This window comes from Temnothorax curvispinosus, unplaced genomic scaffold, assembly GCF_003070985.1.
Source record: "Temnothorax curvispinosus isolate PA1 unplaced genomic scaffold, ASM307098v1 QBEX01004747.1, whole genome shotgun sequence".
In the NCBI taxonomy this organism is placed as follows: Eukaryota; Metazoa; Arthropoda; class Insecta; order Hymenoptera; family Formicidae; genus Temnothorax; species Temnothorax curvispinosus.
This window is the reverse complement of record NW_020214527.1, coordinates 1-64,542: the sequence shown is the minus strand read 5'-3', so window position 1 is coordinate 64,542 and position 64,542 is coordinate 1. Positions and strand designations below refer to the sequence as shown.

Sequence of the window (64,542 nt, the reverse complement as noted above, 5' to 3'; positions counted from 1 at the left end):
TATATGAGTTGGCGTTGTTCGAGCGACTCAAGCGTTTTAGATGCCTTCGAAAGGAAAGTCCTGAGAAGAATCTACGGCCCGACACAGGAGAATGGCATGTGGAGAATCAGATATAACCACGAGCTGTACCGGTTATATGGGGCACCCGAACTATCCACATATATAGGCCTCATGAGGCTCAGATGGGCCGGGCATGTGCAACGACTGGATGCGGGGAGAATGCCGAGGAGAGTGCTGGAGACGAGATTTTTGGGAGGACGCCCGAGGGGAAGGCCGAAGAACAGATGGGAGGACGGTGTGACCGCGGATGCGAAGACTGCAAGTGAACAACTAGAAGAGAGAGGCCGCGAATCGGGACGTCTGGAGGTCCAAAATTCGGGAGGCAATGGCCCGCCCTGGGCTGTAGTGCCATCGAAGAAGAAGACCTCCTTAGACAAAGCCATGTGAAACATACACAAATAAATTACAGATATCGGTTTCAGATAGTGTTTTCCCGCCGACAGACCGTCATATCGTGACGTACGCGCAGTGTTACTGCGCCGCGGCGAAAATGGCCAGACCGACGGATTCTGGTTTTACGAGGGCATACGTCATCTGTCGACGTTTCGCCGAAGGCGGGAAAGTTTTCTCCTCCGTGGCAAAACAATACGTCACGGATTTTCTGGCTTATCGCAAGCACTACGTGGTGGACGACCACGCGTTGCGCAACGAAAAAGTGTTGACTTTCGACTCGTTGACAATAAACGGGACCATGTCGGAAGTTATTCGCAGCCACGGCGTGTACAACCCGGAAGAGATGTGCGTCATGTCGCGGTTGATGTTGACGCGCAACGTACTATACAAAGTTTCCAGTTGGGCGAGACACGTGCAACAATGTATCGGACCGGACCTCATACATATGGAGGAAATGGCCAGATTCGCGAACCCTCGGTACTTGACGCTGCCATGGACGCCATCTTCCATCATCAGTCGGTCGCATCGCGCGGAATGGCGGTGCATGTATTTCATTCACGGTCTCAGTCTTATTTACAACTACGAAATTACCGGGAATATGTTTCTTCACAAATCGGAGATGCAATCGGAGAACAGAGGCGTGATACAAGTGCGTCCGTGGGACGATCCAACGGACGAGTTCGTTTACCCGCTCTTTTCTTCGAACGTCATCAGATCGTGCCACATGATCGCCATTCGACACGCGCGAGATGTCATTTTCGAAATGGACGCGCTTCAGGCACGGGAGGAGGAGGAGGGTAAGGACCAGGACGAGACGACGGTTATCCTGAGATTTTTCATCGTTTTGTACGCTACGTGGGCGTATTCGAGATTGGTAGCCGCCGATAAATTAACGACCGACCAGATAGACAAAATGACGAAGCATTACTTTAACACGTACGAACGAGCATTCCGGCTCGAGTCCTTTTTGAAGGAGTACGAAACGCACCCAACGCGAGAATGTCGCGCGACTATGCGCGACGAAGTGAGACCGGAAGTTATAACGCAGGCTATTCTAAACGAGCCTAACACCAATTTCGCGCGCATCGCGCAAATGGTAGTCCGAATAACGGACGAACGTCGTTTCGCGACGACGCTCACCGACTTTATCAGAGACAACGTCGACGTATTTCCGTTGTGCGTCGTGCGAGGTTGGAAGGATTATTACGCGTGGGACCTGGTGAAAAAAGACTCGGTGACCGATCAAGCGCCTGTGACGTTGGAACACGTGAGGCGAGAACTTAAAATAATACGTCAGAACAACGCTCGAGGTAGGCGTCAGTCGACTCGCGTCTCCAATCGCGAGACTAAGGATCGTCGCGATTCTTCATTCGTCGTCGCACCATTACCGTCGATGGACAACAACAACGACAACGACAACGACAACGACAACGACAACGACGACGACGACGACGACCATAAAATTCTCGATCGCAACGTTATGTAAACGGCTCGTTTCTTCTGCTTACAGAATGCTTCTGCTAATAGATAAGTTCGATCAACTGAAGGCCGCTGGTGATCTTTTACCCTTGGCAATGTCGTCCGATGGTAAGTAGACTGATTGAATTCTCTATATCGCTTAATTTAAGTTCGACGACGACGACGATGACGAAAAAGTAAGGCGCGCGTATACCACGCGGCGCATATCGTTATTCAACGTGCGCACGAGGCGTGTATCGTGTGCCATCGCGCAGCCATGGAGTTTATCACGCGGCGATCCTACGGGATATGAAAGCTCATAAATAGCTTGTAATTTAGCGCTATTTGTTTTTTAATTTCTGCAAGGTGGGGGGGCCAGCTCAACAGGGGTGTGCGCCGAGTGCGCCGCAATAGGTAGGATAGATTTCTCCCCACCACACCGGCTGTAACAGCCTGTATGTATATACAGACGGCGTCTGTACGTACAGCCGGTGCGGTGGGGAGTACTGGGGGGAAATCGCTCTCTCGCTTGCGCGATTCGTTCCCCGGGTCCCCGGTCCCCGGTCCCCGGGCCTACCCCGAATGTTTTGCCGAATGTTTAGTTTGTAAGATGTTAAATACTATAAGTTATGATGATGACATGCAATATTATGTTGTTAATGAAAGTTGTACATGGAAATGTTATTTTATTGAAGATTTTCTGAATCCATTTTTGGCTATAAAATATAAAAAAAATGTGGCATTGATGTTGCGGCAACTAGATATGCGCTATAATAATATTATATATGTATATTAAATTTCAATGTAAGTTAATTGCTACATTTATAATTAAATCGTATATTCTACTTCAGAGATTAATTTACTGCCAAAGCAAGTACATGTGTTTATTATATGAGTTTATTACATGATATGATTATAACACATAATCAACTATGTAAAAATAAATGTAAGACATTCTCCTATGTAAATGTGTTTTATATACCTTTTTGGATTACTTGCTAATTTTAGTTTTTTTTTTTTAAGTTGTTTTTAAGTTGTGACTATAAACCTAACTTTATTTGAATGAAACTTCTTATTTTCTGTATATTAAAACTATTTCTTTGTTGTAATAAAATGTTTTATAAACATAAATTTTGTATTTATTTTAACCAAAAATAAAATTGATACCGTATTTTTTAGAGATATATTGACTACACTGAGAGAAATGTCTGGTGACACTATCCAGAATTCAAAATCGGTTTACCAAACAGTATAGTGAATAATCGTGTAACAATATCTAATTAATAATACCAAACTATCTGGTAAACGCATTGTCTGATTAGAATTACAGCAATGTTTAGATATGTTTACCAAACTGTCTAGTATAACGTACGATTCATTTGATGAGCGTTACGAATAGAATCTCTAACCGAGGATAAACGATCTATTAAACTGAGCGATAGTAAAGAGATATATTCAGATTTACCGGCCATTTATTACAGCAGCGAAAATGTCGAGGAAAACTAATACGATTCTAACAGTACTGATAGTACTGTTAATAACAATATTATTAATTGCTTCTTTTGGAATAATATATATATATATATATATATATACTTATCTGATGGATTAAACGATTTAATTATAAAAAGACATGTAAACTATACATTGGAAAATATCACGGAAAAAATTAAATCCCTTGGATTAAATACATTAAAAGAAACATTCACGGGATTCAAGGATTGGACATATAATTTGATCCCGAAATGGACGTGGCCATTTGAAAATATCTGGGAAAAAATGTATGAATCCCTTGGAATAAATACATTAAAAGAAACATATACGGGATTCAAGGATTGGACATATAATTAGATCCCGAAATGAACGTGGCCATTTGAAAATATCTGGGAAAAAATGTATGAATCCCTTGGATTAAATACATTAAAAGAAACATATACGGGATTCAAAGATTGGATATATAATTTTATCCCGAAATGAATGTATGAATAAGGAAAAACAGAGCTTATGGAGACGGAGAAGCAGTTACGAATAGAGGTTCGTAACGCTCATCAAATGAATCGTACGTTATACTAGACAGTTTGGTAAACATATCTAAACATTGCTGTAATTCTAATCAGACAATGCGCTTACCAGATAGTTTGGTATTATTAACTAGACGTCTTGTTACACGATTATTCACTATACTGTTTGGTAAACCGATCCTGAATTCTGGATAGCGTCACCAGACATTTCTCTCAGTGTACCGATGCTCCTACCTACGAGCCATCAAATAATTTACAAACAAATTATGAAATTATTTGGAAAGATACCGTTTGAAAAATTTACCAATGATGTAAAAGATGAAATTGATAAACCAGTACCTTTAGAGATTTTAGAAACTGACGGCGAAGCTGCTAAGACATGACTTGAACGACGTAGACGTATCCAAACACAAGTTGTACATACTATTGTAGATGAAATGCGCAATATTAAGACCAAAATTCCAATGAGTGCTTTTAAAATTATAGCTAATAAGTTACGTGAGCGATATCCAATATTCAAAGACATCGATTCTGACAACGTCGTTACAGGAGATGGATGCTTTACCTTAACAATGAAACTCATTAAACGTAACAATTATTTAAATAGGCCGTTCAAACGAAAATCCATCACAGCTGGAAAAATTCCAGGAAAACAATAAAAAAAAATGGCAAACATTACAAGCGGCTGTTGTAATTGGGACCCACAACCTAACGAAGCGATTTTGAATAAGGACAATTTAAAAACTTCCTTGAATACAATAAATGAAACAGATGAGAGTTTCTATAAACATTTAGAAGATTCCTATTCAACTATAAGAATGGCAATGAACAATAATAAATCCTTGAAACAAATTTTAAATCAGTGGCCAATTCTACAGAAATCAAAGAACTCAAATAATCAAATAAAAAGAAATCAAATAATTTTACTCACAGACACACGATGCGCAGCAGCGAAATTGTAGACGTTGATCTGCAACACACAAACGAATCCGAATTATAGCATCGTCCAAAATAACAAACGGTATTTCGAAAGATAATTAATTATTGTGCGCGCATTAATTTTCTCCTTTTGTTTTTCAAATAAATATCAAGTAAATAAGTGATATTGAAATATTTCGAGATATTTATATATTATATAATTACGTACTTTATTAAAGACGTTTTACGAAAAATAGAGAGAGAGAGAGAGCACCTCTTTAAAACTCTCTTTAAAAAATATATACTTAATATTACATAACAATGGCGCAAAATGACGCGTGGAACGCGCCGTGAGACAGGGATAAGCGATTCAACAAGCGAAGTAATAAATTGACGATAAATTACTCACCCTTGGGTTGATTCGCCGACGCCTGATGCCTCCCCGGGCCTCCTCCTCCTCTCAGCTCTCAGCTCCCGTCGATGCTGCTCCTCCGTGACGCACACACTCTTCGCGGCGAGGTTAATCGCGCGCGAATTAACCATCGGAATACCACGCGGAGTCGCGACACTTTTCACGGCATTCCCGACTTTTCACGGCACACCCGACCGCTGACTGAGGACGATCCCGATGCTGCTCCTCCGTGACGCACACACTCTTCGCGGCGAGGTTAATCGCGCGCGAATTAACCATCGGAATAGAACGCGGAGTCGCAACACTTTTCACGGCACACCCGAGACCACTGACCGAGGACGATCCCGATGCCGCTCCTCCGTGGGGCACAGCATTCTTCGCGGCGAGGTTGTAATCGCGCGCGAATTAACCGTTGGAATCCGACGCGAGTCACGATGCCGCGATGGGAGCTTTCCAGCAAGCGACACAAGTCAACACAAACGTCGTTCTATCTTTCTTTGTTAGCAATGAGGAACGAAGGCAAAACGACACTTGTGTCGACTTGGATCGCTTCTGGGAAGCTCCCAGTATAAGTAGATACAGTATGTACACTCCCGCCCCTCCCGCCGAAACCCGTGAAATGACTGAAATGGTTCCGCACACTCAACAATATGGCGGTCAATGAAACGGAGAAGGAGAGAGAGAGAGAGATCGTATGTCTGTCCTTTTCCATGAACGTCGAAGAAGGACAGACATACGATCATACGATTTTCACAAATATCACGACCGACCATTTCACTTCAGCTCAAAGGCGCCGACACGGAGTGAACATACCTACGTGTCTATGCTGTGGCGGATCGCAACACTTTTCAACGGCACACTCGACCACTGACGCCAGACTACACGCACAAGATGCTCTGTAGGGGAGGGAAAAAAATCCGTGATTCGCGTCTTAAATCGACATCACTGTATCCGACGCGTCGTTTTGTTGCGACGGGAATAGAATAACACGAGTATAATACGTATGTGTACGTATGTACGGGCCGCTCGACGATCGCGTCTCGTAGATTAACGTAACGGACGAATCTGGGAGAGAGTCCCCGAAAATTGCGCGGCCGACTTCACGCTCCACCCGCCCCGCACCCGCCGATGCTGCACCTGTTGCACTAGCTGCACCTTCGCACACCTTCCGCCTCCTGGAAAACGAATAGCGAACAATCGCGCTTTAGAACCAGCCACTGCCTCTTTCCGTTACGGCGTAAAATTAACAGATGTGTATTACAGAATCACCGTTGAAAATGGATATCCGCGATGTTCCGAAGCGGCGTGATCGTTGTACCGCCGCGCCGCGCGCCGACCGCTCGCGCGACGGATCACGATCGAATAAACCTTGGAATAAATCGCGGTTTCGACGGATCGTCGACGTACCGTCGCCGAATTCACCGCTTGCGGTTGGCAAATATTAAAATATATCGAGTACGAGATCGATTACGGTCGTATTTGCTAACTAAACGCGAACGCGACGCCGCGCGGCGCGCCGCCCCGCGCCGCTCGATACGGAGAACCGAGTCGCTCGGTGTCCGCGACGTTAATAATTGAAAAGCACGAAAGTGTGACGGCGACAACTTCACTCTGATATACCGCGCGATACAAATTAATGTTTAATTAAAATATGATCGATCGCCCGAAAATACGTACATCACAGAAATATTATATTGAGCGCGTGTAATATCTACACTTCAAAGGCATAAACCCGCGAAATATATTATTATAATAATAAAAAATAAACGAGACATCATGCCGTTACTATAACCCGGTAATTAATGTATCCCTCCGCGCTCTTGATGTGAAAAAGCGATAGAAAAATTACACGTAAAGTTCGGCAAGGAATTCAAAGCACGATATGAAGATATATATGTGTATATAAAATCCAAGAGCTTAGTTAAATTAAAAAAAAAAACAATATATAAAGCGCGTCGCGGTAAAACGATTAATTTAACAATTCCCATATTCGCTTGCGCGAAATATATTCGTTTCGCTAAAACATCGTCATCTCGATACGCTCGAAGATTGGGAAAGTTGAGAGAACGAGCGGGCTGCCACACTCGCAATACGGTTTCGGAGCGATCGCGTTTTCACCTCGTATAAGTACTTATCGCGTTTCGAGGATTAATGACGCACTGGCACGCAAAAACGCTCGTATATAGCGACTCGAGCCTCGAATGACGACAATAACAAGCCGAACGCGTTCACGGACAATGGTACGCAACGTAAACAAGGGGCGGGGGGGGGGGGCGCCGAACGCCGCCGAGCTTCGTATACACAAGTGTCACATCCAAACCTAGTTAGGCCAGTCAAATTAGACAAAAAAAAAGGCTTTTGCTCTCAAGTGATGCGAACTTTTTTATTCCTTTTTAGGCGTGTTGGGGGTGTTTAGAAAAGCTTATTTTTGAGTTGTATCATGAGACCCAGAGCTTTTTGAGAGGAGGGAGGGGGAACCAATTTTTGACGAATCGGAACGAGTCATCGCTCATTTTCTTCGTTTTTTCAAGCCCTACAACTTTCTCAGGAGCGAAAAAGTGCTATCTATTAATTGAAACGAGATAAATGCAAAATTTTCGTTTTTTCGCAATAACTCGGTGAATGTTGATAAAAAATGAATGACTAACCCCTCAGCTACAAAACGAGGGGTTAGTCATTCATTTTTTATCAACATTCGCCGAGTTATTGCAAAAAAACGAAAATTTTGGTTCCCCAAAAAAATAAAATTTTCGCGGTTTTTTGCATTTATCTCGTTTCGATTAATAGATAGCACTTTTTCGCTCCTGAGAAAGCTGTAGGGCTTGAAAAAACGAAGAAAATGAGCGGAGACTCGTTCCGATTCGTCAAAAATTGGTTCCCCCTCCCCCCTCTCAAAAAGCTCTGGGTCTCATAATACGACAACTCAAAAATAAGCTTTTCTAAACACCCCCAACACGCCCAAAAAGGAATAAAAAAGTTCGCATCACTTGAGAGCAAAAGCCTTTTTTTTGTCTAATTTGACTGGCCTAAGTCGTCTTGTAAGAATCGTAGTAACGCACGATTCAATCGCACTGTGAAATAAGTATATATCGAATTCTGTTCTTTTTATCATTTCAACTCACAAATAGAAGTAACGCGCGTATTGAATCTACTAGGGAGTTTTTGCAATATCGTCTTTCAGACACGGTAACCGTATCTGAATTGTTCAGATACAGAGTGAATGTATCTAAACAATTCAGATAACGTTTACCGTATCTGAAAGACGGTATTGCAAAAACTCCCCAATCTTTAGTCACGTGCGCGGTTTCTTTCATTTAGTGCGGTTTTCTAAATTACATTACAATGTACAAATTAAAAATCGTTAGTTAACTAAATTGGAGAAGTGTTATGAAGTTATGAAGAATCGTGGACAGAAATTTCAAGAGAAGTCGTTCATACTTTTAGAAGAATCGCAGATAAAATACGTAGTATTTACATATGTATGCATGTGTTTGCGTGTGTGAGCGCGATCGTTGCTGTTGGGCTTGACATAATCTTTCCTACGGAAAAAGATATTTCCCGTAAGCGACCAACACGCTTACGCCCATTTTTACGTCAAGCCTTCAATTTATCCCGAAGGTGCAAATTAACAGTCTCCGGGCCGAAACACGCGATCGGATCGCGACCACCTCGCCGGCGGAGATTAAAACGGAATATCCGGCGGGAGACGGGAGCTGTTATTATTTACTATCCGCGACGGGCGAATTTACCGTCGGTGTTTATCGTTTGCGCTAGAGCAATGCAATTCGTTTCGCGTAACTGCGCCGCTTAAATATGCCCGAGCGCGAGCCGGGAGACAATAGAAAGGGCAAAGAGAGAAATAATACGGGCGCGGGCGCCGCGCCGAGCGGACTCTGTGGAGAGCGGTAAAGAAGAGCGTATAAAGAGGAATCGTCCCCCGCGAGACGCGACGCTCCCGTCGTAAGGCGAAACGGCGGCATTTTGTTCGAATGTCATCGAGTTAACGAGCAGAGCGGTATTATGCAAAGTGGAGAGCACGTCGGTCGCGCGCGATGCATTCTCAAGACGGTCTCCCTCCTCTGTCGACGCCTTCTCTCGCGCCCCTGATGATAAATCCATATCTTTTTTTCTCTTCCGACTCCTCGCTCCTCGTCCCCTCCTACCTTTCCCTCCTTAATTTTTTTATTTTAATAAAAATGACACCTCCCCGCTTCCGAGGCCCCCACCGTCGTAGGTCGCAAACATCCCTTCTCTTTCGCGACAATATTTATGCTTCTACGTCACGGGAGAAATATCGTGCAATGAGAATCTCATGAGTTCTCGCGCGCGCCCGCGCACACACACACACACACGCACACGCACACGCACGCACATCCCCCGTTCGCGAGCTGTCGAGTAGCGCCGCGTGTTTTTGCTCGCGCATTAATTAAACTCCAACTTAAGCAACTTGGCTGCACGGGCTAGACGTAATTTTCCACCCGCTACGCGTGATCCTCGCGCGCTCTTTGATGCACCAAGACTAACGCTCAAACGCGTCCCGTATAGCTCCTGTAGCAAACCGCACGTGTTATTAATGTCGCAAATCTGTATTCATGAACGAATATTCCATATCACTGCGGCGCGGATTACACCGGATATTGGTATTGCGATTTAAAGTCCAGTTGTTTGCGGATTTCTTTTCATACGATTAAACTTTAACGAAGAGAGAGGTCAAGCATTATTATAAAATTTTTTTGATCTCCTCCTATTTTCATTTTAATTTTTTATAGTTTAGTTAACAACTTTTCGCATAAATATGCAATCGCACAACTATCGCACTCTTAAAAGAGAGATTTAAAAAATGAATAAATATATTTTTTATTTTTTACATCGCATAAAAGAATTAAAAAATGCATTTCAATATTTTTATTAAAGTGATATAAATACTCTTATTCATTAATTACATGGACAATGCATTCAAAGTTGGAATACATAACATAACTAATTAACATGGGTTTTCCTTTTTGTGCAAAACTAACTATCTATTAGACATCTAAACAAGAGTTAAAGCTATTTATATGCGCCATTTGTACTTTCCACGTTAATAGCTCAATTAGTATTCCGCAACGAAGAAAATAGAATGCATTACTTGCAATTTGTCTTGAATTTCGAGACGAATCTCCTTTGACGTTGCCCGAATTTTAAAAGTGTACATGTAAAGTAAACAGCCGAATCGCTTAGCGGAAGAATACGTTACGGAATGGAAAATGGGTTTATTTACGGTCGAGTCGCGGAGATAATCATAAATAATTTAACACCACGTCGCATCGCCCGTCCGCTCTGCGCGCAAGTGGGTGGTATTGTCAACGTAGGTTTTTCTTGGAGGTTTGCACGAGATGCAAACCTTCGCGAGAAAACGTTCACATTCACTCGACGCTCACATCTGCACACCCAGATTCACCGTATAGATGTACTACTCGCGGATAAGATATAAGCGGGGCATCTCTCTCAGAGCCGACCGCATAATCGATCAGCTGGATGCTGAAAAGCGGCTCGAACAATTTCACACGGGGATGTGCATAGGGTGTCTATATGATTCTGCCACATTTACTTTGCTGACTGTTAATGACAAGTTCCTTGAAGAATCTAAAAGGTTAATATTAAAATATACGTTACAGAGAGCTCTTAATGCTTGTATGGAACTTTTAAATTGCATTTTAGTTGAGGAAATGCAATTTCTTATATTTTGCAAACTGTAAATATTTAAGTTTTTTTTTCTAGATCAATTTGACTTTTTCATCTCAGATTTCATTCGGTTTAACACTTTTAAATTCTACTTGCTGAGAAAAAAGAGCAAAAAAATTGGTATAATATATTCATAATTATAGATACATTTTTATGTAAACACAAGTGTTAATTAAAAAATTTTAATTATGTTAATTAAAAAAATAGAGATTTAAATGTAACTTATAACCTTTAAAATATATATATATATATATATTTGATGTTAAAAAGATAAAAATAGTAACAGTAACGTGCACCAAACCTTTGTTAAGAGAAGTTTAGTCACGGGATTTGTTAAGAAACCTGTCATTGACAGTTGACGCGATAGAAAACGATCACCCCATATACAGCTCGATTCGCGTTACTCAAGGAAGGGAGGCGAACATACACCGTCGGATAACCGGTAAAACGCAGAAACGGTATCATATTTTACGTTGCTCGAGGGACGAGTAAACAACGTATCTGGGCCAGCTGAAAAATCGCGTCTCACGGTATCTCGAGAGAGAGTGACGGCGAGCTATGTCCCTCCCCCGTCCCTTTCCACGTCCCTCCCCTTCCGGCGTGATCGACACGTCGTTTATTTACGGCTTATTAAAAAAGAGCCAGCCAGCTAGTGCTCCGACGGCGAGACGGGGAACGCCTCGGCGGACATTCCCGCTCACGAAAACAAATTCGAATGTCCGGCCGGTCGATAGAGGAGATAAGGGGATCGTCCTGATCCTGTCCGGGGTTGACCGGCCAGTCGAACGAAAGGAGCGAGCGATCGGTCGCGGTGGGAAGAGAGTAAGGCAAGGCAACATTTCTCAGGCACACGGACGCGCGCGGAGCCATAATCAATCCGGTGGATGTTGAAAAGAGGCGCGAGCTATCTCGCCCAGGGATCCAGGATGGTTCCCACTCCCTCTCTCTCTCTTTTTCTTTCTCTCGCCCTTTCTCTCTTTTTCTCACAGCGGGTAGTCCGCCTTACTTACGTAGACCCCTCGGTGTACGTCGCTGCGCCCGAGTCCAGAAAATTGCACAAAGGCGTCGTAATCTGAGTTTCATGAGTTTTACGAAATGGCGAAAGCTTTTCCATTTCCGGAAATATCGTGCTGGCCAACACGGTGACATAATACGAAACGAAAATATATTCCGCGCGCTTGTGCCGCGCTAATGTGGTAAGGCGGAGTGACGCGCTTGATCGTCGGTAAGCAACGAAATGTAAATTGGACACGAAATTGATGTCGACGAAACGAGTAACGTGTTTTTTGCGAGAGTTTTATATAAGCAGCGGGACGTTTTCATATTGTATTTTCGGCGAGGTAGCCGGGAAACGAGAGTAACATCCAAAGACCTGAAAAACTCGGAGATTCCCCGTCGACCCGAATCGATCTAGACAAAGTTTCGCGCGCGCGGATTAACGAAATAACGGTCTCGTAAATCCACGAAAGGATGCAAACGATATTATAAGGAGAGAAAAATGAAAGACAAAAGGGACGAAGGAAATTACGAAGAAAGAAGGAAGGGGGAGATGGAGAAAAGAGTTACGCGGCCAAGAAGGCGAGGAGCCATAATCGATCCGGCGCGCGCGCTGAAAGAAAGGAGGCGCGAGCTATCTCGCGCTCTCGTGAACCGAAGGGGAAAACGAGAGAGGGAACGGTGTCCAAGGCCCCGACGCGGTGGAGATGGTGTTTGCGGCGGGCTCTCTCGCTCGCAGCGGGAAGTCCGAAGTTCGTGCAGAAGGGACTGTGTCGGCGTCGTTCTCGGTTAACTAGATGCCAGCCGAGATTCCACGGTGAAGGGTTGGACGGACGGACGGACGGACGGACGAACGGACGGACGGACGGACCTGGCGGAGGTAATCATAAAGCTACGATGAGATGAGGAGTGGAGGACGAGGGGAGGATGGACGCGCGAGGCGCGGAGGAAGAAGAAGACGGCGAGAGAGACGGCCTCGGGGCTGCCAGTGCGGTCTGTGGAAGCGTGTCAGTAAATTTAACCTAACCGAATGCCGGGGCGTGCGGACCCCTCGCACCGACCCCGCCGCCCGCTACATCCCGCTACATCTCTCGCTACATCCCGCTATATCCCGCGCTGCATCGCGCTGCGCACCTTGACCACCTACTCTGCATCCTCCGGAGTACCGTGGTTTCTGCCGTTGGCCGTACCAGTCGATTCCTTAAAATCGTGAATTCGCATCGCGAATACGCGGCCTCGCTGAATACTTCTCCCCTTTGCGACATCAGCTAATCGCGGTTAAGCTCAAAACGGAGTTGCACGCGACCTCAAAGAGGCAACGAATGGTTCAAATCTTTCAGATCGCTCGTCACCGCGCGACTCTATCGAGATTTTCGACACAGAAAGGGTATACGCGATTAAAACGCGAGAATTTAATCGAGCGTGCGCACGCGCGTCATCATTCTTTTCCCCCTAATTACCTCCGCTTCTGTAACTTTTAATGAACGCGCCCGTACTCTACGATCCATCGACTCTCCCTCAACATTCGGATTACGCTTGACCGGATCGCGAACCACGGGTTGAAACCAGAGCCACCGGAGGAACCGCGGTAAAAGAAGAAGAAGAAAAAGAAGAGAAGGAAGAAGAAGAAGAAACAGAAAAAAAGAAAGAAGAATACCAGGCAGCCCGAATTACACACCGTCCAACGAGGAGCTTCGCTCGCTCGCTTCGAAGATTCTTATCGGTTGCGCCTGGATACTTCATCGACGACCTACGACGAAGGAAGAAGTGCATCGCGCTCTCCGCTCTTCTCCGCACAAGGGTCGGAGGTTGAACGTTGCTCGATCGACAGCTGCCACGAAGCCGTTTCCATCCCTCGCGTAGGTGAAATTCTTTCGCGGGTCTCCCTCTCGCGCTCGTTATTTATTTGCCGTCTTCGGATCGAGTCGGTGATGTCTGCCGATAGCGTCGCGGATCTCCGAAGGACGGGGCTTGACGAGCCAAAACCGACGACGCGTTACGTACCGCACCGCCCCCGAACAGGAACGAGGATTTGTTTCGAATTCTAGCGCGACATACACGTGGCAGCTGCGGAATATACGTCTCGCGCACATATTTCGAATTTGTCTTCGTCGCGACACGCGAAGGCGTGTGATGGATGGTTGAACGGCGAAGAAATTAATACCGGGTTGCTTACGTATGTCGCCGAGCCGAGAGCAAGGGACGATCTTTGTAGTTTATTCTGTATGTTGGATGAGGCGAATAACATCGCTGAATCTTCGAAAGACGTAACGCATAAAATTAAAATTTAAAAATAAAAAACCGTTCGAGTTGTGAAAATAGTACTATTTAAAAGTCTCTACTTTGATAAATAATATTTCTTTTGGCCTCAGAAATATAGTCACAAAAAAATAATAAATTCATTGCATTCTACATATAGCGCATATTTCTATTTTAACAAGCTTTTCGATCAGAATTAGATATATTAGTTTTTTTATAACTTTTGAAAATTTATCGATTCTTATCAAACAAGTTACTAATATTAACGTATTAAGTAACTAACATTAACTACTGATATTAATTATTATGACTAATATTTATAAATATCTTTTCGATACGAAAATATTTGTATAAAACATAATGAAAACATAAATAAAAAAAAGAGAAAGAAAGGGAATTAACATCATTAACTAATTAATAGTTAAATTTGAATTTCAATCGCAACGATGGACAAACTGTTAAATAGATTAAAAGTGCTTCTATAGCAAGAAAGAGTCGTTCTCCTTCATTCGATATTGATATCTCATAATCGAGAGTGTCGGTTCGGGAGTACGCTTCGTTAAAAAAGAAAATTGCGATCGCATGCACGAGGTGAATAAAGTATTCAAATGTCCTACCGCGCGAATACTCTAACTAAATAACGCCGTAAGCCGCGAAAAAAAAAAAGCCCCGGACAATTATATGACCCGTCGAAACAGAGTCCGGGAAGCATTTACCGTTAATCCACTCGTATATCGGCTTGGCGTACCAAGTGAACCGATGCGCGCAGACCCACGAAATAAAGATCAACGATAATAGGGAGAGGTCGCCGGCGAGAAGAAAGGGCGCGAAGAGCGCGGCCACAAATTTTCGCCCGCTTTTAATTACGTTCCGTTAACTCGCAAAGTCTATCGATTTTTGTCCCCGCGGTAATTGAGCCCTTCCGCTCCTTTCGTCCTCTCCCTCTTTTACTTTTCATCTTTCATCCTTCGTATCTTCTCGAGCTACTAGTAAACCGCAGTTACCCCTCAGCGTTTTTCGATTTTGCTCTTTGACTCTTTCGACCACCCTCCCTATCCCTTTCTCTCTCTCTCTCTCTCTCTCTCTCTCTCTCTCTCTCTCTTTCTTTCTCCCCTCTCTTTTTCTTTCTCTTTCTCTCCTCATTTTTTCGATCCTTTTAAACCGCCCGAAGAAATGGGGTTTGCGGTTTGGCGTGTTTGCTAAATAAACGGGACGCGCCCGCCTCTTTTGATGGCCCCGCAGAAAGACAGCACACATCCGTAGTCCGTACATCGCGGCCCATTAAGCGGCTAATAAGTGGACAGAGGCGGGTTACCAGCTACACACGCGCGCTCGTCTTCTTCCTTCTCCAACGCTTTGACTCGCGTTCTCCCTCCCTTCGTCTCTCTCCTTCTTTCGCAAACTGCCGAGCCAACCATTCTCACCGTCTCTCTCTCGTCCTTAAGATTGCTCCTTTCTCGCTCATCTCCTCTTTTTCTTCGTCTCTCTCATTCTCTCGTCCTATCTCTTCTCATTCCGCACCTCTCTCTCTCTCTCTCTCTCTCTCTCTCTCGCGCGCGCGCGTCGTATGTGCGTACACTCGCGTTGTTTGTTACGCGATGCTGCGGTTGGGAGATTAGGATGGAGAGAAAAAGCCGAATCGCGAGAGAGAGGGAGAAGAAACGAGGGAACGAACGGGAGTGAAGACGGCTGCTGGGAGCCGTGAGATCGTGTTCAAGAGACGGGCCCGTGGCCCCTACCGAAGTTTGTAACTCCTTTTGCATCCAATTAAGTCTCGCGCAATAACTTAGGCTATACCGAACACCGATGGGGCGCCCGTGCTGGTGCCCCCGTCGGAGCTTGCAACCATCCCTCCTCTCCCCCCCCCTCCCCGTCTCTCGGGTGTACAACAATGTATACGGCGACTTCGAATTACGACGGCGCGCCGGAATTTATACCGTACGGCCGACTCCGAAATTTCGACGCGCGATGAAATTCCCTGTCGCGCCGTAGCGAGCGCGTAGATGAGGGGCGAGAGGGGAATACGGTAATACGCGGAGGGAAAGTACTAACGAAAAGTTGGACGTTCCCTCGAAGGGCCGGAGGAGCTCGGGGACTCCATTGGCGCGACATTATGTACAGCTGGTAGTCGTTCGTAACCATCGAACTCCAGCAACTCGCTTTACATCCAATTAAGCGGCGCGCAATAAAGTTAGAACAGGTATACGCGATACGCCAATAGCAGAGGGACCACGGCGCGTCCACCTCGAGATAATTCGCATTTCGATTTCGGAGTTCGATACACACAAGTTGTTGCCGATGAAGTTCGTGGGACGGTTATTGACACCGGCGTACCACCCGGCCACTCTTCCTCTTTCTTCCCCCCCTTCTCTCTCTCTCTCTCTCTCTCTCTCTCTCTCTCTCTCTCTCTCTCTCACTATCTCGTTCCTTCTTTCTCTCTCTAACTACCGAGGTAGTTTAGCGCTCCGGTATATACATTCTCCATCGTAAATTAACTCAGCCAAACCTAAATTGGCTCTTAAAATAGAGCGGTGACACTAATACGTATAAAGTATTCGTTCATAGCCGTCTGCTTGTCGCGATGTTGTACAACGTTTTTATAACAACTTATTATTATCGCCATTAATCAGTATTACGTGTGCTGTAGAACTTGTAAAAATAAAAATTGTATAGCGTTGATTTTATAATAGAAACTTTTCGTATCTAGACAAGTTTGTCATATATTATTGTTATAGTTATGGATATTATATTGTTCCAATTGTTCTTATTAAAATTAAGAAAAATAAATAAATATGGAATCTCTTATATAATATTATTTTGAAGTTGCATCTATAATCGTATCTTACTACGTCTGTAATTTTGTTACTAAATATTATAATTGCTTCTACGAGCGGTTTTTTACTTATAAATGTTACTTATAAATAACCGCACGGACTTAGTTACATTACACGACCTATTGGTGAATGACTTCTTACAATCCTTTGCCAGAATGCTATTTTTCAATTGGTCGAGTATATCTTTCCGTGTTGCCCGAAATACATAACGATAAAACCGGCTCCGTATGAAGACGGAGCTTAGAGCGCGTCAGGTATGTACACGCGGCGAAATATCGTCCCGTGCGGGTACGCTGATTGCGAAGTAAAGATAGTAGGTCAGTTATCGGCACCTCCGGCCCCGCCATTACCACAAAGTACCGACATAGTTTTCGAGGTCTCAACGCAGTCGAGCCTTCGCGCAATAATTTAGGGTACGCCGGATACCGATACTAGAGAAACTAACTCCTCCTTGGCCCCGAGAACAATATGCGCTAACCCCTTCGAAATCTTAGCCTTAATGCCGAGCTTAATATGTGCAGGCTTAGCACAGATCTCGTTGATCGAGTTCGTCCTTCCCCCCCTCTCCCCCGCTCTCACTTGCATCACCTAATCTCACAAATTCACGAGAGCTTTAATTAAACGATCCTCCGCCCACATCTCGCGAAACGTACGAGGTAAAACCGATTTTTGCGCGGTGAAAAATGCGAGAGAGCGCGGGTTCTTGAAATTTTCATCGACTAAGCCAGATAATCTCGCAGTTGCTTTTTTCAACTGAATTCTTCATCATCACCTTATTAATTATCGCCGCGGCTTATTTTAATTATTAATTCGTGAATTCGCGTGAAAGAGGCTAGAATAACCAGGCTTCACAGTTCGGACAAATCATTGCCAGCGCGCATAGCGCAACGTTATTCTTCTATCCATAATACAAAACATTTATTAACGTTAATGAATGGGCAACGGCTTATCCCGATTCGTTTTTTTTTTCCTTGTCAATGAAGCTGGTCGTCGGACAATGAGAGGCCAACGAGCCCGTATAGCCGCGGCGACTGACCGCGGAATTGACCTCACTTTAGAGAGGAATGCGTACTCGCTGCTCGCCGGGTGCCACTTCGCGTTACGTATATCAACCGCGACGAGTTTCGTTTACGAAACTCGTTTAAATTGGGACAGATTGGCGTGACGTTCCGCGGAAAGAAAATAAATATCGCTCCTGCAATTGAGCACGCGTCGCGTTTTATTGGCTCGTCCGCGAATCGTGTCGACCGTAAAATAAATCATAAATAAATCAGTAGAGACGCGGTCAGCGAACCAGCGGAAAATACGAATTTTACATGTTTATTGTTGTTCGATATTGTTCATACGTATTTTCTTGGGATAAATCTTTCGTATATATGTTATTTGCACTTCTGAAAGTCATTCTATTTTAGATTTGAAACCTTTATTCGTCTCATAGTAAACAAGTTGAGAAGAACAATATTCGTAAAACCGAATTGAAAATTTTCACTAATTTTTTGGAACACGAATTCCGTATTATTAAAAAAAAATACATATATGCGCTTTTTGAGAGATAATCTCTATTTTATTTTATCTTCAAAAGGAAAGAAAAAAAAATGAATTTATGCTAAAATAGAAATGCTAATTTGACCCTTATTATAAAAAAATTAAACAAAATACGTATTAAAAATGTTAATTTATTTGACAAGTTATTAGATGATTCCAATTTTAATCACCAAAGCTCATCATACATCTTTAGCTCAAAAGGGGGATAATTAGATCATATATATACATAGAAATGATTCAGAATAATAACTAAATATTTTTCTAGAGTGCAACATGATTCAATACTTATTAAAACTTTCAAATAAAATACTTATTAAAATAAAGTGAAACTCTTTCAATATATCTCTGAAGTTATACGCGGAATAATAAAATTATACGAAGTGTGTAGGATCAATTTGATTTTCAAAGTGTATCAGGAAGTCGAATGCCACGGTGCTTTTAATTACGGTCGGCAATTTTCGCTAAATCGATCGAACAAACGGAATGAACGAACTGCAAATTATCCTTGCCGAGCAACGCGTACGACAACAGTGTTACCGAACAGTGTGCGGAAATTGCAGTGGTAAGTCATTATGAGCGGAACGATCTAATTGACATTAAAATTAATGCAGTCAGAGGCAATTTATTTACCACTTACTCCAAAGCTCCTGCTGACACCGGGCGAGTTACATTCGTTATTGGAGGCAGATACGATAATGATTAATGTGAAAACCGGTTTCACGAAGTTACGCGTTAGGAAAAAGTTGCCGAATATGGCCACTTTATACCACTCAAACGCGATTCGAATTATGCTTGCCCCGAGGGTGCTTTTGGAATTGCTTTGAGCCATCCTGCAACATAGTGATTTCGTTGGATACTTAATTACTTCCGGGAACGAGCTGCGGCGATACGTATCGATCGACCACCAAATACGCTCGATCGACGGACGGGCGAAGAAATTTGACGGATGACTTCTTCGCGTCGCGCGATCAGAAGCGAGCGATCGGGACGATTTGCATACCGCGGGCCCTGCTGCAATGTGCAACGCCGAGGGGAACTTCGCGAAACCAGATGTATCCGCAAATGAATCCGTTTACGCAACAACGGCACGTTAATTACCTGACGAAAGGGATAACGAGCCGGTCTCGTTCGACGGGATAACAAACCGTGTATTTGCGCTCGTAAATACGACAGCGAACGGGAACGAAGTTTCATGCAAACGACTTGCGGGCCGCACGAATCAGTTTCTTTTTTTTTTTTTTAATCTCCGGACGTCTATTCGATCACGAGCGCAGATATTGCATCGAACGGTCGACCGATTTTAGATCCGGCGCGGCGGCGCGCTATTATCGCCTGACCGTCGTCATTATACGATCCGCGCGGAGGCCCAGGAAAAGATGGAGAGAAAGGGAAAGAGAGTCTCTTAATTTTACGGAATGCGACGCGGTAAATTTGTGTATAAATCTGTGAACGCGCGCGCGCGCGAGCGCAGCTCCTAGCGCGGAGTGCACAATAAGACAACGGCAAAGTGCGAGGAGAAGCGAATAACAGTCCAAGTGCTCTTTTTTTCGGGCGCTGCCATTAACATAGATCGGCATCGTCCATTATCGAGATTCGTGACGATATCGAATGACTAACGCCTACTTTAGTTTGGTCAAGTGCGTATCTGCCCCGATAATTTAATAACAGTACTCGGCCCGATGCCCGGTGGAGCGTCACGGGCGAAGCGGACAGTTTCCGCGTTAATTACAAAAGCCATTCTACGAAGGGCCGGCCTTTTAACGTTCGCTGCACGATGCGCGGTGGTGTCAGAGATAGAAACGTCAGATGGAGAACGTCGACTAATCCATCACGGTGCGTCTCGCCTCCTCGCCTCATATATATACGTACGATTAGTGCCAGTAGGATAGGGATTTATCAAGGAGACCCCATCGTATCCGTAAGGTTTCTAATTGAGGAGCGTGTTAGGAGCGCCAGCTACGTCGTCGGTACCTGATATGCATAACGAGGCCATTCGGTTAAATACAGACAAAACAGCCGGGCGCTCGCTTCCGCTCCGCTGCGAGGCGCCGCGCCGCACCGCGCCACGCCGCGCCGGGCAAGAAAGCACAGCTCTGTTTTGCATCGAAATTATCCGTGAGCGCTCGCCGCCGTGCTCATACACACCTGAGGAAACGTTACAAAATAGTTTTGCTTTTTGGGTCGAGGTGAATGGTATACGCGGCACTCGTAACGCCGCCCTTCTTCCTCTTTCTCACCCTCGCGTCTGGCAATTTCGCATATTTAGACTAAAATAATGCCGTTATGGATAACTATAGTATTAAGATAATAGACGACGCGTATGGTCGTACTAATAATCATCCTGAGATAACGATTAATATATAATATCCTCGCTTGTTAACGAAAAGGATAAAGTGCACTAATATACTCTCGCTTGATTAACGAGAGGATAAAGTAGAAACATGAGATTAAATATATGCGCAAAATTTAATTCTTTCTGTGGTACGCGTGCACTATCTTGCAAACATATTTAAATATTTTTAAATATTATATACGGATTTTCTTTCATAAACATTAAAAGAACGTGGAAATGTTCTCCCACTGATTTTGAATTTTAATTTTACATGGCTCGTTCTGCTTATATTTACTTTTCTCGTGCTACTGTTCCGAATTCAATTATTTTCTTAACTCTGCTATAATAATCGAAATGATAATCTTCTTTCGATAATGTAGAAAAAATAAAACTTTAAGAGATCTTAAAATTTTATTTTAGTATAAGTACGGAAACATGAAGAATCCATTACTGTGAAAGCTTAACGTTCCCCTGACCAATTGTAAACTATGATTCCATCTCATCGCTGTACGACTATAAATTTAAGCGTACTGCTCGTGTTGCATTCCACCCAAAGACCCTTGCATCGCGATAAAATCTCTGCATCATCGAAGTAACGTGCGAGAACAACAGAAACACAAATTCAACATGACTCCATGAACGCATCTACGACCCTACTCCGCTCTCGCAATGTACGTGTCGATGAATCACGAGAACTGTAAATACGTCGCGCACCCGTACCCTCGGCTAAACTCCCTGCAATAAGACCGGTTGATCCGGCACTCACTTTCCGTCCCAGCCTAGACTTTTTGAAACGTAAACAAGAAGATAAAGACGGAAGTTGGATCCGTAAACAAAGGGATCTTCTCGCGACGTGAGAGTCATGGGCAGTATATTTGCTTCGGGGTGATCGAGAGACTAACAGCCGCACAAGACATTAGAAAGCCAAGAAGCTATCAGTTAATTTATATTTTTACATAGGAAGCCATTGTGCCTAATTTTTCTTTGTGTTCTCGACATAACCGATTGTTTATAATAGATACATCTGTCTATTGTCCAAATAGCTTGAATACTGAGGAAGAATTCATAGAAAGGGTGCGCCGAAAAGGATCGCGTTCGCAAATCTCCCAGCCATCACGTCTCGCGGCCACCCCGTGTGCCGAACGGCAATGCATTTTGATAGCCCATTGTTGAAGGAGCGCGACGCGTCGCGGCAGCACGCGAAGGTGGGGGAAGGAGAGCAAACGCGTGCAAAAAGAGAGAGACAGACCATCGAAAACTTTCGAGAGGGCGTTTCGAAATGGAGACATAACACCGGAGTTTGCCTTATTCATGAGTTGCCATGAGATGTCGACTGGGTATAACTGATGGAAGACGGGGTTGTAAGGCTATGATGGCCGTGTACCAAAGTTGTATCAACGAACGGTCTCTCGGTCCTCGAGCCGCGTAACGATGATAATACGCTACGTGCCTCGTGTCTGAAACGACAACTACCCGAACTGAATACCGCCCGTAATCATATATCCTCTTCTTCTTCTTCTTGCCTGCCCCCTCCTCGATTCCACCCTTGTCCGTGATCTCCCCGTCACCCATTAGATGCCCCGACACCCACTCCGCGCGAATCTTCGCGACGCGACCTTTTACGAGGCCACAATATCGTCTCGTCTTCCCTCGCACTTTACTTGCGAGTTACATCAGGGTGTCCTTACATGGTCTTTAATTATACATCAAATGTTATAATTATGTCTAAATGTTAACGTAATAACAGTGGTTGGGCGACTCATGATTATCGTATTACAAGTTCTCATATTAAGAGTAATGCAATTTCTTTGGGATAAAATGTGATAAATATTTTAAACGTTCTATTTCGACGCGTGGTTATATAAGGGTGATTCAACTTATATAATCAAGGACTTTCAAGCTCTTCTCGACTTCATAATAGCAAATTATCAAAAATAAATGAAGAACTAATAAAGTAATTGTAAATTACAAAAGAATATAACGCAACAAAGTGTAACAGATTATATGTTGTTAAAATCTGTTAAAATCCTTTTTATTTAAATATTTAAAAAATTATTTTTTTTTGTACTAATTGGTTAATAATATGTATATATTTTTTTTAAATTGTAAATTAAAATTAATATTTACACATTAATGTATTACTAATAAATTTTGTACATGCAAAGTGAAGCGTATAGGCAAACTCTCTGAGGATTCTAACGGATGTACAAATTCTAGTTAATGTAAAATTTATTTAATGCTAATCTAAAACGTGACATTAATTCAAACAGCGCAGTGTGTTAAAATAGGATGAGACAAAATTATTTTGCGAGAGTCGCCTCTCTGATTTAATATCTGCCAAATATATCTCAAAAAAAAGCGAAAGATAAATACTCTTATTATTTTTTTTAATAGTTTCCTTGATCTTAATCGTTGGATTCTCCACAACGATCCACAATAAAATTGTCCCGAATTATCTGCGCCGTGAAAGCATCTGCCGTTATAGCGGTCGTGAGTTCTACATAGCGTTATATCAAACCGCGAATTGGTTATTCCCAGAGCGCCATGAACATATAGCCGGGGCATAAAATGTTCCCGGTATACCTCTCAAAAAGATCAGCACGCGCGTGAGACAGCTCACAGGGAATAATAGCGATCCGCAATTCGTATGCCGCGCTTGTCGAAGGATTTTTAGGACACTCGACGACTCGTTCTTAGTCACATGTCGGTAAGGGAATCGGTACGTGACATTAAGCAGTAATGCCACGTGGCGTGGTGACCACACGACGCACGGAGCCTGAAATACTATTACGCTCGGTCCCACGTCGCCGCGCTATACCGCTCCTCGAGCCGCTGCTTGCCATCAAACAGTCTCCTACAGAATGTATAATATCATATATTTCAGGCCTGAATAATGAAGAACGATGCACGTCGGAGGAGCGGCGCGTAACTTATTTCTTCTCGCGGTAGAACAAATGCCAGTAAAGAAATATGATCATTTGAGAAACATTGTTGAATAGTAATTAAATTCTTTCGATAAATAAAACACGAAGATTTTGTCTGAGTGATTTTACAAGTGTTCGTTACATTAGCAAATGTAATAAATTTAAAAATAGGAAGAAAGGTATAGCATTTAAAAATAATAATGAAAAGAACGTATTAGAGACTGTGTCTGCAAATGTTTTTCTTTCTCATTGAAAAGCTTACAAACGCTTTCTAATGAGACGTCGGTTGCCCTTTAATATCGTGAAGTCATTTATTATTAGAAAGTTCCGCACGATCATGGACAATATTCGACGTTATTTTCGTTCTATCACCGCCCACAGCTTATTCTGATCGTCCTACGTGTTGACTTTTAATTGATATCAGGTGAGGAGTGCCGAAACTACTTTTTCGCCCGAAATGTTTGCCGCGAAATCGTAGCGCGCGCAAGATCGCTGACGGATTAATTCGACGAATATTTTATACGTTGCTCTACGTTTGGTTCCTGGCGCTTCGTTCGTCAGTGAAATCCTTCTCCGGAAAAAAGATCGTCGATGTCGTCCGCGAGAGAGTAAGCCGTGGAAATAAAACTATTTAGCGTGAACACAACCTGTCGTATCATCTTTTATAATCCGCGGCTGTAAAGAGGTATCTGTCGTGTCTGACAGCCGGAATCTCGCGGCAAATTGATTAAACGCCTCGTGAAATCGATCCGCCGTTAAAAAGCGCCGCTAACTAAACGTAATGACGCTACGTCGCGCCAAATCGATTCGGTTAATTTGAAATAATTACGCGTCTGAGATAGAGAAATATAATTTATAGATACACGCGCGCGCGAATAAAACATGCGCGTTTTAATTAAACGGCGCACGCCGCTGAGTATTCGAGCGCCAATTGTGTACAAATCGGCCGACGGAAAGGAAAATTCGAACCGACGCTATTAGCCAAATGCGTCATTTGTTTCGAGCAGCCGGAATATCGAATAAACGGAATTTTAATTACTTCGACCGGGCGCACGCCCGGCCGGATTCGCGCGCGAAATAGCGTGTAAGTGATTGCACAACCGTGCCTCGCTGCAGATGCCGATAAATCAGCGCGGTCGAATTAAACACGCGTGTATAATTGCGCGCTATCAGAACGCATATCCATACATCTAATCGGGTCGATGGAAATTACAACAAATTACTTAACTCGGTGTCTGGCAGCGAACCTGCAAATAACGCGGCGCGCTGTCACTGAAAACGCACGTTCCCTGCCCGGCCGTCGGACATATCGTCGTCGCCTCTATAACGTTACATTCCTGTCAATCGATGCATAAAGTCTATTCGATCGGACGCGCTAAAAGGAGGAAAGGAATTCGTGAAAGGCACGGCGACTGGCGATTAGTCGCGATACGTCGCACAATCGATTTCACCGACGAAAAAGCCCAACAGCAATTTTTTGTGGCCCAGGCTTTAAGAGCCTATCTAAGCGGAAGAATTTTTATAAACGCGGTATATAAAACCAGTTCGCATACAAGTAATTTAACGTAATTTTTTATTTTTGCATCTCACTGGGTCATGATATCACAATATTGCAATTGCTCATATCGTTTTTCATATTTCGAATACCCGTATGATATAACTGATATTTTGTTTTATAACAGTTTCCTCACCATTTTCATGCATTATTTTCGATCACGATAACCATGAAAAAGAGTAAAAACTGATAAATAATCAAATCCGAATTGAGTGAATAATTCATGATTCTAGCATTAAATCTCTTCAGACGTGCAACAAGTGTAATTGATGACAATTATAACAGACAGATGAAAAATAACAAAAGAATTAAATTATTCGAATGCCATTAGGAGTGGTGGTGAACCTCCCGACACAGATGAAGCTAACTCATGTGGATACACGGCGCCGATACATCCACCTATATACGTATGCGCGTTAGCTGTCTCCAGGATGAACCTTTCGAGGTTGACTTCTCGAGGCACCATCGGGGCGGAAACTCGAGACGTACAGCATGGGCTGCTCCGCAAAAGGAGGTGAGTTAATCCCTCGAGACAACTGGAAGTCGGGACGCGGAATGGGAACGCCCGCGCCGGGGGTAAATCCAGTGGTGTATATTCTCGCCCGCGCTACCCGACAATGTTATTATTACGCTTCCCCGTCCGCGTTACGCGGATAATTTATGTCCCTCTTTACTCGCGAGCACGAGTTTGTTTCCACGTATGTATTTACGAGCGTGCCTACATCGCATAGCGCGCGGCACGAGCCCGCACAAGGGGCTTCCTCCGTCTTATATACGTACAATCGGCATTTTACACAAATAGCCGCGGCGCCCGCGCTATTGTCCGTCCGATGATGAACGACCGGCTGAGTTGTTGCCCGCCGGCGCGACTTCCACGGCGCGATATTAATTTCGCGCCGCGACGCCGAACGTTCGAGATATGTATGTCGTTCGGGAGCGATACTTATCTTTCCCGAGCGTTAGACGTCGTCGCGCGAAAGTAACACCTCACGCATGGAGAGTCAGAGTCCGGCCAATGCCACGTGCTATTTAAATCACTGCTCCATAATTGGCTTTGCTACGCCGCAAAAGGTTAAGCGATAAAGAATTGTAAGTTGCCTGCAGTTAATTTACTGATGCAAAATAATTATACAATTATTTTTAGTTTGCAAAATGTATTTTATACCAATGCTATGTTATACTGTATTTCAAAATGTTATTTCAGACGACAAAGGATTTTAATTAATGATGATTGCGTATGATTATATTTAAGTGCCGCGCGACCTAATTTTGACTTTTGTTTCGTAACATTAATTATTTCTGTTAAGAGCTCTTCAGTCACGTCTAAGTGACTCGAGTAAGAATCTGGTCAATATCAATTCGTGACGTGTATATCCTCATACTTTCTATATACTTATATACTGTGATTGCGAAAGTTGAGTCGTCGCCGAAGATATCAACGCGCGATACGATTGTGAGTACGTCGTGTTATTCGAAGATCGATTAACAGCGTGATCGCCACGCGATCCCGGGGCGAGCGAGGTTTTGGTGTGTATAATTCAGCCCGGGTCCGCGCGCCACGCGCGTGGAATTCGCGAGCGATTAAAAGCGATAAATGATTAATTCTCGTCGCTCAACAGCCGCTTATCCCCACTCGCTTTGATCCACATTGCGTGGATAATTTATGTCGTCGCTCACGCACACGTGTGAGCGCTCGCCCTCGCCCGTCCGTCCGCAGCTCGCTGCCGAGAGACCCCCCCCGTGAACGGCTTCGCTCGTTCGCTCGCTCGCGGATCCGTGTAATAATTCTTATCCGCGCAAGCAATGGCCCGCGAGGTCGAGGCACCACGCGATGTTATTTCACGTGCTTAGGCCTCCGCGGGCTCGTAACCGACAAGCCGCGGGATCCGATATCTCGCATGCGGCGACGTTTCACCGAAACGTCGCCGTCGCGAAGAAAGAGTCACCCATGCGCTGCCGCGCTCCGGACAAACAGGACGAAGCGCAAATATTTTAAGCCGGCTGGTGAAGTAACGACTTTTCCTCGGAAAGCAAACACGCCGGTTTTTACAACCGGCCGGTTTTCGCAACGAGAGAGAAGGCTGTGGGCGGGGGTGGCCGGTCGGTGCTTTTTGTAGCCGCATAATTCTCCCATGCTGAATGTAAATTTATCCCCGTGGGTGACGCGTCGCCGTGCACCATAGTCGTCTACGCCACTGTTCGCGTGACTATGACCAGCGCTGGCAGTCGAATTTATATCGAGACCACGAAAACGTGACAACGACCGGCGGACGCTGACGACTTCTCGGGAGGGCACCGAGGGGACGGCGAAGAGAGGGCGAGCCTTAAATTCACATTAAACATTCATCGGGATAGACCTCGCTGACAACTCGGCCGATGGAACGGAGATACGGGCATTCTCGATCGAGTTAATGCGATACTGGAAACTGGTCGACTGGGCACGCCGGCCGTCGACTTTTTTTGCATGATTCCGCTAAACGTGTACAGTTCTATAGACTCTCGTTTTCGCTCGAGAACACCTTTATATTTCTTTCTCACATTGGAGACTTTCAGATTAGATTTTGACCAATCTTACTTGGCTTTTGTCCAGCAAAATCAATTCTAAGAGATCTGATATGCAACAGATCTGACTCCCTAACAGTTTTTATAAAAAGATATATACAAGTCCAAATCTAAAGAGTTAGTATGTAATTAAATTCAATTTATTTAGAAATTTATATATGTAATTTTATCAATACCTTGAAAGTAAATTGCTATACCGCGATGTGACATGTATGATATATGTAGAAGCCGTAACATTAATCAAATTATGTTATTAAATTACAAGTCAAGAAGAAAATGATGGCTTCTCATCATTAATTAAACTATCGCTAAATCGGAGAATATAATAACGAAAACAAATCACGTGTTTTATTGCCCAGATCCGATCTAAAATGCCTCTGGTGCGATCGGCGATGCACGAACCGAAATGCTTTTTCGTTTTCGGCCGCGTCGCATCGCGACGGAATTGAGCGCGCGAAGCTGTATCGGTTGCCGCCTATGTAAATGAGATCCGGGCGAACGTTACTAATGCGCGCCTATCTCGATCTTAACGCTCTCAACGAGACATTCGAATCGCAGCCACGGCGATGATTATTATTAAGTTACTGTCGCGACTTTGCAAAGTATCGGCGGCCATCAATGCCGTAATGATCGACCGGGGACCGCTCGAAACGACGCGTAAATAGGCCTCGTCGCGGTATCGTGATGGAAATTCACGCTAGGGCTCGTGTAATAATTTACATACGACACGAGGGATCTCGCGGTGAGAGAGAGAGAGAGCGCAGAGACGAAGCGCAGTCGAAGGTAACAGGGTGTAATAATGCAAAAACGCGCGACGACGATGGCGGAGAGGGGCAAGGTAGCGAATATTACGTGTAACAAGAGCACGAAGGAAGTTAAGCGAAGTGAGAAGAGCCGTGTCTCAAATGGATAAACTCGTTGCACAGATCGTTTAGCCATCGCCCCGGGCTTTTTCTGATTGCTTCTCTGCCCTCTCGCGATATTATACGGAGCAATTGAATTTCTTATAACCCGCTACTTTCCTGTCTCTCCTTCTCTGTCTTCCCTCGCTCCACTCGCGAGCCACTCGCGTCCTTCGCCACTTCTTTTTCTGAGATTTATCCAACCGAATCGGAATTTCGAAGGGAGCGATCGAGAACGTCGCGATGATCACTATCCATCAACGCTTTTTAACGTAATATCGAAAAACTTGGAAAGGAAGAGAGGGCGCATAGCGAGCGATCCACGAGATATTTTATAAATAACCGCGTGCGGAAACAGAAAAATCTCGCTATGGCTTCAATTTCCTTTTCCTTTCTTTCAGCTCATCCGATGTTAACCACGATGCCTTTTAAAATAGTACGATATATTTGCTATAATATACTTTATGAGTGGAGAGTAATTATTAAATATGAAAGATATATATGAATAAAGTTTAATATCTTTTTTATCGGTATAAATTCAAACTGGTTTGACTTAGTGCGAACTGTAGTTTTTATTAGTTAAAGCGTAATGTTTATTCTGAGAAAAGATTTAAATGATTAATAATATCTAATTTTAAAAAGAACGATTCAAGCAGTATTAAATTAATGTCGATGTAAATATGCGCTTTTCCTCCTTTGATTGAATCTTTTCCATCCAATTTGATTTAGCCTAATTGCAAAGAGATCGTAGATAATACGCCTAAATTGCGAAAAGATGAAAAGGTAAATAAATTTCCAAATAGTCGGAGCAAAGTATACGCGCACAGTCGTATCGGGCTGATATATATTTGAAGATCAAAGAGCCTTCGTTCCGTATCAAGACGGTGCGACGCGCGAGTTCTCGGAAATCGACGACTTTGTGAGAAGGAGAGCGAGCTTCCATCTCGAAAAATGCGAACCGAAAAATTACCCCCCCGGTGTCGGAGAGCGTAAATACTCCCGCACCCAATTACCTTGAACTTAGAGAGGGAGAGGAGCCAGGGTATAGCGGACGTGCCTCGCCGGCGAGCAAACGGGCGGTGACTACTTTTAGCGGCGGAATAAATAGGCCGTGTATATCGCACGAAGCAAGAAGCGAAGGGCTCTCAAAAATAGTCCTCGCCGATGAGTTTTTCTCGCTCGCCCTACGTCTCGCTCCACCTTTGTTCCACTGATTGCGAGCGTGTCCTGCCAGCTTGTCGGCTAAGCTATCGAGCGGGGACCGCGCTCGTTAGCCTTCGAGGAAAAAGCTAATTAAAAAGCCGTAAGGGAAGTGACGCATGCACGAGTCTCTCGAAAATCGGCGCGGGGCCGACGTGGAACCGAAAAAAAAACCCGCTTCTTAATAATAGAATCAGTTCGGTCCGTCATTGTCGTCGTCGCCGCCGCGCCGCAGCCATCGATCGGTCTCCGGCAATTTTCCGGCGTACGACTGCATCGGATGGTCTCTCGTGACACCTCCCGTAATTACGACACATTCCAGAGAATTTCCCGCTGGCAACGGTCCCTATCCTCGAGGGACAATTAAGTCGGGTCGCAACCTCTCGGATGCCCCTTCCTGCATTTCCTTTCCGTACGACGACGAACAATGACGTAGAAAAGCAAGCGCGATCCCGAAACGCACGCGGATGTATTTTTAGGCGGCTCCTAAATTTTCGAAGCGGTGAGAGCTCGGCCCCTCCCTCGCTCGCGCGATTAACAGCGTGTCGCGGTCGATTTGTCGCTGCTCCTGAGCCGTGAGAACGAGCGAGAGAATGACACTATTTTTGTGCATTCCTCGAGAGCAATGCATCTTAAGAAGTGTCTACTGATGACAGGAAGGGAGACCTCGAGCGTTTTGTAACGAGTAGCGACGTAAAGGGTGAACTGTGTCCTTCTAACGGAACAATCAAAACTGTAGTTAAACAACTTTGCCGACGATAACAGAAGCTGAACACATGTAACCAACAGGTGTCCTGGAGTAATTCCAACGCTCAATGTCGCGTTGTTCTAGTTTTTATATACATTTAGATATGATAACATTTTTGTATCTTGATTTATATTAGATCCGATTTTTCTATAAATTGAGATAATAGATGCGAAAACAAGAGAAAGAAAACATTCTTCATGCTGAAGATTTTTAATAAAAATGCTATTCTTATATAAATGTTACTTTTTAATGAGTAATATTGATAATATGGTAATCCTAAATAAAAAAATAAGAGGTTCTTTACTAAAATGAAGTACATGAAAGTAATTGGTGAATTGAATCTTATTATTTATCCATATCTTTAAAGCTTAATTAGAGTGTTATTAATTAGGTGGATGAAAAGTTTTTGAATTTCTATTTGCAACGTTAAATAGCTTCGTGATTATTGGTTTAAGTTTTCGCAAAGAAAAGCACGCAAAACGGTGCATTTTCGAAGTTTGATATAACAATATCGCTCGTTATAAGTCATCACGAACTCGACAACTCGTTCTAACAAAACCGTCTTCTTTCGCGTATTCTATACTTAGAATAACAATCTTCAACTCGTTTTCTATTGCTTCCGTCTTGAAATGTTGTGATAACACCATATGAATCATTTTAAAGAGTCATTCTTACGAAAACGTCAAGTTTCGGGGAGGCCGGCTCGTGTATGAGAAGGCATCACCAAATGATGATCTATTCCGTCGTGATGACCGTGCACATTCGTCGCGTGTCATTGTGATCGAGAACAGCCGCGCGAGTGAAGAAAGTTCGGATAGTATATGGCTTTCATCGGTGCTTAGATCGGACATTATGACAAATGGAAAGCAGTGACGTGGTCCTGCGGCGTGAAACCGCTAATTGGATACGCATCATTAATAAAATAAAGCGAACTGCTTGTAACTCTAACGCGGAAAAGAATGTTCGCAATGTATATAGCCGTAATCTCCCACGCTTAAAAAATTCGAACATTGTAATGTGGAAGTCGATAGATATTTCTCACCTTCTCGATTTTAATGTTTAATTATAATGAGAAAATTATATATATATATATATATATACACACACATCCTCTTTATACGGGGCAAATAACATTATTTATTGCAAAGAGGCGTTTACAATGGCAAGTTTCTTATCTAACTTTGTCGACTAACTATGTTGGATGATAAATATCGGTAATGTAAACGAGTTCCCAACAGCGTTGACCAACTTCATTGCCGGACAAAGCGAATTTGAAGCAAAATTCTTTGTCGAGTAACTTTGTTGAAAAGCGACGTAAATGGAACAGCCAGCAGCTGAGAAATTAGACTTCCTGCATCCTTTCATGAGTTGTTGATTATGCGGTAATAAGTTGACACATCTTTTTGAACTAATGTTATTATTAAGCAAAATGGATTTTGAAAATCCCTTTTCTTCATAAACTTTATGAAACTATATTGATATTTTTGTTAAATTACGTAGGTAATTACTTATTCAATATTCTACATTGTTACTCTCTTTCTAAACTTGTTTCTCATTTTATTTTTTTTTTTCGCTGCGTTGTTTTTTATATTTCGTATTTAGAAAATAATTTTTTAATTATTAATATTAAATATTCGTATTCAAAAGAAAATCCACAAAATTTATTAAAGGTTAGCAAAACTAGCCTTTAATAATTGCGATGCACCTATCTTTCAACGATAGCACGTAATCATCTCTTATCGCGATAAAGCTTTGATAAAATGGCAGTTCATAAATATATGTAGAATGCATTGCTGCGTGGATGTCCATTCAGGGCACAACACCACTTTTACTGCGTTGTTCGAATATATAAATCGCTGCTGTGAACGTTCGAAAGAATATCTATCAAAGAGGAAAAGCTCGCAACCGCGTAAATTTTCGTTTGACTTAGCATTAAAAAACGCGAATAAATACGCATCGATTGGCGAAATTGATGGTTGGTTAGATACTCAAAAATCACGATGCATAGCATAGCGAGATAAAGAAAAATTTATCCACAAATCACGCTTCGGTTTTCCAAGTACAAAGTGCAATTTTACATCTGCATTTGACAATTTTCATATTACTGTAAGATACAAAATAAATTGATTATAAATTGAGAAAATACTTTCTATTATCTTCTCGTTTAATAATACTGACAGCTATAATTAATAAACTCGATTTGAAATTAGAATTATAATGTATTATCATGTTGGAACATATATCTATACATATACTTATTTGAAAAGTAATTCATTTTTAAATAAGATTATAAAAATATCGAGATTTTACTTAGGAAATTTGTCAGAAAAAAAAAGAAAGAAAAATTTTATTTTGTAACAACAAAGATATATGTATGAAAAAAATAGGTTTTAGTATATCACATGTGTATGAATACGTAGAGAAAAAGGCAGAATATATGATTGTGCGAGGAACTGCTGCATATGCGTTTAATCATGAATATGCCTTTCATTTTTTGCAGAAAGTAAAGTTTCTGCAAATATATTTTCTTATAAAATCAAGTACTTTCAATGTACTCATTTCTATCCAACATTTATAAATCGCGGTTCAGTTAAAAATATGCATTGCAACTGCATTATCTTTAATGTCGAGTTTAAAAATTATAGTACAGCGCAAGTATTTTATTTTCAATTGAATGTTATTGATAATATAAAATGATATTGTATTCAACGTTTTAAGAATTATTCGAGACGAAAGAGTCAAATTTTTCCATTAATAAAAAGGTGAAAGCGAGTTCCGACAATACACTCGACTTCGTAGAAATACGAGAAGATCAATGTATCACTTCAGAGAAACGTGTATTTCATAACGGTATGGTTATATGAGAATATCAACTATTTTCTTTGAACTTTTCTTGCAGAGAAGTTCATAAATCGACCTTTACCAGGTTTCTTTAGGTCTCTTCATTGCATGTGTGTGACGCGGTATATCGAAATTATATTTATATCTTTTATCTTTAGCGCCGAACAAGAGCTGCTAATTGGAATGCTAGTTATTCTTGAAAATATTGAAAGAGACACTCCGTGAGAGCGTAAAAATGAAAATAATACTTTAATGTAATATTTTTGTCGATCGTGCATCTAACTTTAAGCATACTTCTCTATCACGTAATGCTGCTTTCTTTACAGTTGCCAACACGAAAATCACAAAATAATTATCAGAGTAAACGTTGACGTGATAGCTTAAATCAATAAGAGCAAAATTGATTGAACTTTTAATCAATCATGTATCTTATATTTCAAGATTTTTAATTTTCATAAGACTAAAGTGTCTATAGACTTGAGATTTTTCATTAAAATATATCAATAAAAATTAAAAATATATCATTCATTAAATCAAAATTTAATAATCAAAATTTAGATAAATCTTAAAGACATCTTTAAGATGTGTCTAAATTTTGATTCGATAAACACATTTTTAACTTATTTAGATTTTATAATTACTTTCTGTATTATGTATGACGTATGTTCCAAAAAATTACATCGAGAAACATTTCGTTCAATTAAGAACAAATATTTCAGATCTTTTACTTATTAAAATTATATATTATATCACATATATTCGTGTTTTGTATTATTTGTTATAATTTCAAGTAAGTTTTATATGCTAGAGAGTTCAATCATATATCATAAATGCAATGACCTTAATAGTTTTATTACTGACTCCTTCACTAGTTCTAATTCTAGAAGGAGACAAAAAGTAATTAAACTAAGAAGAAAGTTAATCGACGCTAACAAAACTGGCACTCGATTTCGTTAAGCTTAGAATTAACGACAACGTGCAGTAGAATACTATTTCCGAAAAATATCGTTTGTACGAAATAGATTGTACCTATAATGGAAGAAGCTTGCCATTGTCGCACGGATCGTAGGAATCTCGCTCGTGCGTGTAAGGGTGCCGTCAAATTTCCCCGCGATCTTCGCTCGCGCGTCGAAGGACACCGAGTTTCTATCGTCCGCAAAACGACAAGCACACTAACGCACACGCAAACTTTTCTCGCAAACACGCATAGTGGAAGGCCGCGTGATGGTGGAGGAATACGCGTTTTGGTCATGCCTAATAAACGTTTGGTCCGTCCCCGTCGCATGTTCTCGGCATTCCAGACGCCGAAGTCGAGGGGAATTCTGGATTCCGCTGGTCTCTCTCTCCTCTTCTCCGCGGATCGTAACGGTTCCAGCCAACGGCGGACCTCGGAGAAGCGGCGAAAAAAAATGAGATGGTGAAACGACGACAAAAGGGGGGAAGACACGAAACGACGCCGGATGCGCGGCTATGAGGCGTAGAACCGACGACGCGAAAGGACGACAGGGGTGGCAGAGGAACGAGAAGAACCGTCGACGAAAATTGTCTGAAGTCCTCCGACATATAGAGGAACGGAGGAAGAGAGGCTGACTCCGTGTCGGTCATTTTGGGTGTGAAAGAAAAGATAAGGCCTCTGCCGGCTCTCGGGATCGTAAATTTTTACGACAAATACTCGCTGTTTCACGTGATCCTCTGCCTACCCCATCTTCCCTGCGCTCCGATCGAAAAATTGAATGCATCTTTACGAAGATACCGCGCGCGCCGTATTCCCGACATTCCCGTCTGTATGTCGTTGTCGCGATGACGCAATTAGCTTGTTTATCACACTTAATATCGGGCCTTAGCTTTAATATAACTCGACGAGCACGTCAATGACGTAAGACAGAAAGAAGCGGTCGTGACCGTTCACGATCACGTAATAATCGCGTAATAATCGATAAGGAATATCGCAGCCTTATTTATTCCGTTTGTTTAATGCCTTCGGTTACGAGATTATAATTTTCCAAATTTTCGTTTCCGAGAAAACGGAAGGACACCGCGCGTTTTGCGCGCCGTCAAATTGTCCGGATTAACTAAAATGGATTTTACGCATGGTCCAACCAAAAACCAGCGCATGTAGAAGTTGCGACTTTTCGGTCAAACGTCCTTAACTCTGTACATAATTTAAGACGCAATTATACAAACATGGAAACCCGCGTTGAAGAGAAAACGACGCGACGGCATGATCCAGATGAAAATCTCATTTTCGACGACGTACATCTTGCTACCGGTTAGATCTCGGTCGGAAGATTGCGCGGCAGCCTCGAGACGGTAAAAATATCAGACTCGGCAGTATTATTGGGCAAGATGAAGTTATTTGGGTTAGGTCAAGTCGGGCCGCGTTATTGTCTGTCCGGCTCAAAACTAGCGCACGTAATCATAGAGAGCAAAGCTCCTGATCCTCCTACCCGCGCGTATATACGTAAGACGCAAAATGGTATGTTTCCTACCTCAAGGTGGCTTTTCCTTCTACGGCCGGGTGAAATTGAAAAATGAAATTGATTCTGTGTGCGGCTTTCGCGATGGTCCTGTACGGGCTCTTATTAAATATATATTTCTCGGGAATAAAGAGCGGCTACAAAAGCAAATGGAATTAAATAGAATATAAACGGTAATTCGACACGTGTGTCTGCTTCAAAGAAATTGCAAATACGGTCGCAGCAACACAGAAAATTGACGAATGATAAAATAATTTGTACCAAGCTGATCCTAGGATTAAATGATATCTTTCAATTAAAACCGAATATTGAGATGCGTATTTAAAAGATATTATTTAACAAGTAACTCACGCAAGAATTAATTTATTGTCGGTGATTTAACTTTCTGTAAGTTTCTGTAAGATGGAAAAGGAGAAATGTCAATGAAATGCACGACGTTTTATGTTCCAATTGCAACGCAAGGGCGAGACAATGTCGCCTCGCAAAAAGTCGAAACGGGGTGTCTCGGCCACCGCTAACGTCTCCTAAAAAAGGCGAAATACTCGGACAGAGAACATGGCAACAATTTATTAAGGTATCCTTTTCCACCGCGCTTGACAAGTCACGGACAAATTGAGCGTACGTTAACTCGATGGATGAATACATTCCACTTGATACGACCGAACGATCCAGTGATTCTCAGTTGACGTTTAATAAGGAACTCGATTCAACGAACGATTTGTCGAACTTAATTTTAAATGCGGGCTCAAGGAATCTCTTTCGAGATACTTTCGTCACACAACTCTCGAGAGAGAGATTATACTCATATAAAACGATCCATATAATGCGTCTTCAATGTTACACGAATAATTATGACGCGTACGGCAGTAATCTACGTGGGATTTAAACGGCGGTAGGTTTCTCGCCTGCATATATATCTTGCCTGGTAAGCCCGGCCGTTTAATCACTCCCATAAACGAGAAACAGGAGGTCGCGATAAATCGTAAAGTACCTCTCCGAGGCCGGGAGAACGTCGACAGAAAAACGGCCGAGTCGTGGAAACTCAAGTAGGCGCCAGAAATCGCTCCTCGACATCTGGAGCCGAGGCCCGAGTCGGGGGCCCGAGCTACGCGAGCTCAGTCTCGGTGAAAACATCTGTCCCCCTTCGCGTGAGCGGTGTCCGCGCGAGCGCGCGCGCGCGCGAGAGAGAGATCGGTAGAACGTAGCGGTGGCCATATTTATTTCGGCGATTCCCTTTCGACGAGGGTCTAAAAATTGAATGCCGCCATAAATCATCGCCGATAAGAGAACGAGTTCTTAATGTGAGGACATCGCCGCTACCAGGGCTCCTCCTCGTCGTGTCCTTTACGCCTCTCCTCCACTCCCCAGTCTCCCTGGATCATTCCCCATCCTTCCACGACGATTCTCTCCTACACCTTGGCCGAGATCGTCCGCCGGTGTCGCACCAACCCTTTTTCCGGTTCACCTCGCGTCCTCGCGCGTCTCGCGGTCTCTCTCTGGCCCACCCGACTGATATCGCTACGTAGCATCTACTACACCTCGTTCGCTCTTCCTTTTCCCGTGCGCTGGTTTGTGTTTCTTGTGTATCCTTCGCCGCACGATCAGATAAAAAGACGGAGGAGTAGGAAGAGCCTCGGTGGTGGAAGGACCTCGGTTTAGTTTGTCACCATCGCTTAACCGCGGATGAGGGGGAGTGGGAACTGAGCATGGGCGAGCGTAGCGGGGCGAGGTGGAACGCGCAGGATTTATTGGACTTGTCTCAAAGAAGAATCAAGACTCGTTGTTGCTTGCCACGAGGCCAGTTCTCTACGAGAAAGCCAATTAAATCGGTCGACAGTCCCAAAAGATTCTGAGTCCGGCGTGGCTTCTACCGCCCAACCGCCCCCTTTCTTTCTCCCTCGCGCCCTACCTCCCCCGCCATCGCCCGTCCTGACCTTTAATCCGCCTCTCGCGCTTCCTTTTTTGCGAACTTAAATCGGACATCTTATCTCGGGACACGATACGACATGCCTCGCGACTAATGTCCAGCCGGCCGACGCGACGCACGAGAGAGGATTTCGTACGCTCGAGAGAACGGGACAGGATAACTGTCCGTATTTTCGAGAGAGATTGATCGGCGTCCGGGTAAAAAGGGTCGATCTTTACGGAGGATTTGACGGAAAGCCCCGTGTTCCTTGTCCCGCGCGAAACGGCGCTCCGGGGAGAAAAAGGAAAAAAAGTGAAAACGACGAGCGAACGGCGAGCGAGGGAAGAAACGTAAGCTTGCGACTTGATTCGCGACTTCGCGCTCCACGCTCGAATTTCCGTTAATCGCGCGGACGCATTACCGTCATGATAAAGTTTCTCCGAGACTCGTAGCCGAAGCAGTTAACAGCAGTTGAAGAAACTAGCGCCGCTGGGGCGTCGCAATGGCGAGCAAACGAGCGCTCGTGTAGCCGTTAGTGGTTTGTAAGCGAGTTCCCAACGTGAGAATGACGATCGCGCGCATCCCCGTTGCATCGCAGCAACGGCGCAAACCGCCAATATCCAAGTGAACATGTGACAGGCATTCGTGTGGTCTGTCCACGTAACGAAGCTTTTTTTATTAATTCTTTCGGTACCAAAGACATCGAGATGAAACTCTATCCGAAAGATATTCCCTGCGGTTGGATATAGTTTATCAAAACGCTGTTTTAAAACAAACATTTTTTTTCATACGCGAGACTCTATTTCATAACAACTTCTCTGTAAACTTTGACTTTTGTAACATTCGATCATTAGATATATACCTACTGTTATAGATGAGTACAAAGCTTTATGTCTACTAAATCCTATTAACTATTATGGTTCTAACAAACTAACATCACACTAACCAACCAGCGCATTGGCCGTTAGCAACCACTTTCTGCTCCAACTTTACCGTTTATGGTCAAGTACTATTCCACAGCTATTCGTCTTTATCTGTAATGCTGCGATTCATTCAGACGATTCATTGAAAAGGAAGACAAACGCTTCAACAGCAGTCTTGTCTACAGAACTACTCTCCGAATCTCGCGAGTGCGAAATGCGCGGAAAGACTACTTCCTCAATTTTTCATCGCTTACAGGGATGCCGGAGCCGGAGGGACAGGGCTCCTTTTCACGAGGCAGTAGAGACACGCCGTGTAAGAGACGCGCAGATTTTTTTCGCGGGCTCGTTTCGGCACACATTCCGTCGCGCGGTGCGGCAGCGAGGTGGGCGGTGGCTTTGAATGCGAGGCCACGGAATAATTTATATGGAAAGCGTGTACGTGTAGGTGTACGTGTATGTATATACGAAAGCGGGAGAGAGAAAGAGAGGAGAGAGATCTCTCTTCTTGAGAGGCATTGTGCTTGAACTTGAATTAAACATCACCCCCTTGACTGCGAGGCTGTGCCTCTTGGCGACGTCGTGACTAGAAGCTCCAGGATAAAGGGGGATCAATAGGGTGCGCGGGAAGTAGGGCCGGTACACTATACAAACTCGAAAGTTATTCTGTACGGAAGTACCTGCAAGTACGTATCCCGCGGGACTGCACCGGCGTAACGAGACAGTGGTCTGATATCCGAGTCCGTAGATTACTTCGAGATCGATTCCTTCCGCCGGAATGTATCGATTGCGGTGTGAAACGAATTTGGGAGCGCGTTTGGAAATTCATTAAACGAAATGACGGGCAACACCGCGCTTAAAAGCCCTCGTCAAAACTGCGTAACGTAATACATAAGGCCTGTTCGTTTTTATAGCTGAACTTCTTGTGCACAGTTCATCCTTTCTCTTTTTCTCTTCAACGTAAAAAGAAAAAGAGGAAAGATGAACTGTGCGAGAAGTTCAGCTAAAACGAACAGCCCTATTGTAATTCGAAGTTATCGATACCTCGGCTTTTTTCGAACACGAGAACGACGTTTCCTTTAATTCACCCTCTGTTATCTCTAATCGAGGGAAAGGTTCTACGCGCGGAGCGCACTGTGTTACATTTGGGAACAGTTTGGACAGAGTTGTAGGCAGGGGTCGTAGGAAGTTCTCCAGCAGGGATAAGATAAAGGGATCGTAGAGATCAGACAAAATTCTCGTTAGTATACGGGGTGCGCCGACGCGTGAATAACGGAATTTAAAGGCACGTGGCGAGGCATGGGCATACGGTTATCCGTTGTGCGCTCACGACAACGTCATGTGGCAATCGCCGCGATGCAATGTACGCGATGTACGTTAAAGCAGGGGAACGCCGCGCAAAAATTAGTAAGCGAGCCGGCGAGTCATAAATTCCTGCAGCGATCGGAGCCATCTGCTCGGATAAAGAGGCGCAGCTTGAGGACATCTTAGATTTCATTTAAGCGTCGACCCTTTCGAGGAGTCGAGTAATTTAAAGCCGGCCTTCTCTTTCGGCAACCCGCTCGTTGCACTCTTGATTTTTTTTTACACAGCGAAGACACGCCTTCGTTTAGGGAGCCGAAGTAGACGGCGGCTGTCGTCTCTGATACGTCACGTGTGTGTACGATCATCCGTAATAACGATTTCCGGAGGAGAGGAGACCTCGAGACGACTCCCGCAACTTCTGTGTCCCGAATTTCCGACGTTTGTCATTCTGATTATTAATAACTCGCGGAGATAAAGAGAGAAAGAGAGAGAAGTGCTTCGGAGGAGCTCGACAACGAGAGCTCGATCCCGAAAGAGGCTAATCCCTATTCAAGAGACGGGCATGTGGAAGCGGGTGGAGGGGAAGACTGACACTTTTCACGACGAGACGCAGCGAAACAGCGCGTCCCGGAGGGGAGAAAGGAGCCCTCCTGAAATAATATTTGAGAAATTCCGTGTTCGAGAAAGGATATACGAGGAACCGACGCCGCCGCACGAACAAATGATTAACAAATATGTATAGGAGTCACTTCTGAAACTTTTGTGACGGCGATTGCCGCAGCTGTCACGGCCAGCTCGTTTTCCCTCCATCGTTTGCGCGTCCAGCCTGATCGCTGTCTCGTACGTGTCTCGTCTTACGCTCAACTCGAGTCAACGACGTGCATTGCACGTCGATTATACCTGAATCGGCGGCAGTCGGCCGCAAGAGCTGGAGGAGTCGTAACGAGCCGGAAGAACGTCACGACGATTATTCCCCATCGCTCATTTCCGATGTCCGCTTCGTATATAGACGCGCGTTTGCTGCGTCATGGCATTAACGCGTGCACGCTAATTACTCAATTATAGATCGAGCATGGTGAATCTCCCTCCCGTTCCTTTGCACTCTTTGCGAGTCGCTTCGTTTCCTTTTTCCCCCCGCGCGATTATGTTTCATTGGCTTCGTCTTGCCACCAAGCCGGAAGGTTGTCTCGAATGAGTTATAAAGGCGTAATAGCGCAGTTCGTTAATTTTAAAGTTAACGCTACGCCCCCACGCCAGTTTGGCAAATATAGGATAAATTCCGGCGAAATATAAGTTCGTAGGTAGAGGTAGGTATAGAGGTAGAATCACGCCCAGGGCGCCTCGGATGTGGCCCGAAGGCGCTTTACTTTCCGGAGAACTTTGTTTTCTCACCAAAATTCCGTCTAACAGCTGCAACAACAGTACGCGCGGTGCGGTAGCGCGCTCGCTCTATCTCTCTTTTGCGCCTACCCCTGCAACTTTACCTGTCCTGCCTGCACAGACCAAGTCGAAGTTCGGGGACAGAAGTGCCGCGCACAATAACAGCTACAAATATAGAATCTATATTCTATATAGGAGCGAAACCCGTCGCGCCATTTTTTATTGTTATAAGCTTACGACCTTCGCGGAAGAAAACTGGAGGAAGTTTACTTTCGTCGTTGCGACTTGGAAAGAAATATTATACTCTTATAGAGTATATATACGTATAAGAGAGAAATACGCGCCGCAACCGTGTCAGCCGGCCATCAGAAACTAAAGAGAATAAACGTTTTTTTTTTATTACCGTGAAAAGAGAAGAAAGCCATAAACTTATTTGAAAAGAATTCAACAAATTATAGAATTATTTGTATGATTTTTCTCTTTCTTTATATTTAAAAAATACGACATATTTCTCTTTTTTTCTTTAATAAGAAATGTAATTTTATTCAGGTGACAAATTTTTAAAAATTGCTATTTAAATATATTGTTAGAGTATTTCTTTAGCATTTCTGTTTTCAATATATAATGGAAACAATTTTTATTTATACAAATTTAATATAACGAATCAAAATATTTTATTTTATAATACTTTTTTGTATTTTATAGTTCTCTACAGAACATAAGCAATAATAAAATTCTCGGGTATCGTTAATTAGCCAAAGCTTATTAGCAATTTCATTAAGAAATTATTGATGTACACAAATTTGCATATAATTCACTCTCAGATCTTAAAAGGAGTTAATTGAAATTTTTCACACGGTGCCCGTAAAGATTGAGAAGTGCTCATCGGGATACTCGAGTGAGCCCGCAGAATATAAGCGTGTGCAAATAATCAAACATCGGTCTCGGGGATATGGTAATTTCCACGGCGAAGTGAGAATACGTAATAGCAATTAAGATGACGGTCAAGAGGGCAAGGCAAGTGTAACCGTGTTCTTTCGGAATTATATACGTCGATACATGGAATGATTGTTTGGAGAGCTCTCGTCGCGGCGTCGAGAGGATTTACTTTTCTGACCAAATATTTGCCGCGGGGCCGCGGAGCAATTTTAACATCTCGAGACACACGCGCGCTCACGAGCGCGCTGCGCGCTATGACGGGAAAATTTCTTTTTTTTTCTTTTTTTTTATTTGAAAACCTTGTAGCCTTTGTGTACTCAGGTACGGTCTATGGCATGGCGTGGCACCGGACGAACGAGCGGACGGACGGACGGACGGACGGACGGCCGTCCATTGTTTCTATTGTTTGTCTATGAGCTGTTTCTACTCCCGGCATCCTTAATTTAAGGCGTGCATTTCCATACGACGAGAACTTTGTCGTTCCGGATCTACCGACCGATACTTTCGAACGTAACTTTCCCGACACCGCCTGTTGATGCCGGTGGTCCCGAGTTATTACGCAATGTGTCTTACTTGTTTATGCAAATACATTTCACTAATCTCTGTCGTATACATGTCGTCGGCATGCTCATGTATAAAGATCGCAGGCGAAGGTCTGCTTAAACGGAATAATTCTTAACACTATCGCGCGGTTCGGATGTATGTAGATTATATTTTAACATTTAAATTGGGTGACATTTGTACCACCTAATAAATTTTAATTTTTTGTAGGAAATTAATAATGTATGAATTAGAATGTGAAGAAAATTAAAAAGTTGATGAAACTGATAGAATTTTTATCGATATACCTTACACATATAATGATATACCTAACTTGTTAAATTTCTTTAAGACTTAAAGTCAAGTTTTAAATGGCATTTTATATATGCCTTGATATTATACTAGAAATCAATATTATATTTATATATGAACATTGTTAGTATTTACAATACAACATTCTATATATTATAAATATAATATCAATATATATTATATCGATATAATATGAATACAATTTATTGCATTTCGCTATAACTATCGCTGTACTTAAAACCTTTTAAGATATTTATAAAAAAATTTTAGATAAATATTAAAACTAAATCGAAATTGATTAAATCTTTTGCATATTTCAAAATAACATTATATGAGATTGATAATTCTCAAATATCACGTGAAATAATTTTAAATATATAAAATTGCTAGAGAAAAGTAATAAAATCATAGAAGTGTTATTTAATACGAAGCAACACTACTTTTGTTTAATTATTTAAACATTAACGAGAAATAAAATTAACACAAGTATGTAGTAATACAATAATGATACCTCGAATGATACTAATTAAAGTGACGAAAGTCAAACCTCATGCGATCGAAAGAAATTCGAGATCGGTTAAAAAATGAGACGCTGACATTTGTACAAAAAAGCATGGCTGAAACGCTACAGTGCCACACGATACGACACGATGCAAATCTAGAACAAAACGTATGCCGTATACTGATCGCTCTTCTGTATTATCGTTTGAAAAGTATCCTCTGAAAACAAGCTAGTAAACGGCAATATGAAACAGTCCGTGGAAAACCGTGTTACACGTGGCGAAAAGTCACGGGGCACGCCCTGCCACATTCGGTATTATTTATCCCTCATTAGACCCCCATTCGCGGCTGTTAACGGACTTAACGACAGCCGCGGCCGAGAGATGTATAGTTATAATACACCACCAACAGTTCCATGAAAGTTAACAAAGAGGGTTGGGACGGTGGCCGAACAATCGACACAATCAGCAACATCGCCGCCGTCCCTACCGTAACGTGGAAAGTCGGGTCCGCTGAGGAAAAGTGCGAAAAGCTTGGTTTCCGAACTTCGCAATTATCGCGGCAGGGGAGTCCTGCGTCCTGCGGATAGCGGATACGCCAGGAGGAGATATTGGCAGGACGGATCGTTGAAAGGCGCGCGCGTTCGGGGTATCGAGGCCGGTAAAAGCCGAAAAAGAAGAGGCAGGAGACGTAGGTGGAAAGGATATACGCGCGGGGTAAACGGCGGGGGCGTACGAGGATCATAAATTATCGAGATGCAACAATGGGAAGAGGCATCCCGCTTATGTATCTGCGTCGCATCGTATCCCGGCCGCGCGTACACGGCACCCCAAATATTTACACTGCCCGGTGGCAAAACTCGAAAGTAATAGATTCGAGATGACTTTTCATTTAACTAAGCACAAAAGCGGTGGACCATACGCCCCGACAACGCTCGCGCCCACCCGCTGGCTTGTGCGGCCTGCCAGCACAATGTCCTTTCTCCTCGCTCTTTCTCCTCTCTCTCCGTTCTCGCTCTCTCTCGCTCTCTCTCTCTCTCTATCTCTCTCTCTATCTCCCTCTCATCTCGTTCGCGGCCCTTCCACGGACGATTTCCATGGACCATCCGGCGGCATCGCGAAATATCGCTTTGTGGACCACCGTTTGTCAGCCCGACAACCGCTCGGACGGTAATTGTTATTGCGCGCTAATTTCCAGGATGTCGCGAACTTCGAGGGATGAGTCCGCAGGGTGGGTTTATGCGAACGCGTGTCTATCCGCGACGCTTTGCCCACGGTGAATCCGATACTACCACCCGCCCGGCACGCTTTTTCGCCCTATTGTCGCTTAAACGTTAATATTATCACAGAACTATGGGGTAAGTGCACCAGTGGGAATGACAGTTTATCGATAATCAGGGATTGAAATCACTACAATTTTGGTATGTTCAATTTTCGATAAATTGAAATGGAGAAATATGTATGTACAATCGTCAGTTGTCGTTAATAAATATAGTCAGTTGCATGTTGCATCGTCGATATTTGAAATTCACCAAAATTATATCGATTTAAATTGCCGTTGGCAACCACGCACAAAGTTGAATTATTTTGAAATATTCCGGTAATTTATCGATTTTTATCTTGTTATTCGCGCACAGCAGACGGTAGCAATTTTTTTTAATAAAAAGTTTTAGAAAATCGAGAGAAATACTGCCATGCACGAGATCACCTGTCGACTAAAAGCAATGCGTTAAAGCAACTATTTCGATGCGGTCGTAATAGACGGTACGACGAACGACCATCGTTTGGAAATCGGATAAATCTCATATCGTCCAGCGCAAAAAGCATCGAAGCTTTCAATTCCACCGAAGCGATTTCAAGCTAACGAATAAAAATACACGGATCGATGAATTCGTTTCTCTTTGACATCATTTAATCGTAAAAGACTTATCGACTATTTAAATGAATTTTGGTAACATGGCATGTAATATGTAATTATTACGCGGAAGGAATAACTTATCCTAACTTATAATCATAGAGTTAATACGAATCAGAGAGAGAGAGAAGAGAGAGAGAGAGAGAGAGAGAGAGAGAGAGAGAGAGAGAGAGAGAAGTGTGTGAAAGCTACTTGGCTGCTGCATGCAGAAACCTTTCCATCATTTGTTAATAACAAACGCTAAGCACTAAGTGCCAAGTATAATACATTTAACAAAACGCATGAATTTAAAAAGTTAACGCAAAAAAAATATTTATTTGTCAGACGCTGCAGAAACTACTGCATTTATCGCGGCGAAGTGCCGTTCGACACGATTGCATTTAGTGTTATCAAGCCTTTGTAAATTCCTCATGCAGCAAGACTAAATAAACTTATTTATTATCAACTATCAACGAACGATAATGCGTTCATTGTCGAGTTAGCGACATTGGCGAATATTATCCATCCGCAAGCATTGGATCAAAGGATGCCTGCTGCAAAGGACAATGGGTCGCGTACGATCTCTATGGAGTTAGAGTCTTCACAAAAGATACTTTATGAAACCTTCGTACAAAGGGAAACGCTAATTATTAGCGTTCACTAATTTCCCAAATGTCACAGGCTTTTGTCGGTCGACGATGTGAGAAGGCAGAAGGATAGCACGCGGTATAGAGACAACTATTATATCTACGCATCTAATTACAGTTAAAGAGTAATTATTCCACGAATAAGCTGTGAAAAGCTATTGGATATTATACGCTTAATTAAATATACTTCTGTATCGCATTCTATCCTTTTTCTGCAAAAATCGATTTAGATTCAATTAAATATACAGTCTCACTAAATTAGACTCAACTAAAACGTGTAATCCAGCTGTCACATCCCTTTATACCGCTTCTTTTTATAAATCGCGTAGAAACTAAATAACGTTACAAAAATATTACTTCGATAAACATACGTATATTTAAAGCGTGTATTTTTAAATAGGTACAGCGAATATAAATATAGAGACTATCATTTTATGTAATCCAATTATATGTGTCAGTAATGGAAAAAAAATCATAAACTAAACAAAATGTAATATTATTCTCCCATAATATTCTCACGTATAAAAACTATATAAAATATTTAGCATATGTACATGATGTAATAATCATACACACAGAAAAATAATTATTCTACAGCCAAGAAAAGCACTTTACTTATTTTATTTTACTTCTTTCAGTTTTCTTTTAGCCAAGAATATTTTCTTACTAATAGTTTTCAAATATCTTGACACAAGTCAAGAATATTGTTTTGAGTAAATATAATTCTTGCAGTGATTTTATGATATATTTGCGGATTAAGTAAATGATATGCTTGTATATCCGCAAATCTACCATAAAGTCATTGTAAGAATTACACTTAGTTAAAACAATGTTCTTGACTTGTGTCAAGATATTTGAAAACTACTAGTAAGAAAATATTCTTGATTGAGAGAAAACTGACTTAAAAGAAGTACCCTTATAGAAATTTAATACTGTAAGTGATTATTTGGCTAGTAATTAATTACTTTATTTTGAGTATTAAAATTATTTAAAAAAAACAGTACTTTTAACAGTACTCGAAATAAGTAATTAATCACTAGCCAAATAATCACTTACAGTATTAAATTTCTGTAAGGGTAAAATAAAATAAGTAAGTGTTTTTCTTGGCTGTAGAATGATTATTTTTCTGTATATATGTAAAAATATTTTGATTTTATATAAGACAGAGAGATTTTACATTAGTTATACATAATAAATCAAAGCTTTCGCTCCCTTAACTACGTGTTCTCTAAAGTTTCCTAAATGCCTCAGAACAGATTATGACTTCCTGAGAAACGATTACGACTATAACGTGCTTCATCCGCTTTGACTTAAAGACACGTTGGAGAAAAAAGATCGGGATCATGTCTTCTCCAAAGTGGCGCAGACAGCGGAACAGCTGCCCTTGACATTGAACACACTATGTTACGCGTTACGTTTCCGGTCAATAAAAGGAGCGCAGAGGCGCAAGGGCAGCTGTAACTTTTCGAAAAACTCGTCGAACTTGCGGCTTCATGTCGTCATCGATATTTTTTCACGCCCCGAGCAGGCAGCGGGTAGAAATATCGTCGACAACATTCTGATGCTTGCTAGCCCGCGGTATTTTGTCACGATTTTTAACACAGTTGTAACCGCCGATCTGACACTTTGCTATTATATATATATATACATATATACTTGTAGATATGTATATATAATTATATAAACATATATATATATATAATAGTGAAGTGTCAGATCGGCGGTTACAACTGTGTTAAAAATCGTGACAAAATACCGCGGGCAGGATATATATATATATATCCTCTTTATACGGGGCAAATAACATTATTTATTGCAAAGAGGCGTTTACAATGGCAAGTTTCTTACCTTACTTTGTCGACTAATTATTGTTCGGGCTTCGAATTGTCGTCCTGAGCTACAGCGCGAAGCGTGTGTAGCACGAATCCCTACTCGCGGGAGGGAGAGGTGGTGGAAAGCACTCGTAAAACACAGATTTGCACAATTGCCTTTTATTAGCACCTCGAGGGGGAACGACGAATCCTGCACCGCGAATACGGAGATCTTCTAATCCGTCCTTTCTCGCTGCCTAAGATATCGCGTACGGAGATCTTGAGAAAGCCTCGTCCTTGAAGCTTCACGCGGCACGGAAATCTCCGCGACGAGCGGAGATCTTGAACTTGAACGCGTGGCAGAAGAATGGTCGCGAGCGGAGCACGATCGGCAGTTGACGGACCTCTCGAACAATAAGGAACTTAAGAATAATATACCCGCACTTAAATTCAATACGTGTGCGATTAGCTATTCAGGCCGTGCGATACGAGTAGACAGATCGCTGTGAGAACTTGGAGTCGACTATCTTTTCCGCGATATCTTAGGCGAAAGACTTTGGATCGACGACTTTCAGCGACTGCTCGAAAGTGACGACGAATCTCGACTGACTTTCCTGCGAGCGATGTCCTCGCGATGAGTTTTGGAATTTCGTTTTTCAGTAGCGAACACGCAGAGAGAGCTGAATCGGTATTCGCTTTGTTTTGGTAATTCACGTGTCGGAGCCGGCCGCTGCCGTGCTCCAACGAATAGGAGAGCGCGACGCATTTCATCGACGCGTGATTGTATCGATCGACGAAAACGGAGCACGGGCGGAGAAAAGGGGGCGCGTATTGTCGCGTTGAGCACGAAGATCGCGGCCAAGTTCGAAAAATTTCGAACAACTATGTTGGATGATAAATATCGGTAATGTAAACGAGTTCCCAACAGCGTTGACCAACTTCATTGCCGGACAAAGCGAATTTGAACAAAACTAATATTGCAACTTTATTTTTTAATTACATAAAGCCTATTTTAATAAGTAGCGATTTTTAAATTTTGAGAAAACATTGTTTTAGTTCTTTTAACAAAAAATATTCTAAGTGTCAGAGATAATATATCTATTATTAGTATAAATCACTGATTTATAATTAAATATATACATATAAATACACAAATGAGATTAATTAATATACTGAGTATATTGCCTCATTGCGTTTGACAAATTTTACAATAATTTATTTAAAGAGTTTGATGCGTTGTAAAATATCTATCACATAAATTATAGCACTTTTACAGTTTAAATAACAAAAAGCATTTTAAGAGTAATTCAATTAATCTTTTTAAATAACATTAAATAAAAAAGTAGATTGTAGTATTATTATAGAATAAATAAAGAGATTTCTCTCGTTTGAATATGTGTTAGATTATGTACAAAGATAAATTACAATATTGCTCCGAGTACAAAGAATAAATTTGACATTTAGTTTTCAAAATAATTGCAAGTAATCTCGAACACAATTATCATGTTTTAAAATTCAAGTTTAAATTTTTATTTGTCAAATGTTTCTCCTTTTATAACTTCAAATATGATGAGATCTACTTCTCGTTTGAAATCATATTTCACAATAATGATATTTTAATGTATCTATTACACAGCAATTTTCATCGTAATAAATTTCACGAATAATGCAATTTCGAAAATTAATAATCGTGGGAAAATCTTGCTTAAGAAATTATTTACCTGGAAATTATGGGCAATTAAACGTAATAACATAAAACTCAATGTAATGAAATAGTAAACATAAAAATCAATGCAACAAAAGCTGCACTCTCGTCGTATATTCTTGTAACAAAGCTGTTGAGCGTTAATTATTAATCGCTACGGATTACAATTTACCGAACGATTTAATTTAATTATGATTGCATGATCAATTTATCGGCGGTGACCTGTGAGACCTCGATGAAATGAACTCAACGCTCATGAAACGCGAGGAACGTCGCGACGCGACGCGACGCGACGGCGCAATCAACGTGCCGGCGTCTTGGAATCTCATGATCCGTGAGAAAAAGCACTTTCCTCCTCGGACGCTTTTACGACACACGTCTCAGGAAGTTTATCGCTTCATACTTCCACGGAATATCTACAAAACAGATACCAGGGTTTCTCGTACGGTCGCCGCGACATAGGTACTCAACTCGATTCGTTCAACCGACCGACTTCCCACAAGACGCGGTAGGGGAGATACCCTTGCCGCAAGGATCAAATTCCTATGGATGAAGTGTTTGCACAGGACGCCTTTACACCGGTGTGGTCCCGTTGCTAATGGCTCCGCTCGCTAGATCAAAAATATTGGCCATAGCAAATAATGCCTCGCCTGTACCGCTACTGGCGATATATATCGCGAGTATATACCCACCCAAAATATCTTTGAGTGACTTCGAAGTAAAATATATATATATATATATATATCAAAAGTTACCAGATCTTGATTTTAAGTGTGAAACGTAAATTTAATAACTTGATAAACTTGATAAAATTTTCATGACACAATTAATTGTACTCACTCAATATTGTTTCTTTCCAAAGTTCCAAAGTTTTCTTATATCTTTCTTTTCTTAATGAAGTTTACTATACTTTACTACTGCATTTCATCTGAATTTAACAAGGTCTAGTGGTTTACGTGACAATCGTTTAGAACGATGTTAATCATCTATAAATCGATTAAAACTATCATTCGTTCAATTCATAATGAAAAGATGTTTGAGAGAGGATTTGATTTTCTAGAGTGAGCCCTTCTCATCAGGAAGTTGATCGTCTAATTTTTTTCCTCTTAATGGAAATGAAGAAAGTGAAAATTTTCACAGGAATACTTTTTACAACTTCTCGCGCAAAAACGAGAAAATTTAATTAAACGACTTTCTCGTGGGATTCAAAACGATATTCAGGTCAATTATCGACATTATCGGCATGTTCTTTGCTAATTCCATCGAGACCAAAAATTACGAATATACGATCGTGCATATCTGATCCAATGTACCTAATATAGACCCATTACCGCGGGCACAATACATGACATTCGCGTGTAGACGGCGCTCTGTGGATCGTCATCATCGCCGGATATTAATGCGATAACTAATAGTAACAAGATTCAGCCCTGGCTGGTTAATTTCGTACGGCGTACACATACACCAATATACTCCCCGTGTGTATCATGATTCCACGAAGGAGATCCTTGTATATACAGGCCGCAGGTACGACGCATGGCGAACTTTGATCGTCGCGTGACACTATGTGGCGAACCATCGATAGAGAGTCGGGGGCTGGATAATCCCTTTTCAAGCACGGAGCGAAGAGCACTCCACTCCTGCAGGCAGGTCCCTCCCTCGGTCGTCGATTCATCCTCTCGACGTTCTTTCTCGCCTTAGGTCACGAGAGATGCCTCCGATCGCGGCGTGCTGGGCCGTTTTTATTCCCGCCTCGAATTAGATAAACGTCCCGACGAATCCGCTCGCGAAAATGCAATTTTCTAGGTTCTAAATCAGGCGACTCTCCGCAACGCGAAAGTGCGCCGAGTCTCAACGATCGAAAAAAAATGACGAAGCGATCGATAGATTTTCGACGAAGTTAAAAACGCGTTTGGAGTCTGCGGAGAGAAGTTTATTTCGTAAGCCCGCTATAGCTCGTGTGTTGCGGCTAAAATATGCTTCAGCGAGTTTATAATGCACTCTTTGTATTCCGTAAATTTTCATGAACGATTTATTTGATACCGCGCTTTTGTGCGTTTTTTTTTTTTCAAAATGAGATAATATCTTACGCCACCTTTGTTATTTTTTATCTATAGCTGTCCGTCGTATCTCGCCCTATCTCTCGTGAAAAGTATTCTTTCGTGGAATAAACTTTTTAAAATGCAAGAGAATTATGGCTCGTGATATTTTTTACGCGGTACAACAGTAACATGATATTTTTATGATATCACCGACGCGGCATGACGCGCTCTTATAACGGAGTTATATAATACAAGAATAATAGAATAGGTTCTTTGATCGGAAAAAGATACTTTCCCGAAAAAGCTGCGCCGAACGTCACAAATTGCCTCGGGAAAAAACCGGTCGCCGCGCCGCGCCGGTGCCTACCAACCCGTTGCAGCCACTCGCGTGTGCAATGCACACTTTTGTCAGTTTCTCTCAAGTGCCCCCCGGCGAAAGGATCGGATTTTTTCTCGCGCGGATCGAAACGTGCGAGTCGCGGAACGAAGGCGCGCTTTACATCGGCCGCGCGCGTTACATTGTGGCTAACCGCCGCGATACGAAGAAACGGATAATCCCCTTTGTGAGGCACAGAGACTCGGGAATCCACGGAGAGAGAGATGTGCACCTCGAGGCAGGCAGGTGCTCGTCTCCTGGGCGCATCGCGCCCTTTCCACGACCCGTTTCTCGCCTCGAGATACGAGCGGGAGAGGAGGATGCTCTCTCTCCTCCCGGTCGGTGACACTGTTGACCCTCTGCCACATGGCGCTTCGCATATGGCGCACGCTACGTACTCTCCTCTCCCGCTTTATTTTTATACACGCTACGTAGATGAAATTTAGTAACGAGAGAAAAGAAGCCGGGTGCATCTAGCGCGACCCGCACCCGACAGATTGCCGGTTGACTCGCGAGATGCACCTGCATGCACGCGATCAAGCCGGGCGTCTCGGGCGGAGCTGAGTGTTCAAATTTTCACGGGCTCGCTAACACAGAGCAAGAGCATACTCTTAAGTACTCACAGTGGACTCAGGACTCCGATGTCTGGCAATGTAAACTACCTCGGAAGCAGGCGCCGCAATAATTTATTATATTCCACCGCGCGACATGATAATGCGATCGTAGCTCCGAAGTCGTTGCAATAATTATAAAGATTTAACGATTGTAAAATATTCTCCATGGATCCTAGAGAAAATTGTCGCGTTTCGCGACATAACTCCATCTAATATCAAGAATTACTAAACCGATTTCACGTATCAAAATCGTAGAAAACTATCAATGAAAAAATATCATATACTTTTCGATGAAAAGTTAATTTTACATTTATGAATTCTATTTAAGCAACGCAGTAATCATAGTTAGTGCAAATGTCATGTTTATGATAATATCAATGCAATTAATTCAATTGCATAACCATTCTTTTCGATATGTGATAATACATCGTGACGTAAATCGTCATCGCGGCAAATTGTATCGTGGAAGGCTTGGACCAAGACGGACGAGCGAATCGTAAAAGTGATTGCGCGGAGCGTGGCGTGAAACTCGGGGACCCTCCGCGTGGCAATAGACGTAGCCTAATCAGAAAATTGCTGGGAGAACCGAGGGGGGTGAGGGAAACGGACAAGTACCTACTATACCCTCCACTGCTAGAATGCGGGGACATTTAAGTAGATGGAGGGTATAGACCCCTGTCTACTCCATTTGCTTCCAGCCCGGGGGGACCTCACCGCCGATATATATCCCAATATTCTCCGTAACAATGATGAATCACTGCGGAGCACCTCTTGCGCAAGAAGTTGCACACTTCCAATGCGCCCGGTAAGGTCTCTCCATTCTCGGGAATACGGCGGGGGAATACGGCGCCGCTTTAAGCGCGATACGTTTCTGCACTTTGCACGGTTATGCAAACCTGACGTAAGTCATGCCCGGGCGAACATGCCCACGAATTCCAACGTCGAGACGAGAGAATGCCAGACCGACTCGCGACGATCCCCTTTTGTGCCGTAATAACGCAGACGGAAGGGAGGAAGCGAGTTGGGCGCGATACGAATCTATTCCGCGGTGCCAAAAATATTCGAACGTGAGAGAGAAGTGTTCCGCGTATGCAACGATTTAAGCGCATAACGGATGAAACTCTGCCGAAGGGAGATGAGCCGCCGCGCGACTCTTTTCTTGCATAAAATATGAGACAGCTTTATTTTATGACAACGGTTATGGGGAATGTAATACGCGAGGTATCGCGCATCCTTCGCGATATTATTATTCGCGCTTGGTGCAATATTATAAAGGAGTTTCCCTTGCACTTGCATAATAGTTATCTTCTTTCGAATAAGAACATCAGATATACACACTTCTTCGTTCAATCCTAGAAGGATCAATAAAGCCTGAACTTAGAGTACTACCTTCGGCACTGCTTTGATATAAAATTCTCGTTTACGTAATTTTACTAACTTCATAATTCCTTCTTGTGTAAAGAAAAATAATACACAATCGATTATTACATAACAGTTATTTCTTTTTAATTTGTCATTATTGTGCTTTAATTTGATCCTGCTAGTTTTAGAGAACAGAACGTTTTATATTTCTTAGAGTAACAACGAATTACTTTCTAAAAATTTTATATATTCTTGTGAGAGAGTCATTATGCTTGAGCAGACATTGAAGGAAAGAAACGATTAATTAGCTTTTAACATTAAATATCCCCGAGGCAGGACATACGTCATAATGACGAATCAGTTCAGTGCCGAGCTTGGCTGGTCTTATTAATAAATTCGCTTCCCAAGCGACGTACTATGAATCATTCGATAGGCAACTGGGGAGATTCTATTAGACTGATTGGTTTGCATCTCTCTACGGTTGAATCTATGCCGATATGTCTTTGTACCAACCATGCGCAAAATGCAATTGCCTCTTTTGATATATTCGAGGTACTTGGGAAGATTGTGCATGAAGAATCGATGGGGTGATCAAATCAAGTTTCGCGCACGATCTAAATATTTCTGAATTACTTGCGCATCATAACATTCACGATTATAATATAGTCTCTTTTCAAAAATTTCTAAATCTATTAAAAACAAAATATATTACAAGTATACGTATACAAAATGCCTGGTCAAAATCTTAGTTTCAAAGACAAGAGTTAATATAATTTTAATCTATTTATCTCGTTTAATCTTATCTACTTCGGAAATTTAAGAAATTTTCACTGAGTCCATTTAACAGTCTATTTTTCTCAATTCTTGAGACATTGTAACGCAATTGCATAAGGCTTGAATGGTCGAAGGAATGAATGAGAATCTTGTAATGGAAAACAATCGATTAGCTTGCTCTGAATTCGTGATATTCTCCTTGGGCGAATCGTATCGGCACATGACTCAGCCAAGCACTCTGATCGCAACGACAGAAACGCGCATGCAACATTTCTCCGATTGACCTAGTTCGAAAGTCGATCGTGTTAATTCAGGAAAGATTCGTCGGCACGATAGCGAAGAGCGTCGTGAAAGGACCTCACAGGCCTGTACAATTTAAATCACGCGCGAGGTATCGCGATTGTTAATAATTAAGATATTTCACGCAGGTTTATTAGCTATAATTTGCAGCTCTCATCGGTAATCAGTTTTTAACATGCATTAGGCTTGTTTAACGCTTGTTAGATGCTTTTTTTTCCTTATCACATCAGTTTTACGTTCCTGGGTCCCTTTTAATCTCCTCTTCCCTTAGGTTTCATTAAACTGACTCTCCAAATATGGCTAATCTGCGGACCCGGATTTTTGTACCCTCGAAGGAGTTAACAGCGTAGCGGCGGGACCGCAACAACTTAGCTTACGTTAAAAACGTACTATGGCCCCGGATAGGATTAGCGCGCCCTAATTTATTGACTCCCTGCCTCACTGGCGCGGGGAGGAGGGCTCGAACCCCCCGTGGCTCCGAGTTAACGGCGTTTTACAAGAGGGGTGACCCGTCACAGGGGAGCTGCCACGAGCCGAAAGATGCATATTGCATGCTTGTAATCAAGTCTGACAAAATATCGTGCGCGCAGTGTGATCGTTCTAGTGTGAATTATATGAAATATTATACATCATATATATATGTATATGTATAAGGGTCGGAAATGAAAATCATTGGGCGGAATGCACAGATCGAGAGATGCCGCAGCTATATTTAGAACCATTTTCCCTCTACGTTTTTTTTCTAAGAGGAGGTGGATATTTCGTAATCCAGAACGAACATCGTTATATTCCAGTCGCGCCAGTTTATTGAAAATGATTGATTTATGACGTATCGAAAAACTCGGGAAAGCTCGACGTCTAGAAGCCTGATCCTTTAAGCCCGTAATACTTGAAATATTCAATGTTATAAAGGGGATATACGAATGATCACTCTGCAATTATTTCGATTGACAAGAGAATGACGCGGATAAATGTTGAATATTGAATAGAAATAATCGAGTATTTATCGACTGTGTTTCAAACTTTACTCCCTGTATAGTTTACAGGCGTGCTGATGCTAAAGATATAGCGATTGAAATAAAATTCGCGATTATTTCAATCAGTTTATAATTAATCCTTATTTCTTTCCGATATATTGATAAAAATGGTTTTTCTTTTACTCTTAAAATAACAAAAGTTATTTCATTGTGAGATAACATAAACGATGCCTGATTAAGATAAGAATAAAGCGGATAAGAATAAAGAAATGTCGTGACCATTATCGTTTTGATTGGACAATTCCCATTTATACTGTGTATTAAACTACGTGGCATGACGTGACTTACGTACAAGGGCCGTAGAAGTTTGCATTCCGTCCAATTCTCCTCAACGAGGCAATAACGGGCGTCTCGAAAATCTCCCGTCCTCTTGCCGCAGATCCCCCTAATTAAGAACACTAGCCACTAGCCGCATTAGAGAAGGGAATCCAGCGACGATACTCGTGTCCAAGCGTCTTTCTCGCGTTCCTAGAATTAGATTTCAGGTTTTATTGGCGCCCGTATACAGCAACAGAAGAAAAGAATATTGAAATACATAAAATTACCCTAAAAACTGAAATATAATAGAACATTATATCGATCTCAGTTATAAATATAAAGTATTATAATATAAATATTATAAATAACGTCCGAAACGCACAAATCCCAACAACAAAAAATAAAAGAAAACGACCGTTTAAGATTTAAGATAAAATTGCTTTTGAACTCAGCATGTAAGATATTTTTTTTTATCTCTGGGATACGAAAAGTGCACTTTACAATTGTTTTGTAAATATCTTGTTTTATAGAAATGACAGAGAATATTTGTATAATTATTACGATAATAATAACGAACATTCTCAATGTTGGACAGCGAACACATTTGCTGAAATTTTATTGCCTTTTTCTACAATTAGGGATATGTGGACGTCCGTGATTGCGAGCGTACTTTGTTGCGTGCACGCGTACACATGCAACCATAAAAAAAACTTTTTAAATTATCTTCACAGGGTTAAGTGTTGCTTCGAAAAACATAAAAAAATACATACAAAATTGCATTACTTTTCATAGTTCTCCACATTCTAGATTCCCAAGTTTCAACTAAGTTACTATAAAGCAATAAATAAATTTCATGTGAAATATTAAGTTGAGATTGTAACAATATTTTGTAAAAATATAATTCTCTCATTCGTTCACTCGTTAAACTGAAAATGTTAAAGCGCAATTTTAAACGAAATGTAACGTTGGTATAGTGTTGCCATCCAGCAGTGGAGCAATGCAACTAAAATGCGGCAAAGTCGAGTCACCGATCGATATAAAGATACGATTAAAAACGAAGAGATGGACAATCACCGTAACGTCACTATTAATGAGCATTATTAATTAGGTTACAGTTACATTAATTTAAAATATATGAAAAATTTACGAAAAATTCATTGAATATAACTTTTTCAACCGATTTGCGTAAACAGTTAATTTATATTATTTTCATATATAAAATTGAAAGACTAATAATTCTAGAACAGGGGTTCCCAAACTTTTTTGTCAAGAGGGCCATGTATTAAAATTTGTGTAATAACAGATTTATTTTTAAAAGTCATATATAAAGCAAAATATCTTTATTTTAAAATTCTTTTATATTATAACGTCGAAATTTCTTAGCGAGCCGGATAAAACTTCATGGCGGCCGAATCGGCCTGCTGAGTGCACGCCATTATTTTATGAGATCTCTTACTTTAGATGGACGCTGTATTTTAGAAACTTTTGAGAGCAGAGAAAGTATAAGTACAAGGGGGTGCAATTAAGACGAACTGAAAATCATTCGACATCGAAGTGAAATTCGAATGAATATTTCAATCAATATTACAAATTATCAAACAATGAATGTAATTAACGCAGTTAACGTTGGAACGACGACGTACCTGGCGATGGTCTCGCATCATTGAATTTTCGCTGTATTTTGACGAGGAAATAATCTCGACGCAGTATGTGGCGACTTTCCCAGACAACACGCACATATAAAAGACGTGTTTGCAATTTCATAAAAGCTGTCTCAATGTTCTCTGGGTTCGATCGATTCTCCGGGCCGGCATTGCGAAATCACGGTCGGCGTGTGATACCTAAACGCGATATCAAATTAATGGCGTTACAACGAATTGATGCTTCGTGAGAGAAATTCGCGATACCCTTTTGCGCGCAAGATTTACCTTCAAGTCTTCTTCTTCTTCTTCTTCTTCTTGGGCGGCACTCGATTCCCAAGCTCGATACTTGTAAATCGGCGATCGCTTGTGATTCTTGTGAATAACGTACAATTGCGAAAAAATACCAAAAAGTACTGAGCGATTCGAATTGGGATTCTTCGCGATCCGCCGCGCCGGCGTTCCGCAACTCATCTACTCATCGCAATACGCGACATCTGTCGCCTGTCGCGATCAAAGTCGAACCGTTTAGAATTTATGTATCGATCGCCGGTCGGTATGTCGGTAACCCGTCTAATCTTCCGTCGTGGAACGCGCGGAACGTTTTTGCCACGTGACGACACATATATATATGTACGGACGTATATACATATTACGTATACTTGTGCGTGACGCGTGACGCTACACGCTGCCAAGTCAGCTGATTACGACTGCTTCTCTCAGGTCTGAGGTCAGATGCAGGTGGAAGAAGAAAGTATGGTCAGAGACGAGTATCCGATTCCGGACGAGGTAAAAAAGGAAGGGAACGTGGAAGAAACGGCGCCGACCGAGGAAACTAACCACGACGACGACGACGTCGACGAGGAGATGAACTATGCCGTGGACGAGGAACACTCCGATGACATTTCCGAGTATCTCGAGGATGATGTCTATCCCGAGGCGGATGTATATGTTGGTAAATAAACGTATATTCTTCACTATATTCTAGATCTTTTCGAGCGAGTCTTGACAGTTCAAACACTGGCACGCGCTGTACGACTCTATGAAGTATTTTGTCGCACATTGTTGATGTGTACCCAAGTGCATAAATATATGCACAAATATAAATAATTTTTAGGACATGTACTTGAATTGTTTGTGTCTTGTTTTCATTAGTTAGATATCAATAATTGATACCACTGTGGGATGCTTTTTGAAGCCAAACGGAAGAGAAGAGACATGTATTCTAGTAATACCTCGTTTAACGTTAGGTATGCCTTCTGCGAGGTCATTACTTTAAGTGAATCAACGTTAAACGAGGTACATTTTAAATTTTAACATTGGAAAAGAACTAGGACTGGTAAATATGAATACTGTCCTAGGACTGGATCCCAAACGCGCGAATTTAGAATTTAAAATCTATGAATTCCCACATACATATTACTCAAGACAAATTCAATTGTGTTGTAACAGCGTAACGTAAAGTGGGATGACTGCAAGTATGTTGTGTGCAGGTATGAAGGCGTTGGAGGACGAGTTGGATCATCTGCAGACCGCTCTGGATCATTTGGAAAGGAAGAACGACGATATACACGCACAGCTGACCGAATTGCTGCAATCTAATCGTGAAGCTAGGAAACAGTTTCAGGAATCGCTGCAAGTTGAAGGGCAACAATCAAAGTGATGATTACTTTGTACTTAGAAAACCGTATAATTTGTTGTTGTCCAAGTATTATTTCCGCCGATCTTGTGAACAAGTTGTTTCATCCGTAAGAATGAAGGACATTTATATTTCGGATCGATTCGGAACTTATATTTTGTCAATGATTGATAGCATTCCTGGTAATAAGAAAAATAAAATAGAGTTAATTTATCATATAATTATGTATATACATATGTATGTATACCTGTTTGCAAATATTAATGCATTTTTATTTATACTACATATATCGATGTTAATTAAACTGTAATTTTCAAACGTTCTTGTGTTACACATGAAATACATTATTTTTTTACTAAATTCTAATAAATATTTTATTCGAAGAGAATAGCGATACACAATATTTTTCTAATGTTTCTATATATGTATTGCAATATGTATAGATGTTGAGTTAGTAGGAATAAAGTAAAAAATATATCTTTAAAAATAAATATGAAATGCATTGAGAGAAAAATATGTTTCTAACCACGAGTAAAATGATTAGAAGATATAACGAAGACCTATAATGCGATCGTCTTCGTATATAACTTAAGAATTATTCTGCGATAGTTTACATAATACGCTAAACGGGAAAGAAATATCCAAACAAACGATAAATGCATATGAACAGTTTTGTAAACTTTATTTTGCATATAAACAAACAGATTTAATATAACTGTCGATGGTAGTAAAAGTATTTTTAATCTGCTAATTTCAGCTATAGTTATCCTGTACTTAATAGTAAAGAACTGCTATTAATGTGTTAGGTGTACAAATCAGTAAACTAATATAAACAACGTGTTTCATAGATCTACATGCAGGAATTCTGTGTTACATTAAATATTTAAGTAGTTTTGATGTGTGTAGTTATATCTCGATAGTCTAGCTGTCTGGCCCCTAGTTATTTTTAAACAGTACCATTGTTCTTTATTACAATATGTACACATTAAGTGCAATCGATAGTGATTTATCATCATCAAGCGCAACACCAAGTAGTTTTCAAAGTTTTCAATTTCTTCACTTACATTTTTCATTAATTTTTGAACATACAATCTGTGATTGAACAGTGCTGTATCACAACTATATAACATATACATTCAGTCAAATAGAAATATTCGGCACGGCAAACGACCTCTGAACAGTCTGAACAATTATTTTAATATATTAAATAAATGAATTGACACATATTGAGGATTCATCATATTAGATTTGTTTGAAATGAATTTATATCCTTTCAAAACGTTATCTTAAATGTCAGACTAAGGTTTAAGCCTTTATTGAGAAAATTGTTCTCTTGATTGTACAATTATGTGGAATTATATAACAGATTTTATGATTTCAAAATAATATGGCTGAATTTTACTTTTATAAATAGAAAATTTAAAAAAGCGACTCATCTCTAAATCAAAATGAAACATAATGAAGGTATTGTAACATATAGTTAAATTTTTAATGTATACTTATATAGTTTTAATCGTCTGTTGCAAATGCACTGAATAAATGTAAATGATAGTAAAACAGTAATTGCATACATATAATCAATATATATATATCAAACAACATACATATAAAACAACCAGTTTATCATACAGCGTTTGAGGGGCCAAGTAACTTAGTATATTCTTATTGGACATTTAACACACTGTTGTACAGAAAAACATTTAAAACATTATTAACTTATTAGTAAAAAGGTTCAAGAATAAGATTTCAGTGTTTAAATCAATTACACGCTAGTCCCTTATTCCGAGATATCCAAATGACTGTTTTTATACGACCAGAATGTTTTCTTTTACAAATAATTTTCTTACATTAGCTGCCAGCAGTATGTTATATTATTGTTTTATATTACATTATGTATATCATGTTATATGCTATATACATAATTCTATATGTAATATATATAACAATAATATAATCGCATTATATTATATAATATAATTTATTCTTCACATATGTGAGACATTTATACGAAGGTCGGTACGATATATACAATGTCTCCTAATTTTTTTCTCAGAAAATTGTATTTCTAGAACTATGATTTTTACATGAAATAATGTTCTTTTCCTATGCATTATTGCCATCTGTAAGCCAGACACTGTATATCAGTGCGGTAAAAGTCTTTGCTTTTTTACTCTTGAAGGTTTTCTTCGTCATCTGGAAAATGGAGTTCATGAAGTGTATCCTTAAATAGGTCGAAAAGATGCTAATCAAAGTTGAAGAAAAGTATTGATCAAATCCTCAAGATTCAAAGCAAGGACTTTTACCGCACTGAGGTTTTATTCTCGCCGAAAAATATTGCACGCGATATGTTATAAATACCATATTTTACAACCAATAGCACACTTGCCAAGTGTTATTTTTTTAGTGACATCATCACATATCGTATGCGACACTTTTTGAAAACAAGGCCCTTGGTGTGCAACGTCTGACTCACAGATGGCAAGTGCATAAAAAAATGGACATTTAAAAAATAAGAAGAAAAATGAACATTGTGGACAGATGTGTACACAATAAAGATTATACATTACTTTATGTATAGTTTCAGAAATAAAATTATCTGAGAAAAAAGTTAGGAGGCATTACTTTCGTACCGATCCTTATATATTTATGAGACATACATCAGAGTATTCTAAATTGTAAACAAAATAAGAAAATTTAAAGTTTTCATAAATTTATGGTGAAAGGTGAAAAGATATTTCAAAGGCATTTTTGCATCCAAAATACACATTAAGATTTTAACCATAAAATATGTAAAAAAAAATCACATTTTTAAATATTCTCGAAAATTTTAAAATATAGTTATTTCTATTATACAGAAAACACTGAAACCTTAACTTGCACTATCACTGTTTGTTTTTATAAACAAAAACAACTTTCTTTCACATACACACACGTTGATGAATCTAACGCAAACTTGTATTCTTTTTTATATAGGATACAGAAAGACACTACATTGGTCTATCTCCATTTGTGTTTTTACAAAGTTTATATCTTTTTCAGAAAGAAAATCTTTTACGATTATCAAATATGTGTGAAAATTCTTGTGGTTTATTTTGAGGGCCAACTTTATTAATCCTACTGTCCATTCATGTAGCGTCATCTTTACAATAATTTTAATAATAAACAAGGAGTATACTATAAAATAAAGAGAAGTTCGAAAAAGATTTTTTGCTAAATAAAATATGGAAGTTGACAAGATACATGTTAGGCATTGTTTACTTTTTGAATTTGATCTAAGACATACTGCAGCTGTAACACATCGTAGAATATGTAATGTGTATATGGCAATAATGTAATAAGTAAAGAAGTTGACAGTTCTGATTCCAACACTTTCGTGTTGGAAATCGATAGTTTAAAGATTAGTCATGTAAAAGACAAAATAATGACAAAAAATTTTTTTCGATGACAACACCTCGTATACTATATTGTATATTGTATTGTATTAATTATTTATGTATGAATTTATCCATGAATCACTGTTCAATGTGTTTTACTACATGTTTCAGTTGATACTGTATGATTGCGATAGCATAGAACTTGCGAATATGAAGAGTTTATTTCAACTGTATCGAGCAGGTCGGAGTAAAGTTGAAGATAGCAGCAAATACATTGCATTAAGTTGGCCCTCAAATAAACCGCAAGAACTTTTGCACATACCTAGTACATACAAAGTAAGAACAGAAGATTTCAAAATCTCACGTTTGTTAATTTGAAAAATTTTGGGTAACTAAGTATCTCATTATGTAATTCTTAGCAATATCAAGGTTGCTCCTTTTTTATTTTTGTCTGTATATTGTGTATTTTATTTCGCAACCTAAGTAACTTCCGTTGTGTTGTCGCATAGAAATAATATTCTTACTTTGAGTCTGATAGTAAATGCCGAAGAGATTGTAACAGTGCATTTTATATCTCATTCTTCATATTATCATTTTGTTTTCTAAGTAATCAAGAATCCAGAATCGTTTCCATCAAAAAACTAAAAGAAAGATACATTTATATATAAGTTATACCATGAATAAAAAAATATATAAGAAAAAAACAGAATATTATACTTAAAAGGAAATTATATATTACTTTGACTTAATTTTCAAAAACAAAATAAGAAGCTTCCTTCGCCAGTAAATAAATACAAAACAAAAGTCGTTTTTGTTCGACCCGACTGGCCAAATAATAAATATATTTAAAATTCACAACGTTTCAACCGCATTTTCGGTCCTTCTCAAGTGATTCATCAAGCTATGCATCCTCAAAAACCGCGCACAAAATATCGATTACGTCGCTGACATCGTGCCCTAACCACATCATGCACACGTAAAGATATTCTGTGCGTCAAAACGGAAAGTGAGAACGGTAGCGCAGAACGAAGAAACGTCGCAAGCCATAGCTGCGAACACATCAGTACAGCGTGACAGACGAAGTCATACTGAAGTGACTTCGTCTG

General features: G+C 41.4%; 1 protein-coding gene and 1 long non-coding RNA gene across 2 annotated transcripts; one reads left to right on the top strand and one right to left on the bottom strand.

Annotated features, from left to right (window-relative positions):
* Window positions 1–4,109: 4,109 nt before the first annotated feature.
* LOC112453875 lies at window positions 4,110–48,902 on the bottom strand. The gene is made up of 3 exons (XR_003040675.1): window positions 48,353–48,902; window positions 5,260–6,437; window positions 4,110–4,902 (listed from the first exon to the last, which is right to left on the bottom strand). It is a non-coding gene; the product is annotated as an uncharacterized LOC112453875 (long non-coding RNA).
* A 10,251-nt stretch (window positions 48,903–59,153) lies between these two features.
* Window positions 59,154–61,806, top strand: LOC112453865 (UPF0184 protein C9orf16 homolog). Its single transcript, XM_025014855.1, has 2 exons — window positions 59,154–59,378; window positions 59,917–61,806. Exons 1-2 carry the CDS (start codon window positions 59,159–59,161, stop codon window positions 60,084–60,086), a joined length of 390 nt encoding a protein of 129 aa, XP_024870623.1. The 5' UTR covers window positions 59,154–59,158; the 3' UTR covers window positions 60,087–61,806.
* The last annotated feature ends 2,736 nt before the right edge of the window (window positions 61,807–64,542 follow it).

Bases quoted from the DNA above. Each gene is read 5' to 3' on its own strand.
- LOC112453865 (XM_025014855.1), top strand. From the start codon at position 59,159: ATGCAGGTGGAAGAAGAAAGTATGGTCAGAGACGAGTATCCGATTCCG. The intron at 59,379-59,916 runs GTAAATAAACGT...TGTTGTGTGCAG, and splicing joins CGAGGCGGATGTATATGTTG to GTATGAAGGCGTTGGAGGAC.